Source organism: Gossypium hirsutum, chromosome D13 (assembly GCF_007990345.1).
Source record: "Gossypium hirsutum isolate 1008001.06 chromosome D13, Gossypium_hirsutum_v2.1, whole genome shotgun sequence".
NCBI lineage: Eukaryota > Viridiplantae > Streptophyta > Magnoliopsida > Malvales > Malvaceae > Gossypium > Gossypium hirsutum.
Window position 1 is genome coordinate 63,006,537 of NC_053449.1, and position 62,332 is coordinate 63,068,868.

At 31.8% G+C, this 62,332-nt stretch overlaps 5 protein-coding genes across 23 annotated transcripts; 4 read left to right on the forward strand and 1 right to left on the reverse strand.

Moving 5' to 3' along the window:
* The first annotated feature begins 800 nt into the window (after positions 1–800).
* LOC107950650 (octanoyltransferase LIP2, mitochondrial) lies at positions 801–10,240 on the forward strand. Of its 8 annotated transcripts, none has more exons than XM_041109560.1 (9): positions 809–1,060; positions 2,098–3,017; positions 7,320–7,570; positions 7,790–7,863; positions 8,087–8,160; positions 9,114–9,456; positions 9,652–9,736; positions 9,816–9,879; positions 10,041–10,240. In XM_041109560.1, exons 3-8 carry the CDS (start codon positions 7,496–7,498, stop codon positions 9,864–9,866), a joined length of 702 nt encoding a protein of 233 aa, XP_040965494.1. In that variant the 5' UTR covers positions 809–1,060; positions 2,098–3,017; positions 7,320–7,495; the 3' UTR covers positions 9,867–9,879; positions 10,041–10,240. The 8 variants fall into 8 exon arrangements, with proteins under 8 accessions (XP_040965489.1, XP_040965490.1, XP_040965491.1 ...); XM_041109562.1 differs by having other exon boundaries at positions 9,822–9,879; XM_041109561.1 differs by having other exon boundaries at positions 9,822–9,879; positions 10,057–10,240.
* A 2,293-nt stretch (positions 10,241–12,533) lies between these two features.
* On the forward strand, positions 12,534–21,512 carry LOC107945368 (actin-related protein 4). Of its 4 annotated transcripts, none has more exons than XM_041109563.1 (20): positions 12,534–12,799; positions 12,923–13,014; positions 13,137–13,292; positions 13,404–13,558; positions 13,661–13,721; positions 13,796–13,845; positions 14,463–14,517; positions 15,177–15,254; positions 15,343–15,396; positions 16,325–16,378; positions 16,459–16,519; positions 16,707–16,758; positions 17,032–17,098; positions 17,901–17,963; positions 18,057–18,119; positions 18,347–18,409; positions 19,171–19,235; positions 20,073–20,141; positions 21,024–21,104; positions 21,190–21,512. In XM_041109563.1, the coding sequence occupies exons 1-19, from the start codon at positions 12,787–12,789 to the stop codon at positions 21,067–21,069; spliced, it is 1,317 nt and encodes a 438-aa protein (XP_040965497.1). In that variant the 5' UTR covers positions 12,534–12,786; the 3' UTR covers positions 21,070–21,104; positions 21,190–21,512. The 4 variants fall into 4 exon arrangements, 1 of the variants encoding a protein (XP_040965497.1); XR_005923175.1 differs by lacking the exon at positions 21,190–21,512 and adding an exon at positions 20,424–20,537 and having other exon boundaries at positions 12,549–12,799; positions 20,045–20,141; positions 21,024–21,051; XR_005923174.1 differs by lacking the exon at positions 21,190–21,512 and adding an exon at positions 20,424–20,537 and having other exon boundaries at positions 12,549–12,799; positions 21,024–21,051.
* A 3,425-nt stretch (positions 21,513–24,937) lies between these two features.
* Positions 24,938–30,380, forward strand: LOC121225308 (DNA topoisomerase 6 subunit B). Of its 2 annotated transcripts, none has more exons than XM_041109564.1 (19): positions 24,938–25,225; positions 25,343–25,395; positions 25,637–25,734; positions 25,831–25,936; positions 26,215–26,352; positions 26,494–26,545; positions 26,671–26,735; positions 27,044–27,150; positions 27,427–27,529; positions 27,672–27,757; positions 27,855–28,051; positions 28,478–28,593; positions 28,678–28,763; positions 28,875–28,947; positions 29,211–29,302; positions 29,398–29,536; positions 29,621–29,715; positions 29,804–29,978; positions 30,063–30,380. In XM_041109564.1, exons 1-19 carry the CDS (start codon positions 25,144–25,146, stop codon positions 30,207–30,209), a joined length of 2,010 nt encoding a protein of 669 aa, XP_040965498.1. In that variant the 5' UTR covers positions 24,938–25,143; the 3' UTR covers positions 30,210–30,380. The 2 variants fall into 2 exon arrangements, with proteins under 2 accessions (XP_040965498.1, XP_040965499.1); XM_041109565.1 differs by having other exon boundaries at positions 24,998–25,225; positions 26,215–26,340.
* A 5,025-nt stretch (positions 30,381–35,405) lies between these two features.
* On the forward strand, positions 35,406–38,702 carry LOC107945332 (FT-interacting protein 3). Of its 6 annotated transcripts, none has more exons than XM_016879300.2 (3): positions 35,406–35,581; positions 35,991–36,015; positions 36,083–38,702. In XM_016879300.2, exon 3 carries the CDS (start codon positions 36,139–36,141, stop codon positions 38,452–38,454), a length of 2,316 nt encoding a protein of 771 aa, XP_016734789.2. In that variant the 5' UTR covers positions 35,406–35,581; positions 35,991–36,015; positions 36,083–36,138; the 3' UTR covers positions 38,455–38,702. The 6 variants fall into 6 exon arrangements, with proteins under 6 accessions (XP_016734789.2, XP_016734783.2, XP_040965501.1 ...); XM_016879294.2 differs by having other exon boundaries at positions 36,086–38,702; XM_041109567.1 differs by lacking the exon at positions 35,991–36,015 and having other exon boundaries at positions 35,406–35,625.
* Positions 38,703–39,747: 1,045 nt separating this feature from the next.
* On the reverse strand, positions 39,748–48,280 carry LOC121225310 (CCR4-NOT transcription complex subunit 9). Of its 3 annotated transcripts, none has more exons than XM_041109570.1 (9): positions 47,913–48,280; positions 46,167–46,238; positions 44,626–44,715; positions 43,990–44,032; positions 42,623–42,729; positions 41,670–41,765; positions 40,596–40,786; positions 40,423–40,492; positions 39,748–40,110 (listed from the first exon to the last, which is right to left on the reverse strand). In XM_041109570.1, exons 1-9 carry the CDS (start codon positions 48,096–48,098, stop codon positions 40,000–40,002), a joined length of 966 nt encoding a protein of 321 aa, XP_040965504.1. In that variant the 5' UTR covers positions 48,099–48,280; the 3' UTR covers positions 39,748–39,999. The 3 variants fall into 3 exon arrangements, with proteins under 3 accessions (XP_040965504.1, XP_040965503.1, XP_040965502.1); XM_041109569.1 differs by lacking the exon at positions 46,167–46,238 and adding an exon at positions 46,276–46,347 and having other exon boundaries at positions 47,913–48,260; XM_041109568.1 differs by having other exon boundaries at positions 46,167–46,235; positions 47,913–48,183.
* Positions 48,281–62,332: the final 14,052 nt, after the last annotated feature.

Sequence of the window (62,332 nt, forward strand, 5' to 3'; positions counted from 1 at the left end):
GAACCTAGTTGTCAAGTTCAGGGAAAAAATTTATATTATCCCTTTTGTTTAATGTCAAATTATTCCATCACTCCTTTTGCTATATGTAGGTCACGAATTTAGCCCATAAACTCTAATTTGAGATTTTTAATCTCTGTTTTTTTCGAATTTTTAGTTTTGAAATTTTATACGGCAAATATATTATCATACAAATAATATTATGTGAACTTGTTATTTTTTACATAATACTCACAAGAAAAAAATCAAGTCATTTTAACTAATGGATTTAAAAATATCACATAAAAAATCGATTAAAATCATAACTTACACATAGTGCAAAATTAATAATATAAATTGACCTGACGTATTTAACTACCACTATTTGTATCAAGTTTAAAATTTTAAATTCAAAAAGTAAATGAATTAAAATCGTACAATAAAACTATTAATGGGTCGTTTCATAATTAAATTTCAAAATAATTTTCAAATTTATATCCATTTTGAACCATTTGATCCAACCAATCAGCTCGCTTCATGGTTTCAAAATTTTATAAATTATGGAAATATTTATTTATATTTTTTATTTTTTATATAAATTTTAATTTAAAAATATTTGTGTATTATTTAAATCAAATTCCAATGAATAAAATGAATAAAAAATTTAGACGTTGGATATTTACTTAAAAAAATAAACTTAAAATTTTATCAAAATTTAAACCAAATAAAAATATTAAAATCCGTGTCGGATCCAACTTACAGGTATTAAAGTTTTTATATAAAAATAAATTTAAAAAATAAAACAATATTTTATACTCTTATGAGGCTGGTCCATACTAAGTCTATCTTTTTTGTTGAGATTGGGTTAGCTTTTTAGATTGTTTTCTTCTTCTTCACCGTCTCATATTCTCTCAAAATTCTCTTTTTTCTGCCCCAATTTCTGGTAAGCATAGTAACATAATTGGTGAGGGACTGAGGGCAAAAAAAAGCAACGCACCTCAATCCTATAATACAATAATGCGGCGTGGGGAAAGAGGAAATGATTTCTGAGAGCTGGCTGCCATTTTGCATATCTAATTAGTGGGTAAGCTTCTTTGTTTTTTTTTTTTCTGCTTGTCATTTGATTTCTTTTTTTTTTTGGTTCTTTCATTAATAAACTAAGTTTAGATGTGGAAATTTGGTTCTTTGCTTATGGTGAAAATGTTGGTATTTATTTTCTGGAAACGTATCCAAGTGTATGAGAAAATGCTTCCATGAGATGTAAAGGCTTTTTTGGTTCTTTCATTAATAAATTAAGATTAGATGTGCAAATTTGGCTCTTAGCTTATGGTAAAAATGTTGGTAAATTTTTTTTTTGTGTCCAATTCTTAATACCCATATCCAGTAAGTGTACGAGGAAATGCTTCTATGAGATGTAAAGTAAAAGTAACCTGAATTTCTGAGCATAGCTTTTTGTTTTTTATGATGGGTTGGGTTTCTTTGTTATGAAATTGCAAGATTTTATTCAGTGTTTGTTTTTCCAAACTCTTAAACTTCCCCAATAATTTGGTTGCTGCAATTGCATACAGAAAACATAAAGACTTCACTTCTCAAATCTTCATTTCGCTAGTTTAAGTTCATTATTCTCTTTTTTACTTGTGCTAATATTCTTTCTACTGCAAACACTTCGCGCTTTTGCATTATCGTGACTGTGTTTACAAATTTAATTGGAAACTTGCCATATCTCTATCCAATTAATCCTCAACTTTACCTTATTTAAGAAAGTGGAACATTAAGGAAAAGCTTCAATTTTTAATGGCTTATTTCATTTCCCTCCTTTGATATTGGCACATAGTTGTGATTGGAAAAGGCTGAGATTGTAAAAAAAATTCTTGACTATTACTATTTCAAATTTTCAGTGCCTGCGTTGTTTTCTAATTGATTAAGACTTTGTAATTCTATCCCAAATTAACAATAACTTAAAGATTACACGTGAAGGATAGGTTTTGCAATCCCTTTCGGTATAAAATTATTTGAGCAGTATAGGCTCTTATTCTGTACTGGATAGTTGATGTCATAACAACAATTTAAACTTGAAATAATATATCAAGGAAATATGCTTATTGATGTTGTATTCTACAGGAAATGAGAGGTCCAGGTAAACTTGAGGTGTGGAAGATGGGCTTTGTCAATTACTTGGATGCACTTAAGCTGCAGGAGAAGCTGGTATCTGATAGAAAATTATGTAGGATACCTGATACTCTTCTGTCCCTGCAACATCCACCGATTTATACCCTTGGAAAGCGGCGAACCGATCACAATTTGTTATTACCTGTGTCTGAATTGAAAAATATAGGAGCTGAGCTTCATTATACGCAAAGGGGAGGAGACATTACATTTCATGGTCCCCATCAAGCCATCCTATATCCTATTATTTCACTTCGTGAAATTGGGATTGGCGCTAGGAATTATGTGGAGAAACTTGAGTCAACTATGATTGAATTATCATCCTTGTATGGCGTGAAAGCTTGTGCTGGCCAAAAGGGTGAGACAGGCGTTTGGATTGGAGAAAGAAAGATTGGTGCAATTGGTGTCCGGATATCATATGGAATAACCTCTCATGGGCTGGCATACAACATTGATCCTGATTTGAAGTATTTTAAACATATTGTGCCTTGTGGAATTACTGATAAAGAAGTTACATCTTTGAGAAGGGAGACAGCCACTGTGCTTCCGGCGGAAGAAGTCATTCAAGAGCAGTTAATTTCTTGTTTTGCAAGACTTTTTGGTTATAGCACTGTCACGTGGAAGGAGAATCCTTCAATATTTTCTGATCATGAAAGCATAGATTGAGTTCCAACTAATATCATGTCAAATGATTTGACTATGTGACCTTTGATTTAATCATTCATGGAGGAAATAGAATCAAATTTGCTGAGTTCATTATGTGACTGAAAGGTGAATTCAATTTAGAGATCCTCACTGATGTTTGGACTCAGGATGGGTAGAAGATATTTGCAAAGTTAAATGATGTTTATGTTCTACGCTGTCCTCCCATCCAGGTATAAAGCGGGTGCCATTCTTTAGATATCTCGAAAACTTTTTGATTTTCTTAAAATGGATGGAAAGGTCTGTTGAAAGAGTGAATCTTCTTTTCCTTACCTTCGGAGCATTACCCATTTATTACCTTTTGGTCAATCCCTGCCAAAGCGTTCGATATGGATCAATCCTCTTCTTCTCCGTGTATGAGTTCCTTTTCTGAATGCTCTACATGGCAGCTCAAAACCTTATGCATAGATGGAAACTGAGAATTGCTGGGAACCATGATAGGCTTGTTAAGTAAAAAGTAACTAGCTTACAATCCAGGTTGCTTGGCCCTGGAAAAAATCTTATTCCCCAAATAAAATATGCTCAAGTAATTTTGGTAATATCATAAATCCTTCAAATACAGCTTTTTGGGGTCCTTTGAGCAGATTATATATATAATGGTTTTTCTATTCTATCTCCATTATCATTCCTAATGTGATGGACTGCAATTATGCATGTAAACTTCCCTCCTCTCTATTAAATTCAGCTGCTGAGTAATAGTTGATGCTACATATATAAACACATACACACATAACATGCCAAGTATAGAAATAAAGATCTTTTCAGCATTTTTTAAATCTGTTATTAATGTCTGGCAGCTGTAGACTACCTTGGAATAAAAACAGAAGCGAACAAACTTCAGATCAAAATAAGTGCATCAGTTCTTAAACATTGTTGACAAGCCTGTTAAATTTAATAAAAGAAAGAATCATGTTTATATATGAAAACATAGCAAAATTGAGATTCAAACAGGAAAAGATCCTGATATAACTCCAATGAAATTAGAAAAGGGTCCCAATTGGAGGGCATTTTCCTATAAGGGTTATGAATGATTGTTTTGCAGAAAGCAGGATTTACCCAGCTAACTTCAGCTGTTTTTGTTATACTTAGTACAGTTACAAAACTGATTAATAGAATTTCATACACAGGTTAGGACAGACAAATGATGCAACTGATTTTGGTCTCATGTGATTGGTCACATGAGACATGTTATCTAATATTTGAGGATTGCAGAAAAGACAGAAAAATACTGCTCAAATCAGCGCACATGAGCAGCTGCTTCAAAGTTCTCATCCCATTAAATAACTAAGAAAATAAATAAGAATATATCTAATCAAGAATATATTCTAATCTGCATTATGAGTGGAAATCTCAACATGCTATTTATGATTATTTTAATGGCCTATTTTGCTGTCATTAGTTTTCTCTAATCTATTCTTATTTTTGGTTATTACTGTGAATAAATTATGCTTATGAATATCTTTGCTCTATTTACTTTAGAACCTGTTTGGATATATTTTAGATCTATCAATCAAAACCAGTCAAGTTAAATATGCAGTAACCCTGGTTAACTAGCTATGATAATGAATTCTGTTCAAACACATGATACCTAATCAGGATAGGGATATTCAACTTTCAAACGGTGTTCTTAGTAGGTATGGAGTAATTGTCTAGTAATGTTATATATATATATATGTTACACTTATATTAAGACTTCAGTAGAAACATGTAAGATATGCACTGTCACCTTTCCTGAAGATATATCTCTTAGCTCCGAAGCCATCTCTGTTACATTTCTTCTTCAACAGAAGAACATTATGAAATTCATTCATAGAGCTCTGTTTGCTGTTTTTGCCTTAATACTCTTTAATTTACTTATCTGTTCTCCACTGTCCCTCCACTGTTGGAGAAACACTCATCCAAGAGTTAGAAATCAACCAAGAAGATTGTTAGGTTCCTTTGCTTCTATTTCTGCAAATCTAAACAAGCTGAGCGAAGCCATTCAAGATCCTGCGGAAACAAGTTTAAGAAAAGCACCTCCGAGTGATTCAAATCCCAACCAAAACAAGTGACTCCAGTGTTTGTCTAGAGATTTGAAGAAAGAGAAATGAAGTCTCAATTCTCTTTCAACATTTTTGCAGTTTTCTTACATTTACTGTTTGATAGATAGGACTACTGGATCTCTACTTTTCTTCTTTTCTGTAGCCACAACATATTCAATCTCAACTTACTTTTTTTTTTTGCAAGTCTTGTTTTGCGGTAGATTTAGGGATGTGATTAAAAATTATTCATTGTATCCTGTCATTGTAAGAAAAACATCAGATGATCAGAAATAGTAGAGTTTCTTTCAGAAGATCACGAGTACCTTGTCTGTGATATTTGTGCTAATCATTGTTTGTTTCATCTTTTTTTTTTCCTCGTTCTTTCCACTGCTACTTTTGGCCTGAATTTTTTTTCTTTGTGCAGTGAGGATTCTAATTTGTATCATCTTTCTCTTGGTCTCCCTAGTTTCTTTAAATGTGGCTGCATGTGATGAACAAAATCGGTGTACTACATTCTTTAGTTTATTTTTCTAGGCAACCCGGTCCATGAGGCAGATCATGTAAAGACAACTAAACATGTTACCTTATAATAAAGCTGCTAGAAATCCTTTCAGGCAGAGAATAGAACCTTTAGAACCAAAAGTGTGTGTGGACTTTCTCTCATGCACACGCACAAGAATTTCTTTCCAAGTTACTGTCCACTTCTCCAGTGTCCATGTTCCTCACCTAGTTTATTAATGTCCTCTCAACTATCACTTATTTTTTTCCCTGTTCCAAACTTACAATGGTGAGCTTTCTGTCATTACTTGATTCAGAGAGTTGATTGCTTTATATGATATATATATATATATCTGCAAATTAACTTTTGATGGAACTTTCATGCAGAAACTCTGTTTCTGTGGGAAAGATAGTGTTTCTTTCTACTTTAACGAAAAAATGGCTAGACTGTATCGGATCTCTCTCTTTATACCACTTCATTCTTTTGAGTGAACTGTGCACGGAATCTGATATAACTGAAGTTCTTGAACTGATGAGGGGTAATTATAACACATGTTAAGCACAAAATATATTAGAAACATGTGCCATCAAAATATGTTTGATTTGACTAGTTAGAAAGTTGAAATTTACGATAAAGTTTCGTTTAATGACCAATTGTGTCTCAGGGTTGAAAGTGTTAATCTAGATACTGTACAAGCAATTAGGAAGAATTAGTCAAAATGAACAGTATTTTTGGTGGATGGTGAAGACATAATGACAAACTGAAAATATGCCAATATATTATTTTAATATGCAAAGTTAATGATAAAGCATTCTTGAGAGAGTAAGAGAGTATAACATTCTGAATGGTGGACACAGGACTTGCAGTCCTCACCCTTAGCCTATCAATATTCTGTTCAATGGTCTTTGAAGCTTTCATTATAGCAAACCATAGTTAGACAGCCTAGGATTCATTTCGTTTTCTGAAGAAGTTTCTGTACAGTGTGGCAATAGATAATGTAGTTGTGATATGATAAAATTCTCCAGGTATCTTTCATCATGGAGGGCCAAATAGCTGGTTTGAGACATCTTTTTTTTTTTAACCCAAACAGTGCTGCAGCTAAAAATAGAAATATCTGCAGCTCCTCCAAGCGAAATGGTGCTTTACTTGGAGTTTATAGCTAGCTCATCATGTATTTCCTTGCATGCAAAGAAACTTCATTATTGTGTTCATCAGTGTAGGCGATTTGAAACTTTAGAGATTTATGATTTTCCTTTTTTGATTTGATTAATGAATAGATCTTCTGATGGTGGTCTGTTTATTACTTCATTTATCACAAATAAAAGGTTTCGACTTTTATGGTATGTGACAATAGAATGAGGCTTCAATCGAATGTTTGTTAGCATACTTGTCCATTTCTGGGAACTTCAGATATTTGTAGGCGCGATACTCTGTTAATATCTAATCAATTCTTCTGCTTTCAATTTACTTGCTTTTAAGTGATTCTAGTTCTCAAGTGCAAAATCTTTATTTGACAGAGAGAAGGATATCTATGGACTAGCTACTAGATCTGAACTGAAGTGTACTATATAGGTCGAGGATGGGATCAATCTTTCTTAAAATTTTGAATTGTAACGGCTAATCTCGTGCATGCTGTCATCTATGAGTTTCTTTTTACATTTTTGTGAGGAGTTTTGGTTACACGTGCTACGAATGCATTAGAGCTGAGCTCCCCGTATTTGATAACTGAGAGTTTCCAGTTTACTGACAGATGAAGTATTGGCTTCCTCTGCCATTAAAGCTGCTCGAAATAATTTCAGCATTTCTGTCTTGTTCCTCAGAAGCTTACTATAATACCATCCTTACCTATTCTGTTTTAAAATTAATTAGTTTGTAACTGCTACATCTTTTTCTGAGTTATTTCACTTTAGAAATGAGAATCCGTAACAGTCGCCCTCCATTTCCTCTTCCTTCAGTATCAGATCCTACATCAAGGTTTACACATCGTCTCCCATCAGGAAATGGCCTTTACTTTGATGACCGTTTCTTGGTTCAAGAAACCAATCGCCAAATTGGATGGTCATTCTTCCACTTGAAAAATGCTGCATGTCAAGTTTCTGAAGAATGTGGGGAGTTGAATAAGGTGCTAACTATGGAAACCAGACCAATAAATTGTCAAGACAAGGAAAAAAGGAAAAGCTATCGCATGCAGGAGAAATCCAGTCAAGTAATCGGTCTTTCACTTTTCCCTTTATTTTTCCTTTTATGAATTTCATAAACATTGATCTGAGTTCTTCCCAAACATAGTTACCATTGGTCTGCCATAAATTTTTATTCCCCTCTTTTAAAATTATCTGGAGAGACTAAATGAAGTGTAATCAGCTCCCTCTAGTTCAAATAAGCTAATAGTAGTTTACATGGTTTTACTACAAAATTTTAATATTAGGCTATGGGAGGACCACATGAAGCACAGGCCAACAGAGCTGATGAAGGCAGTGAACCCTACCTGTTCATTAAAGAGTAAATTTCCTCGATTCCTTTTAAATCCATTATTCTTTGTTTTGTCAGTGAAGTTAAATAATTATATAATATTTCTGATAAATGCATGACTTATTAAATCTACCACTTTTTTGTCATCATTTAGTTTATTTACCGCATGCTTCTGCCTTCTACATGATAAAATCGTCTTTCCCAGAGTTGAAAGATTTAAATTAACCCCTTTTTTCTTTTTTGGTGCATCAAGTAACAAAGACGGAAATACCTCTAGTGGTGCAGTTAACTTTGACATTGCACAGCCTTTTACTTCCTATGAACTTGGTAATTTTGGATCTCTCTCTTTTTTTACTCAAACAATTGCAATAGAGTTGTCATTTTCTTTCAGTTGATTGTAATTGGACCTTGATCCTTTCATCTTGATATTCAAATGTTGCTTGTGCAGTAGCAAAGAAAATAAACTCTGATAACCTTCTTCATTTACTTAAACATTCATTTCAGTCTTTGTTTAGGATGAAGTAACATGTTGAATTTGTTGAAAAGGTTGATTGGAAATTCATTTCATAGTGGAACCTGACTGTTTAATTAAACCACTTGTATCATCATGTGCAATGCAAAAACTAAAAAATTGTTTATTAAAGATAACTTTTTGAGGCCTCATTTAACATGGCTAAGATTTATATCTACTATATTTAGAACAGCATTACTACCAAAGGTTCATGCATCATTCCCAGAGAACATGTTGATGTATTGATGGATTATAAGATATAAGCCAAGTATGACATAAACTTTAGAAAATATATCATCAGTAGAAAGATGTAGTTATGAAGAAATAGTGATACCAGTAAGCAAACCACTGCCAACTCACACACCACAAACATGACTGCCCCTGTGATTCACCACGAAATGGGTTTTTGGGGTGAACACAGTGCCTAGGCCAAGAGCTGGGGTTCGAAACTCTAGTTATTCATGCTTATAACTTATTGCTTGTAATGATCCAATGCACATGGGCTTAATCACATTATATACTTGGAGTCTGTTTTTGTTTCAACATCAACTTTAAGCTAGACACTTAGCATATTAAGTCCAGGAATGAACATGCGCTCTATTCTTAACACATTTGCGAAAAACAATTAGAGATGCAAATTTTTAGGGATAAAGGAAACTTAATGTGTTGGAACTTGAAACTTGCAAAAAAAATTATGTACTAGTAATTGAACATATTTCCAATTTACAAATACTTACAACTAAGCTTGTTGTGAGGTACGGTGAAACAGGAGGGGAAGTATCAGACAAGAAGAAAAAACAAATTTGCCTGCTAGAGACTGAGATGGTAAGAGGCAGGAAGGAAGATGCAATACTTGAAAAAAAGATGGAACTGGGAAATGTTTCTGAGAAAAGTATAGAAGATGAATATGGTAGCAAGAGGACTAGGACTCTTTTTTGTCCTACAAACTGTGAATATTTCTTCCTTCCTGAAAATGAGGGCTTTGAGGGATATGGAGGAATGCAAGGTGGAATGAGCTTTGAGGATATGGTTGTTGAGACGAAGGAGAAGCCAAGAAGGGTAAAGAAAAGGAAGGAAGGTGATCAATCTGGAGATGCCAAGTGGTATACCGAGTAAGAACCTTACAGACTTGTGAAGAGGAAGTACTTTTTCTTCTGGTTAAATTTAAACAATGAATTTGCCTGTCATCAAATTTACAACTAAATGAACTATTACGTAATAATTCCAACCCCTATGTAGTATAAATTATCCTTTGTTTGTTATTTGCCAATGCATGTCTTTCCTCCTTATAATTTCTCATTAAACAGAAGGTTCATCGGCAAACAAGCTTCAAACGAAGGAAAGTCATCAAAGAGAGGAAAGCATACTGCCGATGCCCAATGGGAAAAACGGGTACTATGTCTCTTTCTCTCTCATTCTTAACCTCTTTTCGGTCTTGCCATTAGATAACATTTGCATAACACCACTAAAGATGCAGAGGAGGAGGAGTAGACCAAGGAATGCGAGTAATCTCTCTCGATAAATGGAAACTTTGAGTACTCTCTCTCACTCTTCCCTCTAATGGTTATGTTTTATGAACTTCATATACATCTGCATGCATGATTGGGATGTTTCATGGACACATATATACTTTACCATATGCATGGTCATTTCTTTCTATATTCGCCTGTCTTCAATATATTGAATATGTTAACAGGAATCTAATTATGCAGAAGCTGAGAAAGACAAAGTCGAGGAGTGGAAGGCCAAGGAAGCTATTAAGTTGGTTTGCATTTACCTTATGACAATATGCTTTATGGCATCACTATAACTTTAAACCATATATACTCAAGTCTTTGAAACTGTTTGAACAGTCTTTTACATAAAAGAGCAATGAAAAGTTAGTTTTCCTGGTTATTGATAGTCTACTGCTTATTGTTAACATCATGGCCGACTGATTTAGAATGAATCATCTGTTACTGCTTATAGTTCGTTGTGCGGTTAAATTGCTTAAAATCCCTTTCATATTTAAACGATTTTTCAGTTTTTCGTTTTCTCATATAAAAAAATGTTGAATTTAACTGCACTGACTTGGTTGTAATACTAATATGTATATATTGTTCTGAATCACATTATAAGACACTCCTCTTGAAATTACATAGTGGGATTCAATGGAGTTTTGTGGTAATAATGCCTTCAATTTTTTTTCCTTTTCGGGGTAAATCATAAACCTGAGACATTTTTCCCTTTTGTGGTTTTATATTTGCAGCAAAAGCCATTGTACTAATGCATTATTAGTTAGGTTAAGTCCTTTTTGTTGTGCATTAGACATTTTTGTTTGATCTTATTATATATAAAAATCTTTTCAGCAGTTAGCTGCATAAAAATAGTAAAATGTTTTGGTCTTATACCAGGCTTGGTTTCTGAAATTAGGCTTAAGTTATACTTTGAACTATACTTGTTTTCCTACTTTAGTGCTTAATTTTTTTATTTATTTCATTACTATTATTTTCGTCTTAGTTTACCTTAAAAATTATCCGTGTCCAATAAGAATATGTTGCGTGTCATTTTCTTGTTGGTGACTTTTTATTTTGAAGTAAATTAGGATAAAAATAATAATTCAGATACTAAAGTGTAAAGAAAATAATTTCAATGCCAAAATGAAAAAAAAAACTAATTTAAAGCCAATTTGTCTTAAAGCCCTAAATTATTGTCATCTTGGACATAATGCTTGTGACTCTAAAAATTGATCTTCAACTCATGTAGAAAACAAAGCAACTTATGTACCCCCAAAAAAAGGGAAAATAAAGCAACTGCTACAATGAGTGAACGAAAAAGAAATTGGGTAAGTATACACATTGATATTTTTAAATGAAAAGTGCTAAAAAATAGTTTTCGATTTTATAAAATATTAAGGTTAATTACTCATATTCTCTAAATTTCAATATATTTTAATTGAGTTTTCAAAGTGTTGATATTGTAACTACTAGTTCCTTCTATCGATTTAGTCATTGAATTAGGCATTAAATGTTAACTAGGATCGATGTTAGTTTAAATTTTGATGTGGATCGTATTTAAAACAATTGTATCAAATTTTAAACACGTTTACACCGATGTTGGAACCAGACCGATTGGATTGCAAATTGGCGAGTGTACTAGTTCAGATAAGGGTATTGAACTGAGTTTTGAGCAAACCACTTGGAACTACCATTGAACTGAGAATCAAAATAAGTTGAAGTAGTAAAAAAATGGTGATTTTTTGGTCCAATTTATTAGTCTATACCTATAAAATCAAACACAAATCGGTAAAACCCAACATAAAAAAATAAAAATTATATATATTAAATTTGTTATTTATTTGGGTTTATAATTTTTTTTGGATTTTTTTTCTTTTTAATTGTTGGGATTGAATCGGTGACCCAATTTTACCGTTGGTTCAGTTTTGAAAATATTGGTTCATATTTATTGCGTGGATGAGTTGAATATAATCATTTTTTTTATAAAAAAGAAAAGAAATAGCCTATTTAAATTTTAGCGGCATTTATGCAATTAACACATTAGATACAAGTTGTCTATGTAGTAGAGTACATATGTATTATTTAAAAATTGACCTACGTGTTTTAAAAAATAATTCATGTCAAATCCAAACTAATAGATTTTGTTCGGAAAGATCGAAAAAAATAGAAAGATGAAAAATTAAAATAGTAGAAAAGCAAAAAATATATAAAATGTTCTTTTTATTGGTCTGCTTTGTGGAAATATGGAAAAGAAAATTCTTTCGATTCATGACTTATTAGAGTTGAAAAACGAGAAAAAATAAAATATTTTTTTGAAAAATGTATAATTTTGAATGTTTAATTTATCTCTTTCTCATTTTCTTTTCTCTTGTCATTTTAATTTAAAATGATTTGTTTTATATACTATGATGTAAAAGGATCGTTTTTACTATTTTATTTTGTCACTTTTCATTCTCACCAAGCACACTTAAAATTTTTCTCTTTTCCGCTTAATCAAGAGTACCTTTAATGTCCAAGTTGATGGCTAGGCTAACAGAAGGATTTAATTGATACAACTCTGATATATTGAGGACTTAATGAGAAAGTTTTGAAGTATATGGACCATTATAAAATTTAAGTTATAATTTGAGGATATTTTGTGAAATTAACCCTAAAACCTCCATAAAAACGTTATAGGCCATAAAACTGCAAAAGGGCCCAAAAAAGGAACCCTAATTAACCTAAAGGAGTTGGAAAATCATCAAAACCTAAAAGCCCAAATCACAATCATAGAAAAAATAGAGGAACTCTTTCCCACGCCGCCGCCGACCGAACTTTCGCCGCCACTCTATCCCCTCCGTGACCGGTGACCACATCTGCGCTGCCGCTCTTCCCTCTTCCAGTTCCTCTACACTTTTCTGTTCCCGCTTGTATCGCTTGCTTTCACTGTGTTTGTGAGTTGCAGCCATGTATGGAGGAGGTAAGTAGGGCGAAAATTGAGCCTAATTTTGCTTTGCATCTTCTATTTTTTTTGGTTAATGTGATGATTTGCTTACTTCTTTGTTAAAATTAAGTAACAGAACATAATAATTGACATGCACAGATGAAGTATCGGCTATAGTGATAGATTTAGGGTCTCACACTTGCAAAGCTGGTTGTGCCGGTGAAGATGCTCCCAAGGCTGTATTTCCCTCTGTAAGACAAGTCCAAGCTTCATTCTTTTTAATTTTTTGAGTTATTTTTCGACCTACCCACATAGTTTTTCATTGCTCATGTTCATGTTGTTTTGTTTTGCTTTTGTTTGTTTGTTTGTTAAGGTTGTGGGGTGCATTGATCAAATGGATGCTGATGATGACAAAGAAAACAACGATTCTGAGACTAACAACAATAATGTTGATTCCAACAAACCCAAGGGAAAACGCAGGTTGTATGTAGGCTCTCAAGCCTTGGGTTTTCGTTGTGACCATATGGAGGTCGGTTAAGTGCTTGATGCTGCTTGCTTTTTTCATATTAGTTCATTTGTTTATTTACCATTTATCTATTTTTGCTGTATTAGTTAGTTAAGACCTGTTTGCGTTTGTCAGGTGGTGTCACCCCTAAAGGATGGGGTTGTTGTTGATTGGGATATTGTTGATAGCATATGGGATCATGCTTTAAAGGATTGTTTACTCGTTGATCCGAAGGAACATCCAATGCTACTTGCTGAGCCTTCTTCCAACACTCAACAACAGAGGGAGAGGTCAGAATTTCGCAGCACTCAAGCTTTAGTCAATTTTCTTTGCTTTTTATTTTTTACTTTTACCAATCTGAAAACATGCTTGGTTTTGTTAAAATCTAACAGGACAGCAGAACTCATGTTCGAAAAGTACAAAGTTCCTGCTTTGTTTTTGGCGAAGAATGCGGTATTACTATTTTCCTAATTTCCAACTCTTTTTTTTAAACTTTGGCTTTTGATTGCAGTTCTTTTCTATTTCAGGTTCTTACATCTTTTGCATCAGGACGTGCTACCTCTGTTGTTGTTGATAGGTTTGATTTATATTCTTAAAATTTTCGGTAATCAGAGAGTGGCTTTAATACCGTGTTGAAACAGAGACAAAGACAATGTTCCATGTTGTTTATTTGATGAAAGAATGGAACATAAATAGCCTAGAGAGGCTGTGGGCTTCAGAACCTAAATCTGGAAACCATCACTTAAACCAAGGATTGATATTACGCATTACAAAACAGGAAATAAATAAAATAGCCATCTTCCAACAGAAACTATACTGAACTCGGACTGATATTACTGGCATCAGATCCTACTCCTATTATTACCATTCTTTTCTTTTCCTTTGGGACTTCTTTTATCCAACTGTCAATATTAGTTTGTCGAAGGTTGAATATAGAATGCTGGAAGTTGTGTGTAAGAGTAACAACAACTCTCATTCAACTTAAATATTAATCTGTAGAAAAGTGAGAGAACCTTGAAAGGTTGCTTATTTTCATATTTGGACTCTGAATTATGAGAATCTGAGATTTATGGATCAGTTGCCTATGTCTACTTTCGTATAAATGAAGCAGTATCTCCACTTCTCTATACTGGTATAATTTTCCTCGCTTTCTTTTACTAACATGTCTTTACGAATAACTGTTAAACCTTTCAGTGGTGGAGGATCAACTACTGTTGCCCCAGTACATGATGGTTATGTTCTTCAAAAGGTGTTTCTCTCTCTCTCCCTCTCTCTCTCTCATCTTTTTTCCCTTTAGGAAAGTGAAAGATTTCCACTTAATTTAAAACTTTTACTTGATTTTCACCTATATGCTACTGTCCAATTATTGCTTATAAAGAAATAGATTTGGCGGTCATGACATCTTGATTTACATATATTGTTACTTCCATGTTGATACTTTGCTGCTCAGATTTCTTTTTTCCAAAATTATTCAATGTTGAATTAGTCTGGAAAGGGAATAAAATTTTTACTTAGCTATTGGAGAGCTTTTCTTGGGAAGTATTTTTATCTTGAGGTTTTTTAACATGAATTAGGTGCTTTAGCAGCTATGTCGAGCTGCAAATTCCTTCTATTAAAAAACTTATAACTGAGGCTAAATTATGCACCTTGGCTTTATTAGTTCATTGTTGTACTCTTCATTTTCTTATGCTAAGTAATTATTTTCTAGGAAAGCAAAATTCTGCAGTGATTTGAATTTGTTATTCTGAAAATGAACTTCCTGCTGGATAATTTTTTTTCTGTGAGAACTTTAGCATTTGATTGATTACTTATTTTAAAAGAATATCTCACTAACTTTTGCCAGTCTGATGATCTGTCTTTTTGTTTCTCCCTTTTCCCCTGCTATTTCTTTTTTCTTTGCAATAACAGGCAGTGTCTTCTTCTCCTATTGGAGGAGAATTTCTTACTGATTGCTTGATGAAAAGCTTGGAAAGCAAAGGCATCGTGGTAAGTGATGGTATAAGTAATTGGTGAGAATTCCCATGTCGTTTTTCATTGCTTTAGTTGAAATATTTTTTGTCCCTGGTGTCTGTAGATAAAACCGAGGTACTCTTTTAAGAGAAAGGAAATACAACCAGGGGTCTTCCAGGTATTTTATAATATCACTGGAACCTATTTAAGGTCTATGTCATTAATTGCTTTAGTTTCTCGAATTTCATGCATGCATGTCATCCCAAGTATAACTTCTGCTGTTGTACTAAGACCACTATTTGTGAGTCAAATGCATGATTCCTTGTGGTTCTTGTTATTTAATACTCAAACATTAAGAAGTACTGAGTTTGATAATATCTCATTTTCTATTAGTAAAGGTACAGTCAATAAAGAAAATAAAAAAAATAAAAGAACTTAAAGATAGCTTCAACTGGCTGACCTTTTCTGCACCTATTGCCTTACAAAGAAGTGGACCTAGGTGTTCTAGGTGTGTGTCTAGCCAAATGCACCTCGTCAAAAGGGTCTTAACTATTTTTGTTGTCTGCCAATAAGGCCCCCACCTTAACAATATTGGGGACTGCTTCACATTTTGATCAGTTTCGATATGGTTCTGAAATCCTTGATGCTGCTTGACTGTGGCAAATGGGAGATTGCATCTTTCCCTGCTGTCTGTGTGAAGTAGACATATGCAAGCTAGAGAACTGGAAAACAACAAAAATATAGTCTTTCAGCAATTTGAATATTAACAAATTTGGAGTAGTATATAACAAAATTAAACACTGATAAAACATCCTTTCCTCATCCTTTCGTATGGTATGAGAAAAAAGAAAGTGTATTGGAGTATATGGAGTATTGTTATAACTTAGATCCCAAAAGAGAAGGAAAACAAGCTTTAAAAGAGTTGCTATATGGTGGACAATGATGCTTCTCTCATTCTTATTTAATTGATTTGTCAAAGTAAAAAAGTTTTCTTGAAACTGCAATTTTCTCCAGTGGTTTCACTTTTTATTGGTCCTCTTAATTTCTAGGATATAACCTACATTGCTTTCTGACAATTCTCTTTATTATGGTTTTGGGAATCTCAGACTGTAGATGTTGATTTTCCACATACAACTGAATCTTACAAGCTGTACTCCCAGGTCTGTCTTTAGTCATTATTACCCCTTTCCAAATAGACAAGTTTGTTTCTGTAATACTTATGTGGATCTTCTTACAACAGAGAGTAATTGCAAGTGATATCAAGGAATGTGTATGTCGAGCTCCAGATACTCCTTATGATGGTTTGTATTCATTCATCTTATTTTCTTGTAAAGTCATGCCGCTTTTTCCTGTTCTACCTATTTTATGTTTGTATGTTATGTATGCTCATATTATTAAAATTACCTATGTTATACTTTTTAAAAATCTCTTTTCAATCACATTGTTGATGTTGTATTTGATTCTGAATGATTGCCATTTTCTTTGCAGAAAGTGCATATTCTAATATCCCAATGACCCCATATGAGCTTCCTGATGGCCAGTAAGTTCTTACAAGTTTATTAGCGTTGCTTTATTGTCATAATCAGGTCACCTTTTGCTTTGTTTGCTATGCATTCTTGAGTTGAGTGATACACGGCTCTACTTGCTACTTGCTTCTTTTTTTTGGCATTATCACACCATGCATTTACCAGACAACTTGTAGTAACAATCCATTGTCTAACCCTGTTTAGCGGCACAGCAAAATTGCCTTTGGATCTCAGTTTCTATCATTACAAATGTTAATGATCCTGCATTTTCTATCATGTTATTTCAGGACAATTGAAATTGGCGCTGATAGATTCAAGATCCCTGATATTTTGTTTAACCCTCCTTTGGCTCAGGTGGGTGGCCTTCAGACTTCGGAGGACCCTGATCTCATTTGTTTACTTTCATGCTTTTTGTGTGCCTGCCAATATAACTCTAAATGTCTAATACTAAACATTTAAAGTATCCTGCTATTATAAGAAAGGTTATATCTAGCTTGTACGAATTGAACTCTTAAAATAATATTAAATTAACTAAGGTTATATGTATATATTATAAGAAAGGTTATATCTTTTTGTCCCAAAGATATATGCATCCGCTATAAGACCTCTTGTCTTGTCTATTTGTAAAGTGCTTATTTTGGATTTTTTTCTGATGTACATGGTTCTGAATTTGCAATTTTTCTGTTGTGTTCAATTGGTAAGATTTTTAATTCTTATGCTTGTATTAATGAAATATAAAGGAGTCATTTACCATCACTTGGTTAGTCTAGCATACTTATTCCTCTGGGAACTATAAACCACTAGGAAGCTTTTGTTATAAACCACTTGGAGTTATGTTCCTGGAATTGCTGCTGCAAACTTGGAGTTTTATTTCTAAGTGCCATCAACAGGCCATTATGTATGTTTTTCTAAAATTTATTGATTTGTTAATATCATCTTTGCCTAAATTCATTGTTGCCTTTTCAATTGGCTACTTCTGGTTTCTTAGCTAACCTGCAATTCTTGGTGGTAACATAAACATAGGGAAATCAAGTTGTTGGAGTTTTTTCCTTTTTTGTAGTTTGTTAATTGTGTTGCTTGCATAACTATACTGTTACATTAATAATAATTTGAGTGTGTATGTCAACATCGTTTCTGATTTCCTGTATGTTATTAGACTATTCCTGGAATGGACAATTTTGCTGAGATTTCTCCATCTGTTCGTGGTTTGCCACAAATGGTATGCTCATTTACTTTCATGCATTGCCTTTACTATCAACCTCTTTCTTGTATTTTTACAAGGATTACTGAAGCATTTCACTAATATTTGCAGGTCATAGAAAGCATTAATAGATGCGATGTGGACATTCGGAAAGAACTGTTTGGCAGCATATTGGTAAGTCAATTACGTCCAAGCATGCCTATTCTCCAGTGCTCTGATAATTTTTCTTAACTTGTGTTGCTTTGAATATTATATTCCAAAACTAGTAAATTATTCATGTATGGTGAGTGGATGAAATATATGTTTTTGATAATCTAATTGTTAAACATGAATTATCTTCTAATTCATAGATATTCTTTCACCACTGATATCACCACGTCTGTTATCCCTTTATATTGCAGCTTGCAGGTGGTACAGCATCAATGCAACAGTTGAAAGAACGACTTGAGAAAGACTTGCTTGAGGTGGTTTTTTTTTTTCTTTTCGATTATGACCATAAAGCTTTGATTCCATGTTGCATTTTTATTTCTTTTGTTTTAGTAATTTTTTTATGGTTTTGAATAATCAATGAAAACTTGATTTCTGACCATCATAATTTCATTAACAATGGTCTTTTTGGCCTTTATTTCCACTCTGAAATGTCATTTAATTGCTGTAAGAGAAGCACAAATACCATGCACAGGTACTATGTGATATGGGGATTTTTAAAATTTAAAATCTAGTATATGGATAGGGTGGGATTTTGCTTAATCAAATATTGGATCATTTCATATATTTGGTGTCATTTGGATTTGGATCGTTTTAAATTTGGGTTAGGTTTGGTTGGGGTCAATTTTGTCAGCTCTAATCCAGCATAATTATTATATTTGCTTCTGCAAAAACTGGTATAAAAGGGCTTGCCATTTGTATGTGCTTCATAGATCATGATGTAGATCTCCTTTGTGTGTAACACATGTGCAGTGCACCTACACGTACATACAATCACACAAATTCTCACTCTTGAGTTTGTTTGGGCCCTCAAATTGAAATGACTTGTATAAATAATTTTCATTGACAAGTAGTTGTCATGATGAATGGACAAGGGAGATTTTTTGAGGTTAGCTCTGCGCATTGGTAGAATAAACTTAAAATTTAGCAATAGAGATTATTTGAGGTTACTTCTGAATGTTGGTAAACTTAAAATTTTGGTAGCAAAATAACACTTTCATTGTCTGTCAATATGAAGGAATCTCCTCAAGCTGCTAGAGTTAAAGTACTGGCAAGTGGAAATGCAACAGAAAGAAGATTCAGGTTCGCTGTAGTCTGATCTATCTTTTTTTGGTTTTATCTGTTTCGCTTTGCAGTTTCTATTCTTTTCTAGTCTCAAGAAGTTCTGTTTTATTTTTTTAGCCATCATCAATAGTCTTTGTTGGAGGGTTCATTGTTTCATTTGTCTCCCATGTGGTTAACTAATGATTGTGGCTTATTCCATAGCATACTTTGAAAGTCTGAATTGCATGATACAGGTTATATGTCCCCCATGTTAGAAATTTAGAATCTTGGGGACTTCTACCTTAATGGTCATTTTGTTCTCCTTAATAATGCTAGAACCAGTATATACTCTCACATGTATGTTGTCGTCAGCATGATTTTATCTCAGAAACCAACTTGCAGTTGGAAGGTTTTAGCGAGTAGGAACATGAATAAAATTCCATTTTTAAGAAGCCAATTTTTTTTACTTGAGTGCATATATCATTTCTTCCCAAAGGATAGACCAAGTTGGTAAACTGATGAAAAAAGAAAAGAATAACTAGTTGGTGCAGGTACAACGTACTATAATCGGAAAAGCAGAAATATTGGAAAGGGGAGCTATTGTCAAGATGTTGAGAATCTCTAGAGAATGGAACGTGCAAAGTGGAAACAGAAAATGTAAAATCTGTGCATCTATAAGTGGAATGATTAAAAACCATAGTGAATTAATTAACATTCACCAAAGTAGACATAATTTAATCCATTCGTCACCAGATTACTACAACTTAAATACCTTTTATAGTTGCCTATCTTAGCATAAGCTGCTTGTGCAAATTTTTAGTAAGAAATTTTGTTTTTCTTGCTCTCAGTAAATGCTGTTAACATGTGTGTAAACAGTGTTTGGATAGGAGGGAGTATATTGGCATCTCTTGGTTCATTCCAGCAAATGTGGTTCTCCAAGTCAGAGTAAGCAAATCATGTTTGCTCCTTTTTTTTTCTTTACCATGGTTCCAATGCATATCGTCAAGTTTCACTTTTTCTTTGGAATAAATACCAAAATTATACATGGAACTTTGATACGATTTGCAATGTTATACATCAACTTTAATTTGGTGTGATTGTATACATCAAACTTCAATTTTGGTTCAATTTTCACATTTCATAGAAAAAGCATCTCAAAATTGATTTATCGAAATTTTTAATCCAATGGATTTTGAACCTTCAGCACAATCCATTGATTCTTACCAGAATTGAATAAATGATGCAAAATTGGATCTTTCTATCGTTGATCAGAGAAATCTGAGTTTGAAGAAGGGGAAGGGAAAGGAGTACTCGACCCGCAACAACCCCATTACCTATGTGGTACAATTTTCCGTTAAATCATGTTAAAATTGTTGACATGGCATTTTATTAGTTAAAAAAAAATAAATTTAAATTATTTCCACCTAAGATTAAAAAAAAAACAGATTTGCAGGTAAGTAAGAAATACTTTTCCCAAGTGTATTTTTTTTAAAATCTAGGTGGAAATAATTTAAATTTATTTGTTTGTAATTTACACCTAATAAAGTGTCATGTTAGTAATTTACGCGTCTTAATAGAAAATCGTGTCACATAGATAACAAGTTTAGCAAAATGTGAAATTTGAACCAAAATTAAAGTTTGATGTATATAAATGCATCAATTTAAAGTTGATGTTCAACATTGCAAATTGTATCAAAGTTCATGTATAATTTTGATATTTATCATTATTTTCTTATTATCCCAACCTTGATATTCTCAAGACCGGTACCAGTAAATATAGTAGTATATCTTAAATTACTCAAATCTTTAAATGCATTTGTGTAACAGGTATGACGAACATGGAGCTTCATATATACAAAGAAAATGCCCTTAAGATGAGGATGATAGGCTTTTGCATTTATCCTCATGGTAATAAATAAAATACAGAGAATGCGCAGTATTTGCTCTGGACTTCTTTCTCCATTTTTACTAATAAGTTCCTTTCCATCTTTAGGTTCAAGATCTTTTTCGGATCCGAAGTAGGCCCATTTGTGCTATAACTAATTTCAAATTGACATCGCTTGTAGGTCAATGTAGGACATATTTTTATTAAAGGAAAAGGCATTATTAGCTTTTATCTGAATCCTACTGTTCTTAGATGCCCCTATTCTCTGTGTAGCCTTATTGACATATTCTATCTGAACTTAGTTCAAATAACATGGACACCAGGAAACATTGATTTTTTTCCTTCTAGTTTTAGGTTGACTTGTAACCAGTTTCTGGTCCTTGTTTAATAGGGGATATCTTTTGGTAAGAATATGATTGCGGTTTATGTCATTTTTTGGGGTCTTGGTTTTTGCACATGCTTTGCAATTTGGAGTGGAGCAAAGATTGACTACAACTTTGAATATGAGTCTAAAAATTTGGAGTTACTGAGTCTATGAATCGTATTTTAGCAATTGAACTCAAATTAATTTTTTTAAATTGAATCGAAATATTTATCAAAATGACGTAGTTTGTCTTTTCTTATTCAGATTTTCGAATAACTTGATTTGTGTATTTATATTCGAGTTAAACTAAAAAAATTAATTTTTTTTATTCGAGTTGATCCAAATAACTTGAACTATTTAATTCAAGATTTTTTATTGAAATTTTCAAATTAAATCGAATTTTGTTCACTCATTATTTTGAGAAAAGATTGTAACACATCAATTTAACCATTTTGAGTACATGGTATGACTTAAGTGGAGGCAATGTATTGTCTCGTACAATTTTTTCAAGTTGTAACTCTAGTTTGTGTTTTTTATCAAATAGTAAATAGGTCATTGTTTTAAATTTTTTATCCATTTTTACTATTAAATATCGGTCTTGGTATTTCAGAATAAAATATATGTTGCATGGTATATGTAATTGTTTGATTCTTCTCTCAATTATATTTGTTTGTTCCTTAATGTATCATACAATAATTGATTTATTTGCTTTTGAGTAATTGGGACGGTATATAATTTAATTTTTAGTACAAAAGTCTCTATAATACTTTTACTTGTCCCTATAAGGCAAATCATAGTTAAATTATTTTTTATTGGCACAAATTTGTGTTAGAAATATTAGGCTAGTTTTATTTAGTTGAATAAAATGAACATTTATTGTTTTAAAAAAATTAATTTAAAATTTTTCATTCTTTATATATTTTTGCATGATTAATATTTTAATGGTTTAATCGTTAAAATATGATTATATATATTAAATTTATTAATATAATTGTACTTGTTAAACATTTAAATATCCAATTGATCTGTCATTTTTATGATATCAATTTAAAATATTGTATATATTAATATTTTATTAAATGTTTGATAGTTTTTTACATAAAATAACAGGTTAAAAAAATTTGATTTACATCAAAATTGACAAGCATGATCTGTATGAAATATGACGTTTAAATTGTTAAAATATTAATCGTACACAAATTTACGAAATGGTGTAGAATTACTTTAAAAGATGAATGTTAATTTTGTTAAAAATTGGTCTTATTTAAATTTTTTAATAATACAAAGACTGAATTATAATAATAGAGGACTAAATTGATAACATGCCTATAATATAAGGACTAAATTGATACAATTAAATATAAACAGTTTTACAATTAAAAGCCAAAACTCCTATGTGACCCACAAGAAAATTGGCAACTTTCACTTTCTTTCCCATTTCTTTTAAAAAGGATTAGAGATAAGAGGAAGTAGTATTTTTACAAAATAAAAAATAAAAAAATAAATGAAAAAAGCCAAAAATTGATGGGTTGGTTTTAAGTTAAAATATGTCATAAATTTTTGTACTCTTTGTAAATTTAGAATTTAGTATTTTTAACTTTAGGAATTTAATTTATCTACTTTTTCAGATTTTAGAATTTAGGTCCAACTGTTAAAACTGTTAAAATTATTTTGCTAAATTCAAGTTCATTACAATGTCATTTTTTTAGTTACATTACTACTAAGTGAATTATTTTAATTTCAAATGTCACACCGGCCAATTTAATAAAAAAGAATTAACAGTGTTAACAACTGAACGTGAATTTTAAAATCTTAATACAAGTACGATTAAATTTCAAATTTGTAAAGAGTTTAGGGACTTATGGAAAAATTTAACCTCTATTTTATTATACTTGATTTGATTATTACTTAAATATATTTGATTTGACTCGATTTCTAATTTACGAGATAAATTTTTGTAATTATCTGAACTCAATATAAGATCTCAAGAATTTTAAGATTCCAAGTTTAAGTCTCACTTTATATAAATTATGTTGAGTTTTTTGTTCATATTTATTTTAGTTTATGTTCCACCGTATTTAAGTTCATATTTATTTTAGTTTATGTTCCACCGTAGTTGCAATGGGTTTGATTTTTCTTCCTTATTTTAAGAATTTGGTAAACTACACCAAAGTCACTAAATTACCAGTGTATTTAAGTTTTGATCACTTAACTTTACAAAATTACAAAATCATCACTAAATTAATTCATTTAGACTAAACTGTAAGATCCCTATAATAATAGAGATTGAATTGATATATTTATATATAAATAGTTTCACAATTAAGTTAAAAACCATACTCCCATGTGACCCACAAGAAAGTTGACAACTTTCACGAGTTTTATTAAATTTGATTTGATTATTATTAGACTCGATTTTTAATTTACGAAATAAAATTTTGTAATTATCTAAACTCAGGTTAATGTCTTAATTTAATAGTAAAATTAAGATCTTATGAATTTTAAAATTTCAGGGTCGAGTCTCACTCTTATTAATTATGTATAGTCTTTTTTATATCCACATTGGGTCTAATATAAATTTATTTTAATAAGTTTGGATATATTATGATTATTAGAATGTATTATTTGTAATTGTAATATAGTTGAACTTGTAATTTCAAAAATAAAAAAAAAATATATATTAGTCGAAAATACATTATTTAACATATAATTATATTAAACTACAATGAAATTTATAATTTAATTTAATTTAATAATACCTACCGGTTTGTTAACAGTGACAGTTTTTAAAATTGGGATAATAACAACTTTAACTTTCAACATTTATAAATTATATTTCTTTAAAAATTTTGGTCTTAAGATTTTCAAAACTTTCACAGAAACTTTATCATTTACTCTATTTTTTTTTTATTTTAATTTATTTTTAGTTTTAACTTTTAAAAGTTATTTGGGAATATATTTTTTAAAATTTTTATTTTAAATCATGTCATAGAAGATTTGACATTTCATTTAACAGTTTTAATAATAGAAGGACCTGACTGATATAACATGAATGGTTTAACGATGTAATTAGAATGTTTTAAATTTTGAGGATCAATTTAGAACGAAAAATTATAGTTTGGAAATGCTTGGTGCAATTAACTCTAAAAGTTATTTAATATTTCGAGACAAGTCAAATAGGATTCGAAATCTAAAAAAGAAAATCCAAGCTCGAATCCTAGAGATGATGTTATTTAAAAAGACAACTATAAATTCTAAAACAATATTTTTGTAAATTGTAAAATGAATATAAAGATACTTTAGTCATACTAATTTTTTAAAAATAAATCCGAATTCAGAATAAATCAAGAGATACAAAAATCGAGCCCGAATCCCAAACCAGATTCGGGCCGAAAAACCATCCCTAAGCAAAAATCGAAACCAAAAAAAAGCTTTGGCGGGAAATTAGGAATCGTCTAATTTATTTAACTTGAAAAAACAAAAGCACAAAATGGCGCGCACAATAATTTATCATACAAATGACCGCACGCTATGAAAAGCTTTCTTTACTAACCCTAATTTAATTTTTTTTGCTCCAACATTTCTCAAAAATCTCCATTTTTGCCCTGAATCTGCTATTGTATTTCATTTCTTAACATTTCATCTTGATTTTTTTTGTTAATTTTACAATTTTTTTTTTGTTTCTCGGAGAATTTGAAATGGAAAGTGAAAGTCCAACAGAGACGAAGAAAGGCAAATCAAAAACTCCAAAAAAAGAAAAAGAAAGCATTCTTAAGCAAAGTGCGTACATATTTATACGATTTGCGCTTGTATATATGTATTTACGTTTGTGGATTGGTGGATTATACTGAGATTAATTTGCTTTCTTAACTTTTTAATTTTGTTTGGTTTATGCAGAGTCTCCTGCTGAGTTCTTCGCAGAGAACAAGAACATTGCTGGTTTTGATAATGTAAATTACGTTTTTCTTTCTTTTTCCTTTAAAATTTGTTTTGTTTTTACATGAAATTGGAATTAGGAGAAAATTGCGTTTGAAAATTTTGAAAAAAGTTTTGAAGACTCATTTTAGTAGCTTTGCAATTATTACACTATAAATTTAAGTACAGATCACGGAAGTTTATTTTATTTTATTTTTAAGTGATTTGTTTTTAAGATTTTATATATTGTATGATTTACTTCTGCTTGGATTTCAGCCTGGGAAATGTCTATACACAACCGTCAGAGAATTAGTTGAAAATGCGTTAGATTCAGCAGAAGCAATATCTGAGCTTCCAGTGATAGAAATAACAATGTAAGCTTTAGAGAAATTGCTTTTAGCTATCATTTTTGCAATTAGTGGAAGTATATATTTATTTGTTTTCTCCTTAAATCCGCGTTGCTGTTGCAGAGAAGAGATTGTCAAAAGTAAATTCAATTCCATGATTGGGCTTGTTGATAGAGAACGTGTTGATGAAGAATTATATGATGATTATGAGACAGCTAAGGCCCGTGAGGTATCTGCGCGCCTTCTAACGTGCATTCTCTTTTGTTTTCAGTTTCCTGATTGAACTATGTAGTTACTTATGTTTTGGAGTTCTATATGTGTTAAGTTCACTTGATGTGTTAAAGTGGTTAGATTTGCAATCTTTTTCCATTTGAAAATTATAGCATGGTGTTTTCTCCAACTGCTTGTTATGCAATCAATTTGTTGTAAGGCATTCAAGAAGTCTTCTCTTAGCTGTTTGTCTGTGATCTCTCACTCTCCTGCTCCAATTTGTTTCCACTCTTTCAGAAAAGGCTAGCAAAAGAAGCTCGAGCTCAAGAAATACAAGCAAAGAATGCTGCCCTTGGGAAGAAAGTCAAAGAACATGCGGTTTCCAAGAGTTCCAAGGGTCGAGGCGAAGCTTCTTTTTACAGGGTGACATGCAGGGTATAATTACTGCCCATCTCAACCTTCCTTACTGTATTGGAATTTTGTGTTTTAACTTTGAGAAAATTGTTCTACTTGTAAATGACTTTCTAAAACTTTTCCTTTGGTCTAAATCTCTTGAATGGAGTTTTTGAAATGCAGGACAATGGAAGAGGCATGCCACATGATGACATCCCAAACATGTTTGGACGAGGTTCAAATTACTTATGGCATTAAGTTCTTGATTGGTTTTGATACAACTGCTGGTTGACGTTTTTCTTATTGTAGACGATTTATTCCACTTCCATTTTAACCCTGCCTGAATGCTCGTTTATGCAGTTCTGTCTGGCACAAAGTATGGATTGAAACAGACACGAGGGAAGTTTGGTCTTGGTGCAAAAATGGTAATACTTCTGACATGTGTGCCTTGCTTTAATTGCTTAATTTTTTTATGCTGGGCATACTATAGGTTGCATGTTCAGTTGTGATTTATCTTGCATCTTTGTGAAAATATTCTCCTCCATGGAACCGTTCAATGTCTGGAACAGGCAGTGGAGTGCCCATAGGACATCATACCTCAAAGCAATTCAATTTTAGTTTCCCTGCTTATGATCGAACAAAACTGTTAAGAGAATAATTATGTAATTTGGCTCCTACTTCTTGCTATCGTGGTTTGGAACATATTGAATTTACTGAAGTTGTATTCATGCAGGCATTAATTTGGTCCAAAATGAGTACAGGCCTGCCGATTGAGATCTCATCATCAATGAGGGGTCAAAATTATCTCTCATTCTGTAGGTTGGATATAGACATTCATAGGTATGATCTGAATGCAAGGTGTATTTTTAATTTTCTCATAAACCACAACAATTTCTTTGGTAAATATAAACCACAGATATTCATTTGATTTATCTCTGCATTTTTCACTCTGGGATATTTTTGTTCATGAAGATGTCTGTACTCTGAATTCTCTTCTTTGTATCTATTCTGAGGGTTATGGTATATTTGAAAAACCCACAATGATGATTTGATGATAAAGAGTTATATTCCTGAGTTTGGTGCATGGTTATACCATAATGGAGTTTTTAATTTCAGGAACATTCCTCACATTCACTTGCATGAAAAACGTGACAACAAGGATAAATGGCATGGAGCAGAAATTCAAGTGGTCATTGAGGGAAATTGGACAACGTACCGTGTATGCAGCAGACGCTCCTTTCTTATTATTTTATTTGAGTTTTAAAGATGTTTATACATTTTAGACTTCCTTGATGATTGAAATTAGCCGCTGGTGCTCCTTTGTTTCATTAGCTAAAAGATCATTTTGTTTGTATATGCAGTCCAAGATATTGCATTATATGAGACAAATGGCTGTTATCACCCCATATGCTCAATTTCTATTTAAGTTTGTATCAGACGCCCCTGAGTATGCTCTCTCTCTATCTCAATCGGTCTTCACACACAAGCACACAATTTTGCTCAACTGTGTTTGAAGTTTCTTGTGTTTTACTTTCCTCATGCAGTAAAAATGTCACCATAAAGTTTGCACGGAGGACAGATGTAATGCCTCCAGTCCCTGTTGAGACAAAGCACCATCCTTCTTCTGTTGACATACTACTAATCAAACGTCTTATTGCTGAAACTTCAAAGCAAAACCTAATGCAGTTTCTTCAGCATGAATTTGTAAATATTGGAAAACCCCTTGCTGAGCGATTAATTGGTAAGAAGTTTCTGGAGATCTAACTTTGGAGTTGGTTTTTGTTATTCTCTATTCATTCCTCTGGGAGTTTTTTCTTTTACCCTTTTTCACATTCGAGCAAGAATTCAATGTTATTTCTTATCTTGTTCAGGTTAATTGCATTTTTACCCATTTTTTCTATTTACAGAGGTGTAAAAATGATCCTCGAAAGCATCTTATGAAAGAAATGTAAAATAATGCAGGGGTTCTATCACTTTGAGTTTCAATATATCTGAAATGTAAAAAATTTTAGTGGAGTGGAGAGACATTTATGATTTATGTCAATTCACTGAGGGTTGGAATTTTTCTGAAGGGGCAGTAGTATATATGTTCCTGCCTTAGTTGATATCGTTTTGTCTTTAGAATCTTGACCTTATTTGTATTGTGATTGCTGTGCTCACTTTGTAGGAGAAATGGGTCCAGAATTTAGTCCAAAAATGGCTGTTAAATCTCTCACCGATCAGCAAATTGTTCGAATTCACCAGTTATTTCGTCAAGCTAAATTCGATGACCCCAGTGGTGATGTAAGCTGCATTTCTTTGATATTTCAATTTCCTGTCTTCTAAGCTATAATGCAACTGCCTTGTTAACTTTGATGCTTCTTTCAGTGTCTAAGCCCTGCTGGTGAATACAATCTTCGGTTAGGAATTATTAAGGAGCTACATCCTGACATGGTTGCAACTTATTCTGGCAGGTTTGCCCTGGTGGGCTGATTTCTACCAGGATTGTTTATAAACCTTGCTAAGATAATGTTGGATACGTATTTTTGGGCTAAATGATTGATTCTTTTTACAATTTTACACAGTGCTCAAGTGTTTGAGGGACACCCATTCATTGTGGAAGCTGGTGTTAGTGTGGGTGGAAAAGATGTTAAACAGGTAAATGCAGGCATTCCTGAAACTTAAGTTTATTTACTTCTATATCATTTTGAATTGGCAAGATAAAAGACAAAAAAATCCTGAGTGAATGGATAAAGCAAAGTATATTTTCGTTTCCCATTGTTCCGGCAATCTGTTATTTTTATCCTCTCTCAAAAACAATGTCAATGGGAGTGGCAGGGTTTTGTACAAGTAAAACTTTGTTAGTGCTCTATAGTTATTGTACAAGAAAATTGAACTAACGAGTACTCCATAAATCCCAGGGTTTGAATATTTTCCGATTTGCAAATCGAATACCGCTTCTTTTTGAGCAAGGTGGTGATGTTGTCACGAGGACTGCGCTAAAGAGAATCAGGTAAGATACACCACATACGATTCTTTTACTTTGTATGACAGTATTGTCAAAACTGTTATTGCAATCAAGGCTTCTAACTGGACTTTCATCATCAGTTGGAATAATTACAAGATCAACCAAACACAAGATAAAATTGGTGTCTTTGTGAGTATTGTAAGCACGAAAATTCCGTTTAAAGGGACTGGAAAGGAGTACATCGGGGATGATATCAGCGAAATAGCTAGTGCTGTCAAAGTGAGGAAGCTTTCTTTTCTAATTTCTGCATCAAAATTTCCGTTACGAATATAACGAATAAACTAACAACCTGATTTTTTTCAGTCTGCAATTCAGCAATGCTGCATCCAGCTGAAGTCGAAAATAGTAAAGAAAATGCAGGCGCGTGAACAACAAGAGAGAAAACGAAATTTGAGCAAGTAAATTCAAGTCCCTTGCCCTATAGGAATGGCATTTCTTCTTCATTTAGCTTAAACCGATAAAAAATGTAACAATCAACTGGCACAGGTATATCCCCGATGCCTCAAATGCCGTTTACAATGTTTTGCAAGAAATGGCAAAGTCACATGCATCGAAAAAGAAACGTTACGAGGAAGGAGATGCAGATATTCTTCAAAAAGTATCCGATCATTTGATTACCAAAGAAACACTATATGAAAAGCTCACTCAACATGTTGAAAAGGTGAGTTTTATGTTGTTTGCTTGCAATATCTCCATATGGTCATTCTGTAAAATAGTTGATATTTTACGGTCTCGACATTTGCAGGTGGATTACGAGATGGCATTAGAATACGCAACGCAAACCGGAGTACGAGAAGAACCGAGAGAAGATATATATTTACAGTCTCTAGATGGTAAAGGTAACTTTTTTGATTTCCATAGTCCCATATTTGTCTTTAAACTCTTTCTATAGTGAGTTTGCTCTACACTTAATAACACTATTTCTAATTTGCAACCTAGATACCTCATTTTTTTACTCCATTTTTACTGTATTTGTATCCCTACAAATAAAACTAGATAATTGTGTTGAGTGTGAATTTACATGCTTAGCCTTGATATCATAAAAAAGTGATATTTTCTATTATTATTTTTTCAAGTATTTATGACCATATTTATTCTACGATCCATGAAGATTAATCTTTCGAGTATCCCTACAAATAAAACTAGATACTTGTGTTGAGTGTGAATTTACATTATTAGCCTTGATAATAAAAAAGTGATATTTTCTATTATTATTAATATTAAAGTATTTATGACCATATTTATTTTATGATCCATGAAGACTAAATTTTTTGGGTATCCCTACAGATAAAACTAGATACTTGTGTTGGGTGTGAATTTACATGATTAGCCTTGATATCATAAAAAAGTGATATTTTCTATTATTATTTTTTTAAGTATTTATGATCATATTTATTTTACTATCCATGAAGGCTAATCTTTTCGGGTATCCCTACAAATAAACTAAATACTTGTGTTGAGTGTGAATTTACATTATTAGCCTTGATGTCATAAAAAAGTGATATTTTCTATTATTATTTTTTAAGTATTTATGATCGTATTTATTTTATGGTCCATGAAGACTAATAGACCAATCTTTTTGGGATGTGGTTGGTTTTTCCAACAATGTCGTTTTCAAGGTTTAAACTTGTGTTTGTTCTTGAGAGTGTAATGTGTTTTACTATTGCATCCAATACTTCATGGTTTTAGATATTTTTGCTAAATAAGGTTACTTGAAATAAATTAAAAAAGTATTTAGTGAAAGAAAGTTGAAAATAGGAAATTAATAATTTAATTTTTATTCTCTCTTTTATTATCTAATTTTTTATTCCTCATTTAGGAAATAGAGTGGTATATCATTTTTTTAAAATTAAAAAATCTATAAATTTTTAATTTAAAGTTCAAAATCGTATAAAAAACTTTCTTGAATATGCACGTATATTAATAATTATTTTTTAAATATTATCAATTATAGTATTTAGGGGTTTGTTATGAATCCTGTATAGTCTTTTTGAGTGAATCATTTAAAAATTTTAAAAATTCCAAATTAAATTAGATATTAAATTAACATAATTACTTTATTTATCACTAATTAAAAAAATTCTACTGGTTTAAGATAATGTGAAGTATTTTTTTTAAAAAATTGTATTATTATTTTACTATAGAGGATAATAATCTTATTAAATTAAAAAAAATTCTTCCTATGTGGCATTTTTTATATGCCACATGTGGGTGAAGAAAATAGCATGTGTCTTATAAAATATAATAAATAAATAAATAAATAAAAATAAATGAAAAACTTAATACTTTTTCAATAATATTTGTGGAGTAAAGAAACGTCCTCACAATACTAAGTTAATATGTGGATAAAAGAAGCAATTCATTTAAATATATTATTTAATAAAATTATTTTGCGAGCAATACTGAAATAAGTGAGTGTTCAAAAATCGTTTAATGTGAGAAATTATTGTACAGACCTTTTTTACCTCATCACCTGTAACCGGATAAATATTAAAATAATTAAAAACCTACCAAGTATTGCTGACTAAGAGAGTAGTACAGTGCATTCATGTTGATTGAGAATCTCCACTTTTGCCTCACAAAAATCATGAATGTGGTGCTAGCATTGATTAAAGCAGTTATTTTCTTGGAAGTAGCAGCAAATCTACAACACCATGCCTGCACACTGAACTTTCCTTGATACATCAAACCTTGACCCAAACCTCACCGGAGTTGTGTTTGAGACACCCTCGTTCTTAAAAGACGACATTACCGGAATGGTCAAGTTTTTCAGTCGACGATTGATTAGATTAGCGTCTCTGTTCTTTACTTGACTTGGATCTTGTTGAAGATCTGAAATTTCTTTTGCTTTCTTCTTCTTCTTCTTCTTCTTCTTCATCGTCATCTCTTCTATCAATTATTGTTGAAAGGCTTTACTGAAACTAATACTGTAAATATCAAAATGAAAGCCAATGTCAAACAATTTCATTTTGGTACATTAATTTTGAGTTAATGTTAAAATAATCCAGATTTCGATTTTCTTGATTCTTGGGTTTTCTTCTCAGTACAGCGGAGTTTGGGTTCAAAAGTTTGAGATAAAATTTTTTTTCTCCACTTTTAGTTGGTGTTGCAACAGCTTTGAGAAAAAAAAAATTTGATATAGAGAAGATAAGTGGTGGAGTCAGAAAATTTTCTGAGCGGGAATTAAATATTTTCTATAATTTTTAAAAAGATTAAATTATATTTTTATTATTTTTAAAAAATTAAAATATAAATTTATCCTTATTAATTTAAAATTTTATAAATTTAAAAAGTCTAAATAAAAAAAATTTGTTTTAAGAAAACCGGGCTCCTGTCAACCCCTGACTCCGCCATCGAAAAAGATGAATTCTCAATAGTAAATCTTTGGAAACATTAATAAAATGTTAAAAACATTAGTAAATGGTTAAATATTTTTTTAAGTGAAACTCCGTAAAACAATTGCTGTTGTTGGGATGAGTTTGAATGGAGAAAATAAAAACGAGAAGAAAAAAAATTAACATAAGTAACATATGTATTTTAATCTTTAATCCTACATTGAATTTTGTTCCATAACTTTAAAAATTGAGATAAAAATTTTTCACATTTATTTTACAATTGTATAATATTTTTTCTTGAATTGACGTCTTCCATTAATAAAATAACAACTAAATTTATTATATATTTTAAATATTTATTTTGATTTTAGTAAAAGAAAAATCACTAATAACTAAAAAAATTTGGCCAAGCTTAATGTCAAGATTAGCATAAAGCTCAGAGTTTAATTTATGTTTGTGCTATGGAGTCCATTGTATTTTGTTTTTTTATTTAAAAGATAAGTAAATTAATTTTTATAGTTAAAAATTTCATTAATTTCTATCGATAAACAATTGTTCTTTATACATCAGCATAAGGTACACGTAGCACATCATGTGTAAGTTTTTTATTATTCCATTAATCACATCAACTTTTAACAGTAAAAATAGATAAAAATTTTAGTAAAAATAATTAAATTTCTCTTCAATCTAACATATAAAAAGTAAAAGTCCCCATCAAATTTTTTCTGTTTACAAACCAACCCCCTTCTCCAATAGTAGAGTTGTCTATGGACCAAGCCAAGTAAAAATTGTAGGCCTATTTTCTAGGCTCGGGTCTGACCTGAAAAATGGGCTAAAATTTTACCCAAGCTCGGCCAGAATAAAAATGCTAAAACTTGAGCCCGGCCCACCCATATTAAAAATTTTTATACTATTTTTTTATATAAAAATAAAGTTTTAAGAATACACTAAAAATTTTAAAATAAATGTTTTTGAACAAATGGAAAAAAAAATACTTAAAAAATATTAAGATAAGTGTAACTTAACAAACAAACATCTCTAAAATAGTAACAAAATTAATAATAAAATAAGAATTATACAATAACAAAATAGTAGTAATGTAGCAGTGACATGATACGAAAACAATGAAAAAACAATAAAAAACAGTTTCTTTTCTTTTTTTCAAATTTGGGCCGAGCCGAGTTCGGAGTAGAAAAAACTTACTCGAAGCTCAACTCATTTAGAAATGAATCTTATTTTTTTTATCTAAACCTATTTTTTAAATTTATATTTTTATTCAAGTATCACTTTTCAGACAACTCGACTCTGGACAAATTTATCCAACCGATTGCTTGCAAAAGAAAATGTGTAACGTATATTTAGATTATTATCGGAGAGGACTATGCATTGTAACTCGTTGATATCGCGAGAAAATCAAGAAATTTATTTATTTATTAAAAAAGGGGGTTTTATCGTCACCCAAGAGAAAATGAAATTAGGCAAACTCCAAACATGGAGTCAGAGGGACAACCCCACATTCCAGCAAACAAACAAAACAACTCTTCCCCACGCATGTGCTCCTAACCAACCCCACCCTTCCCACGTGTCATTTCCCTTTTTTTAATTTTTATACTTAATATAAATTATTAATTTTATAAATTTATTAAGTTATGCTATTTTTAAAATTTCATACTATAAATTACATGCATATTTATATGTTAATTTATTATTTTTTGCACGTTACTCGCAAAAAGTTCAGTTCGTGAATTTTTAATGATTGTTGATTTAGGTTAAAAAATTTAAAAAATATAAATATATAAATTGAAGAAATAACTAATAATGGGTTGGAAGAAGCTAGACATTTGAACCAAATTCGAATCTTAGAGTTATTATTATTAGAATGATTTTACCTGAATACCACTTCGATCCAAACAAAACTAATTTTAAATGGTAATTATACAAAAAAATGAAAAACAATATAAGCAACACTTAATTTACAAATTTACACAAAGTTTAGGGGTAATAACATAATTTAAGCAATCAATTTTAATTAAATCAGAATTGAAAATTTTAAAATTCAAATAATAAGTGCATTAACAGAAATCATTTTATGAATCCTCCTCACCGCATTATCTATGGTACAGTTTTAATTATTTAATGATATTTTAGTAACTTTTTCATGTCATTAATATATAATTTTGGTAATTCCTTTACCTTGAATTCGATCTGGGTTCAAAGTTTGGGTTCAAGTTTGAGGTTTTAGATTTAGGGTTTGAAGTTTAGGGAAAAAATACCAAAAATATGTATTAATATCATGAAAAAAATTACTGAAATGTTATTTAATAATTTCTAGTAAATTAAACTTGAGGCTAATTTAGCAATACTTTTGAAAGTGTTTAGTATTGTTGTCAAAAAGTACTTTTGAGAAACATGAACCCCGAACCCGATTTCAGTTCAAAGTTCGAGTTCGAGATTTGAGGTTTTGGGTTTAAAATTTGAGGTTAAGGAAAAAAGATTACCAAAATTATGTATCATCATCATGAAAAAAATTACTTGAAATGTCATTAAATAATTTACGATAAATTAAACTTAATAACTTAAAAGTTATGACAACAAAATTTGATATTGATTTTACTTTTAATTTAAGTTTTAGATTTCAACAACAAGAAGAAAACAAATTATACAACTATCATTCATGTTAAAATAAAAAGTATAAATAAATAAATAAACATTGAAAAGTAAAAAAAAAAAAAAAAGGTCGGTTTGGTTGGTACCCAGTAGTAGATTCAGTCTTTCTTCTTTATCTGTTTTTAAAAAACAGATCTTTCAGTGTCACAACTCACACGTCCCCATTCCTAATCTTCACACTCCCTTTTACTTCAAAAAATATTTATAATTTCTTTTCCATTCTTCATCAAAGTTTCATTCTTTTTCTTACATTCCTACAAAGGTACAATTTTTATTTTCCTCATTTTTCTTACAAAAAAAAAAATGGTAAGATTTTATTTGTGGGGTTGGTTTAAGCTTTTTAGTGTAATAATATCAATAATGCATGCTTAAATATTATACTTTTTTTTTTCAATTTTCTTTGTTTAGGTTAGCTATTTTCTTGTTTTAGATCTGTTTTTTCTTACATTTATTGAATCATTGTCTCTCTCTCTCTCTTTTTTTTTTTTGCTGTTTTTAATGTTGTTTTTTGGTAGCTGAGAAAAAAAAACTTACTTTTTGTTTAAGGAATCTTCAAGTTTTTGCCTTTTTTTTAAAGAAAAAATGACATTAAATGCTCTTTTTTACTAATAATAATTAATGACAGCTCATTGAAACTTAGACCATTGTTGATTGCTCTTTGATTTTTGCAGTTTCAAGTTCAAAGCTTTCTCACAAGTAATAATCTTTAAAACCCATTTTTTTTTAAATTATTTTTTAGCTAATATATTTGTATTATTTGTAGCAGGAAATTGCTGAATCTGTCTTGTGTGCTGTTTAGTACTGTTTTTGATTATTAAGATGCAGAAGCCACCACAGTCTATAGATTTCGCTTTGAAGGAGACTTCACCGAAGATCGGTGCCGGAGCTGTGACGGGCGATAAGCTATCGAGCACGTATGATCTGGTGGAGCAAATGCAATACCTTTACGTTCGTGTGGTAAAGGCGAAAGATTTACCGGGGAAAGATGTAACTGGTGGCTGTGATCCTTATGTTGAAGTTAAGCTAGGGAACTATAAAGGAGTTACTAAGCATTTCGAGAAGAAGAACAATCCCGAATGGAATCAAGTGTTTGCGTTCTCGAAAGAACGGATTCAAGCTTCGGTTTTAGAAGTATATGTGAAAGATAAAGATGTGGTGGCCGATGATTTAATCGGGAGGGCATTGTTCGATCTTAATGAGATTCCGAAAAGAATTCCACCAGATAGTCCGTTGGCACCGCAATGGTATCGGTTGGAGGATCGGAAGGGGGATAAAGCTAAAGGAGAGTTAATGCTTGCTGTTTGGATGGGGACACAAGCCGACGAAGCATTTCCTGAGGCTTGGCACTCGGATGCTGCATCGGTTGGTCCGGATGCTGTTGCGAGTATCCGGTCGAAAGTTTATCTTTCGCCTAAGCTTTGGTATGTGAGAGTGAATGTGATCAAAGCTCAAGATTTGGTACCTAATGACAAAAGCCGGTTCCCCGAGGTTTTCGTGAAAGCAATGCTCGGAAATCAAGCTTTGAGGACTCGGATATCTCAAAGTAAGACTATTAATCCGATGTGGAATGAGGACTTAATGTTTGTGGTTGCCGAGCCGTTTGAAGAGCCGTTGGTGCTAAGTGTTGAAGATAGGGTCGGGGGGAACAAAGACGAAACGTTGGGGAAATGTGTGATTCCTTTACATATCGTGCAGCGAAGGTTGGACCATAGACCGGTGAATAGTCAATGGCTTAATCTCGAGAAACATGTGATTGTCGATGGAGAGAAAAAAGAGATTAAATTTGCTAGTAGGATTCATTTGAGGATTTGTTTAGAAGGTGGATATCATGTTTTGGATGAATCGACTCATTATAGTAGTGATCTTAGGCCGACAGCTAAACAGTTATGGAGACCTAGTATCGGGATTTTGGAACTCGGTATTTTAAGTGCTCATGGACTTATGCCAATGAAAACAAAAGATGGACGAGGAACTACGGATGCTTATTGTGTAGCTAAGTATGGGCAGAAATGGATCCGGACGAGGACGATTGTCGATAACTTTATGCCAAGGTGGAACGAGCAATACACTTGGGAGGTTTTCGATACCTGTACTGTTATCACAGTGGGTGTTTTCGATAACGGACATGTACATGGAGGAGCCGGAGGGGCTAGAGACGCGAGAATCGGAAAGGTACGAATTCGGCTTTCTACGCTTGAAGCTGATAGGGTGTATACACACTCGTATCCTTTACTTGTGCTGCATCCATCAGGCGTGAAAAAAACGGGCGAAATCCAATTGGCATTGAGATTCACTTGTTCGAGTTTGATTAACATGTTGCATATGTACTCGCATCCGTTACTACCAAAAATGCATTACATTCATCCATTATCGGTGATTCAACTCGATGTTTTAAGGCATCAAGCTATGCAGATTGTTTCAACGAGACTCAGTCGAGCCGAGCCACCGTTGAGGAAAGAAGTTGTCGAGTACATGCTCGATGTCGATTCGCATATGTGGAGTATGAGGAGAAGTAAAGCTAATTTTTTCCGAATCATGGGTGTTTTAAGTGGATTAATTGCTGTCGGAAAATGGTTCGATCAAATCTGTAACTGGAGAAACCCGCTTACGACGATTTTAATCCATATCCTTTTTATCATCTTAGTCCTTTATCCCGAGCTGATACTTCCAACAATCTTTCTTTACCTTTTCTTAATTGGAATATGGAACTATCGGTGGAGACCACGACACCCTCCTCATATGGATACTCGGCTTTCACATGCTGATGCAGCTCATCCTGATGAACTAGACGAAGAGTTCGATACTTTCCCAACTTCTCGACCTTCCGATATCGTACGGATGAGGTACGATCGTTTAAGAAGTATAGCTGGGAGAGTTCAAACTGTGATCGGTGACCTCGCAACTCAAGGGGAACGATTTCAGTCCTTGCTAAGCTGGAGAGACCCGAGAGCAACCACATTATTTGTGACATTCTGTTTGATCGCTGCCTTGGTTCTTTACGTTACGCCATTCCAAGTCGTTGCTCTTCTTGCAGGAATTTACATTTTACGACACCCGAGGTTCCGTCACAAGCTTCCATCGACACCTCTTAACTTCTTTAGGAGGTTGCCTGCAAGATCAGACAGCATGTTATGAGCACCCCAAGCAGCCATTATATGTTTTCCGATGTTCGCGGCAATCGGAGCTATGGAGTTGGTGGGAAATTCATGGTTTTTGTTATAAATTATGTAATGTGTGTAATTTTCGACTTGTTTAGTAAATTTCATGCTAACTGTAGCCCTTTATTTTATGTTTTTCTTTTTTTTCAGACAATCTGTTAGCACTATGTTGCCAATTTTCTATTTTCAGTTTTTACCATAATTCCATCTCTCTTTTTTATTTCACATATGAATCCTAAACCGAGTAATGAGTAGTTTGATAACTTTTAAATAAAGTCTCGAATTTAAATCTTGTAGATTTAAAAGCAATTATCCCTTATTAGGGCTTTGATTGGGCTCACTTCTTAATTTAATCAAAATCTGAACAATATAATCAATTTTTCTATCTAGACATAGAAAGTTTAACAGTTAGCATAAACTAAATTGACAAATCTTAAAAGAGTTTAATAAATTTGTCGTGCAAATATAGTTCAAATATAGGTAAAAATATCATGTAAATCCTATACTTAATCTTTTCAGTCAAAATTTTTGTTGGCATAACAGAGGATTAATTTTTAACAGTAAACATATATATAATCTTTAACAGAGATTAATTTGCTCATTTTCTAAATAGAGAAGATAAAATATAATCTAACTTTACATACGACGACTTCGTAAGCACATATCTTCAAAACTAAGAATTGAGTCTTTTTTAAAATAAAAATTTTGCACCAATAAATGCAGATAAATAACTTTCGAGACAATACAATTACCGATATAACACGAGTAAAAATTCATTTAATCTTAAAATCAATATCAGTACCGTATTGACTACCATTAGGGATTAGGGACATAGTAAAGGAGACTACACCCAAATAGGAAGGTGATAATACAAGTCAAGCTTTGACACGATATGATATCCATATTTGGTCAATATGGCTTATAAATAAGAATCTAAAGGAATTCACCTAATCATTCCTTGATTAGGACCTGAAGAAAAATTAAAATAACAAGGTTAAAATGTTCCGTAAGTCCTGCACTCTTCACAAATTTAAAATTGTGTCCCTTTATTTTTAGATTTTGAAATTTAAGTCCAATTGTCGGCATTGTTAACACTTTTTTTTGTTAACAATTGGACATGTATTTTTAAACCTAAAAAGTAGAGGCTAAATTCCTAAAAATATAAGTACAGGGACTAAATTCCAAATTTAAGAAAGAGTAGAAGGGCTAACGAAAAATTTTAACCAAATAATAGATCACCAATACAAATAAGGGGAGATGAACAGCCTCATTAATATTTAATTATGCATTTAAAAACTAGCTAAATAAATGTATAAAACAACACTGAGATCCTTGAACTTAGTCCTTAGGCTTAAGTCTATCCTGTACTACTATGGGCAAACAGCAAATCACTAATTACAACTACTAATTAAATTAAAATACCAAAAGATAATAATAGTTTAGATGAAAACCATGAAGAATTTCTCCATGGCCATGCCAGATGAAACCAGTTTTGAATGAACGAAAGAAAATCAAACGATTTTCAGTTAACCAGCATGTGATCGAATCCTGCACCGGCCTGAAGCGTTGGCACTCGATTCACTCCAACATTGTGAAGCAACTGCTGCAGCCATCTCCTAGTGGTTTGATCCTCCTAGAAGCATGAAAAAAGTGGATGAGAAAAAGAAAGTGACTGATATAACTCGGATTTCTCTGTCGAGATTGGATAAATTTCTTTTCCAGGTACAGAAAACATGTACAGACATCAGTTCATCGTAATAATGGCCAGCAACCAGAAGTCACCGATGAGAACAACTCATTCAGACTCAATCAAGCCTTTTTATCTAAATCAACAAGTCAGTGGATATGATTCTGGTCTCCGTTCTGGTTGATTACGGGCTAAATATGATGATAAATGAATTTGCATACAGAATAGACTAAATACAAAGTAACATGCAGTACTTACACGAAGACAACTGCTAAAGGTGGCATCTCGTAGCATATCCGGAAGGCAACTTCTTAATGCATCACAAGCCCTGTATTATGATGGAAAACCCGAATAATGTCAAATTTTATGCAAAAGAACGCGAGCTTAGAGCCAAAAAATGACAAGTGAGCTCATGATGATCCATCACAAACCTTGGGTTATCTGACAAACGAAGATAACATCGAATAATATGTTTCAGTAGTCGCGAAGAGGGCTGCTCAGCAAGTGCTGCAACCATATTACCCAGAACTCGACCAACTGCAAAAAACCGCTCTGCAGTGGTGCAAATATAGTCCAAGCCAACATCATCTAGTAGAATCTTCTGAACTATAAAGGTAGCAACCTGCCATCAAACAATCATTTGTCACATAAAAAAAGCAACGATATTATGCATAATGCGATGAATCCTGGATACAGCTTATCAAAAATTAATATGATAGAATTAACTGTAACAGTTGAGGTACAACAGCTATCATGTTCACACTAAGTTCAGATATTTCATTGTTCTCCAAAAGTGGATGCCTCCTATGCAGCCCTGTGCCATAACATAATACTATAGCTCAAGTAAAACATGATGCTACAATAATCTCTATACAAAATGGGCGGGGATAAGAATGGACGTTCAGCAAATCAGTGATCACATCACCGCACTTATTGGTTGACACATGCCTCAGACTCAACAGAATGAGAACATGCCCTTTTATACTAGTCATGCTCGACAACATTCTGCATCCAATAGCAAAAGCCAAGCTGACCCAAATGGCCACCAAAATTCCAGACCAACCGGTTCTACAAAGCTAAAAAGCCTAAACCTAAATACAAATACAATACCAAGTTCACGAAAAATTCTCAAATCCAAGTTCAAATAGAGCTTAAAATTTGATACACAAGCCCATCCATTGAGTCCCATTTGGCATAAAGCTTATGATAAAAACATAAATGATGTTACTGAATATCTAATAATCAATAAACATTAGCTGATGATATTCTTGGCATTGTTATGGAAGTGAGTGTTCAAGTCTGCCAAAAAAAATTTTAAACATGCATGTATTTGCAGGCCTGGGCAGCCATGGGCACCTCCAAACACATGTTGGTAATTACACGATTCTTCCTAATTTTGCTACTAGATTAAAAAACATATTTCAGATGGAATATGTAGGGAAACAGAAAAAGAAGATAATTTAGGACAACCGGTAAAGCAAAGTTATAAAATCAATAAACTCAACTGTTTTCGACAGTTCACTGCCCATCTCCATTGTGCGCAGACATAATGGGATTATCTCAGTGGACAGGAGGAAGCTGATAACTTCAGTATCATCAACCTGCAAAAGAAAGAAAGCTCATTTTATAAGTATTGTTAGAATCATTATGCAGACAACAATGAATAATAACAGAGAGATCATTGCTAGTTTGGTTTGAAATTGGCTGCTATAGTATCTTTTCTCCACACTATGTGTTGCAAGAAGCAAACATTTTATATTGAACAAAACCCAACATACAGAGCATCTATTGCATGGTCTCAGATCCACGGGACTAAAAAAAAGAGAGGACGAAAAACAACATACATCAATTTTTACATTTTCCGAGTGGAACAAAACTACTAACTAGTAACTAACAAGAAAATAACGGAGGTACAACACAGCCCTCTACACTAAAGAGATGTGAAACAGCACATAATAAGGGAAAAACTCCCTAGTTCATTAAATTAGCTCCTAAAAAACATGCAATGGATAGATCCTACTGGCCAGCTGATTATGATTACAGAGTTCAAGTGAAACATATGAGGGAACAAATTGCAAAGAGAATTTTAGGAGAGCCATGGAAGCTTGTTCTTTACACAAATTATTGCAAGTCATTTTGGCCATGCATTTCCAAAGTCTGCCATTAAAGTTTATAATCAACTGTAGCAGATCATGCATTGCAAAGTCTCTCATTCTATTTATAGCAGTGCATTAACTATATCTTTGTCCTTCTCTATGTTTTATCATATATTTTACACAAGGCCACTTCAAATCTCCTCATGATCATAGTCATAGAATACTGCTTTGCTTTTTAAACCTCTTGGATTATGCATTTCCTTCAGCCTAGCATGTTGTAGTCAAATATATAATGGCATCATAATCCATGAAAATCACATTGCTGTCAACTCAATCAACTTAAATGAAAAAGAATGAATTACCTTCACCAAGGCACCAATGACACCTAAGCTAGTAAGCCTCAAATACTCAAACGGCCTTGACTTACTGGTCGTATTAAGGAAAGGATACAGATATAAGGGTATATGAGCTACAAAAAGAAAAATAATTAGTGAGAGACGTCAAATAGAATACATACAACTATACACAGGTGATCAAAAGACTATCTGTAATTTGTTAAATAAATACAGGAAGCAAGAAAGAAAACTTCATTAGTGCATTAGCATTGCAAATTTTCCAGAGATATTATTTAAGAAGGAAAGAGAAAGGGCTCAAGCAAGCAAAATGACCAAGCAACCGAATGATAATGTGGAAACACCCAAGACCATGTAACCCTCTACAAAAAACTATACACATAGCCAAGGTGCATGGAGTCGTACACAGGAAAGGACCTTTAGTTCAAAGTTACATAGAAAAGACAAATACACAAATGTCCAACACTGATTCAAGCTTTCTGCCATTACAACCTCAGAAAAAGGAACAAGAAATCAATTTACTTCCACTGTCAATATTTTCTCTTCTAAAAAGCTCAAAGACTAAGAAAATCCATTAAATTTGAGTTCACGATTTACCCCTACATAAAAGACTATAAGTCACTTTTGTATCACAATTCTAAAAGTTATTAAGAGAAGTTAAAATTTTGGCAATATTTAGTCTTTGACTTTTGATTATATACAATTACTCAGGAACACTCAAAAAGTAGAAAATAAAGGCAATTGTTATAAGATGTAAATATCAATCTATTCACATTTACCAATCAGAGCTACCATATAAACTTTCCAGTAGTCTTCTCACGAGTGCATTTATCGAATAAAATTTTAGAAAATAACAACTATAGGGATGCATTTAACTTAACGCAATTTTATTTGAAAAGAAAAATTACATTAAAAGTAGTATTGTATTCTATAAGCTGTAGGTGAAATTACAACATCCATATGCGTGGTTACAGGTTCTCCATACGGAAAATGATTTATTACTTTTCATAAATATGTCCATTTAAACCCAGTGAAGTTTAAAAACTCTATTGCTGGTGTATAGGATAATTTTTCTGAAGAAAAGAAATGTTATGATGGAAAAAATATGCCGCAATCTCAAACAGTATTCTCTCTCCCTACCCTAGGCATATTCAACTTCTATGATTTTTAGCAACAAGAAATCTCAACAGAGTGCCTTGGTACTTAAGAGGCAATTCCATTTTGACAGTATCACTAGCCTATTTAAAGTATTATCCATAATTGATCACAAAATGGTCTGATATTCAATGCAACTTCAAGCATAGAAAAAAAAAACCAATGCAAAGTAAAATCAGTAAATTTTCAGGACATGTTTTAAGCATCATATAAGAACATACCATTCAGGAATAACATCCTTGTGTCTGGATGAGAAGCTACACACTGTAAGAAAGATGACAAATCATCACACATTAGCAGAAATAAACAAAAAATTGGACTAGCCAGTTGGATTGGTTGAATCAAGAACCGAAGGCTTATTGGTCCAATAAGTATAAATAAACCGGGTTTCAAGTGAACCAGTTAGAAAACAGGATTGAACCGGGTTTTAGGCTTTCCATTAGTCTTTTTTTTATGTCTTTTTTTATGTGGCGGGCATTTGTATCTTTTACCTTTTAGTTCTATATTGAACACCCAACCAAATGCTTTTATGGAATCTACTATATTTAATGCTTGTTCAATATTAAAATCATTTATTTAATCTTTAAACCTCCTTTATTGAAAAGGCCAGTTGAACCAATTGAACTAGGAACTGGCAGCCCTATCGGTTCAACCTTTGATTTGGTTTTTTATTTGCTGACTAGCAATGCCTTTTAATTGACCGATACAACAATAACCAAAAATTTATCTTTTCCCCCTTCAACAAGAGAAAAAATGTAAAACAAACTCAGACAACGTTAGGTTTATGATTAATGAGTTAACATTAGACAAGTGAAATTCAATCTGAGAAGCAGTAGAAAAGGCCAAAAAGATATCACCTGAAGCAGAGCAAGAGCATTACAAACTCGATTTGATTGAGCTGGAGTCAGATTTGGTGGTGAGAGAACAGGATAAATTGAAACTATCTCCTGCAAGTAAAATGACTTAGCATTAGGGAACTGAGACAGAACAAATCCCTAACCATGACAATATTTCGATCTCCAATTGGCAGCTCAATTAATTAAAGAATATGTAAGAAGCATCGAGCATGTCTGAAGTGGTCATTAGACTCAAAATGACAAGAATCCACTCGTTTTGACAAAACATTCAATGATTAAAAACTTTTGCAAGTGCAAGATAAAAGTGTAAAATAAACTAAAAAGATCAATTTGAATCAGATATACCATTGACTTTAAGCAAAAAATTGAAATTATTTTTTTCCGATAAATCATTTCTCACCTATGTTACCTGGACTCGGGACACGGGTGTCGGACACAGGTGTCCAATAAATCAGACTCCCACCTTTCCCCGTAAACTGTGCATGGCATTTATTTATATATATTATTCTCTCTCCTAAAAAGACAAACTAAGTGTGTAAACTTAAAATATAGGGTATAGCATTTATTATACCCTTTTTTTTTCATTTATTTGAAACGGTTTTTTTTCTCTTTTATCATCGTCATCATTCTACCATGTCTATCTCTTCTCTCTCATCTTTGCAAATCAAAGTTCTTTTTTTCTTTTCTTTTTTTCTCTCTTATCAGTTCTCACCCACCGCCATGTCCACTTTTCACCAGATCTGATCCGAATCCCACGTCGGATCATGTCAACACAGGTATGGCACCCCAAACTGCCAAATTCGGCTAAGGAAGTTTCTCACTAGCCAAAATGTAATAATCCTTTCTACTATATCTCCAATTAATAAAACCACTTTTTCTACCTGTTCCTATCCTCCTCCTTTTTGTGTAGGTCCTAAAAGGAGAAAATATTTTTTCAAATTTAGTTAAAATGAAATTATATGCAAAGTAATACGGGCATCAGAATGAAATTGCACTCAATAAAAATTTCACATGCTACAAACAACTGAAAATGGAGCTCTTAGTTTTATGCTTAAGAGAATGAAGAAAGTAAAATCTCTTAAAACAAGCAAAGGCCTCTCAAACAAATATCAATAGATGTGGTAAAATGAAATGCATGTTTAACCAAGACGCACATGAAAGTTACCTAGCAAACAACACTGACATAACATCTTTCATATTCTAGATTTGAAATGTATATATATATATTTAACTTGGAACTTCAAATAATATCTAGCTGCCCATCTTCATTTTCATTAATGTTCATGTCCAACCTTACAGTGCTAGCTTACACAATCCAAAACATGAAAAATATCAACTTGCTAATAGATGTGTACCGCAATTAAAGCATCAAGAACTCAATCGGAGAAAGGTGATCAAATGAACTTACCAAGTTCTCTACCAAGCCTCCGGGCATTTGACAGTGAATAAGAAAATTACAAAAATGGAAAGAAAGGAAATGGGATAGGGAGAAGAGAGGGGAGTAAATTTGAACTACCAAGTACCAGCTATAAATAGCATACCTGTAAAAGTGCAGCAATAGTACCAAAAGAATTCCACAACAATGGAGCCAAATCTTGAAATAATTCTCTCTTCTAAAAATAAAAACAAAAACAAGTTTATTAGGCATACCTGAATGAGTGCAGCTATAGTACCAAAAGAATTCCACACGAAAGGAGCCAAATCTTGAAATAATTCCTTGTTCTAAAAATAAAAAGGTAGACGCTAGTTTATAGTAGTAACAGACAAATGCTGAACAGCTAAATTACATAACCACATATAGAGAAAGAACATTAGAGATTAAGTTGCAGAACTGTGCACAAAGAAAGAATTATTCTGAGCTATTTACCTTACTTTTTGACCTTTATAAATAACAATGAACCCTTATATTTTATTTTCAAAGATGATGAATTCACTTCAATCAACCACCCATATTTCCATATCACCACATCACTTACTGTACTGAATAGTTGACTAGTTGACTAATTTGCTACTCTCAGGAAAGGACAAGTATTTCAACCTCAATATTCAAAATCATTATGAAGATAATGCACGCAAATGTGCTTAATGAAATGCTAAATGCTTTAAAATGAAACCAAAGCCATTGCATGAGAAAATTGATATTGCATCACATGTAAAGGGGAAAAGCGAAGAGCCAATGCAGTTTTCAGTTTCCAACCCCATTTTATCCATAAGAAAAATAGACATGAGGGGGGTATTCTAAAAAAGAACCAAATGAAAAATACATATAATCTCCTTTAGGGCCATTATACCTTTAAGGAGCTTCAACATATGACATGCAATGCAACCATAAAAAGGACACTAGAGACCAAGACTGAAAGGCTATAAATAACTCATATGAATAAAGAATCATGTCAAAGATCACATTTAAAACAAGACTCAAAAAACTTGATACCATTTGAGATAAAGAGTAGATTAGTGAGAAGATTCTAAAATTTCCAAGGCTCTAGAAGGAACATAAGTAACGCATTCGTAATTCGACCCTCTTCTAATATTTGATACCATGCAAGATATTGTGTAGATTGGTGAGAAGATTCTAAAATTTCAAGGCTCTAGATCGATCGTAATTAACATACTCTTAATTCAATCCAAACTTCTAACAATAACCGCTCTCAGACGCGAGATATAGTGTAGATCAGCGAGAAGATTCTTAAATTTCAAGGCTCTAGATCGATTATAATCAACATATTCTTAATTCAGTCCAAACTTCTAATAATAACCGCTTTCAGGTAGTCTTTTCCCCCAGGTGAGCAATATCATAATCTAATTGTCCTTCTCCAGAACACAAAACTCTCTCATTATCACACAAGTATTAATTTCCAAAGAATTACAATAACTAATTTTCCAAAATCATATAAACGCCCATTATCCATATGCCATTACACGTTTTCATGAATTCTATTCTTTTTCAGGAAAATAACCATCTCTAAACCCATAAATTAACAAAAAAAAAATTTGACATAACACGTTTACAGGAGTTATTTCCTGGATTTCATCCTGCACTATCTCTACCTATCCACATAAATATAAGGAGAAAAAAACACTCTCACAGATAGTTCCTACGGATTCCTCATAAACTAAAAGTATAAAAAAATCAAAATCAAAATCAAATATCCACCAATTTACCTACTTTCTTTAAATCAAAACCCTACTTCATGAAAGCCATACAAAAGAGACTACGAACAATGAGCATCAATTTATCAACTTAAATACTTAAAAAAAATAGAAAACTTGGTTGATTAAATTACCTTCGATAGTTCCAGAAGAGCGTTTTCTCGGAGATCAGGGTTGCTGAGATCGAGAACTAAATGCTCAGCCGTTGCCATTTTCCGATCCTTATTCGCCGGAGCTCCGGCAGCAGTTGGATTCGACGCGCTCGGTCCTCCAAAAGGCGAATTCATCGAGAGAGATTGTGGCAGATTTCCCGTTTGCATAAATTACAGAGAAAAAAAAACGCTTTCTTTTTCACTTTCTGTAGAATTCTCTCGTTTCAATAGCAGAGAAAAATAAAGAGAATGAATTTCGTTTAAAATGAGTTTCAGAAATTTAAAAAAAAAAAGGATTTAGTGCCACGTGCCTTACATGCGCGTGGATATGTGAAATTAGATTTGCCCCCAATGCACAGTCGATTCTTTACCTATATGGTAAGTAGTAACCGTCCATGAATTGAAATTTTAAAATAATATTTTCATAAAAAAATTATATTTTTAGAAGAAACGGTTGAAATATTAAATTAATTATTTTTATTTTTTATAAATAATGTCGAAAATGTAAAGTAGACGAGAGTTATCTATCATTTCGTGAAAAATATTTTTATTTTATTTTATTTATGTAACCTGTGGTTAGAACAGGATTATTGAGTATTATCAGAATAAATAGATAAATACAGATATCTCATATTATTATTTAACATTCATGTTGGATATTATTCATAAAGTTATTTATGAGAGCCCTTGAGGCTCAAATTTCACTTTAGAATCGAATCGAGACTAAATCGAAAATTTAGAATTCCTTCTAAATTGAAATTAGAGTAAATAACGATGGTATCTTCTAACAAAAAAGCAAAGAAATTCGACCTTCCTTATTTTTCTAAGCTTAAGTAAAAAAGAATTATTTAACCCACTCGCGTCTTAAATCGATCAATATCGTTATTGTTGTAACAATTTAAAAGACGATATTCTACGTTACTTATATGCATGGTAAATGTAATAACAAATTATTAATTGTTATAATTTTTTTATTAATTAATTTGATTGATATTGATATATTGAGATAGATTAAGACTTTGAAAAAATTACTATTCTAAAAATATATATTAAACTATTTATTTAAACAAATTATATATCTAGTGACATTTTGGGCGAAATTGTGCATATACCATTTTCTTAATTGGTCAAATAGGTCATTTTTTTTAAAATGTAGAGAAATAGGTCGATTTTAGAGAGAGTGTGTAAAAGCTCATCTAGTTGAACGTGTTTTCTTGCCAACTGTGCAGAAAGCGTGTCTAGCTAGACGCGATTTCATACTCTCTCTCCAAAATCGACCTATTTCTCTAAATTTTCAAAAAAACGACCTATTTAGGCAATTAAAGATAAATAACATCATAGATAGCTAATTTAGCCGATACTTTAGTACAATGCAATTTTTAATAGAATACAGTGAAAATGTGTAAAGAACACAGATAAGAAGTTTCCAATTCAAAAAACTAATAAAATGTTGTGTATTATGATACATACAAATTAAGACAAAAACAAGTTAAGATTTAACTGTAATTAATTAAAAATATTCACCAAACTGATATCATGTCTATAACTACCTATAATCACATTCAATCCTTAAATAAGAGTATAAACGCACTTAAGCGTGCTTGAACCCATACTTTTTTACATTCATAATAATACCGATGTCAATCAAAATAAAACTTTGTTAGCACATAATTCGAAATTTTAGACATCTTATTTTCAAACTCATATTCCTTAAATAAATTATATATTTAAAAATATTTTTAAAAATTGATATATTTTAAAATATCTTTTAAAAATTGATATTTCTTAATAAAATTGTTTTTAAACTAAATAAAATTTCAACTTTATCGTAAATTTTTTAAAACATATGTTTAATTAAATATTATCTTGAAACTATTTTCCAAACAAATCAAGTGCAAAAAAAAATGTTAAAAATAAATACTATAAAATGAAATACATATTAATAACACGAATATTTTCTATTAACTTATTACCAAACAATTTAACTATAACATAAAAAATTGGTATGAGTATTGTTATCAATATAGGAGGACGTGAATTTGAGTGTACTGAAACGCATTATCCTCCTATTCATAAGTTGAGGAAGGATAATGAATAGTTCTAAATATCATGTTAAAAAAAAATTTATAAGTAAAAAAAATCTACAATTAATTATTCATAAAGATAATATGCACTTTTAAGTATATAGGCATCTAAATTTTCAATAAAAATACTAAGAATGGAATGTTTAAAATTAACACCATTTAATTGAAATAAATTTAAATAGTGAATTTAGATTTTGAAAACTAACATTCATTAAATCTTTTAATTATATGAGGATTAGTTTAATGTATAATAAATGTCTATTAATTGAAAATAAATAACATTTAAAAAGTAAAGAAAATAAAAAAAAATCCACCAACATTAGGATTAATTGTTAATGGTCGATTGAGTTTGATAGATTCATCATATGAAACACGAAGTTCTAGTCTTGGAGGGATAATATCAACCACTTGATGTCTATTTAAGGCATCCGTTATGGTTATTTCGTACTCCTTTTTCCTTTTCGTACAATTTTGCTTACTTTTGTTCCCGTCACGATAAATTTAACCCATTTCTTTGTTTTCACCTATGTATATGAGATATTTTAAGAAATGAACATCTTTATTACTAGCAGGGTCTAGGGAAATGATAGGAAGTACAAATATGATAATTAAGTTTTGTTTTTGTTTTTGTTTTTTGCTTAAATATAAAATTAGTATTTAAATTTGTCAACTTCTCTCAAATTGATATTTAAGAGATTTTTTTCTCAGATTGTTACTCGAATTGTTTTTCTATCAACTAAATTAATACTTTTCTCTAACGCCGTTAGTTTTTTAATATCATGGCGGCGCTAGCTAATTGCGTGGCACCATGTGGACCGCTATTTGTACCTTCGGTGTTGCCGTTGGTCGAAAAGCTCACCGAAGGAGACCGGATGGTGGCCTAACAGCGATGTAGAAGCAGGACAACTAGAGTAGGAAAAAGAAAATGAAGTAAAAAATAAAAAGGAAGAAAATGAAAAAAAAAAAGAAAAGAAAAAGAAGGGTTTTTTTAAAAAGAAAACTAACTCAATAATATTAAAATTTTATTAAAATGACCTAGGTATTAGATTATTTAGGAAAAATGACCTAAAATCTACAGTTTGTTTGGGTGACAACACTCTCCAAGGCGGCAACATCTAAAGTCCCATTCAATCATCATTCAATTATTAAACCAATGATTATCTGTAAAAAAAAAAAATTAGTGTCGCCACTTTTTAAGGTAACACCTGAGTGTTTTCACACTGTATTTTCATGGGCATTCTTGGAGCAATTTATTTTTTTTAAACTATTTTTTGGTGTCACCTCCTTTAATAGAGGCATCAAATGTCTAGAGAAAAAAATTTTGGTTACAGGTTCATAAGTGGTGACACGAATCTAAGTTTTTTTCTTTTTATTTTTTGGTGCTGCCTCCTACAATGGGGCACCAAATTTCTGTAAAAAAAAAATTTGGTATCAATTCCAAATGTGAGGGCACTAGTTGTAATGCCCCCTTACCCGAGACCGTCGCCGGAGTCGAGCACGAGGCATTACTAAACTTATTTGAGCACTTAAACAAATTCGGACAAGCTGTACAACTGCGTCATAGTTTCTTAAAAATTCATATCTCGAGTTCCGAAACTCGAAATCCAATTCCGTAAATTTTTCCTGAAACTAGACTCATATATCTATCTACTAATTTTTTTCTAGAATTTTTGTTTGGGCCAATTAGTACAGTTTATTAGTTAAAGTCTCCCCTGTTTCAGGGTTCGACTACTCTGACCTCTGTGTATTACAAATCAGATATCTCCCTGTACAGAGCTTAAATGACTATGCCGTTTTTTTCTAATAAAATTAGACTCAATAAGGAATCTGTACATATAAAGCATGACTTCTAATTATCTTTTTAAAATTTATGGTGAATTTCCAAATTCAAAACAGGGGATCCAGAAATTGCTCTGGCCCTGTTTCACAAAAATTTAAACATCTCATAAAATATAGATCATATACCTGTTTCGCTTCTTCCATATGAAAATAGACTCATCAAGCTTCGATTCCATAACTTATTCATTATTTAATTCCATTTCTACTATTTTTAGTTATTTTTCAAATTCTCATCTCTACTGCTGTCTGAATCTATTTTATGGTAAATTTTACCTATTTCATGGTTTCCATGGATTAGCTAGCAATTTGACATACATAACACCAAATATGATCATGATTAGCCATTCCAATGGCTAATCATTACCAAGCATTTCCATACCACTCAATAACCATATCATAAGACCATATATACAAAATGATTATAATGCTATACATGCCATACTCAAAATATACAAGCCATTATGCCAAGATGGTATACGGATAGTGTGAGTGGGCCTCCGACCGTTCCCGATTTCTGAGCTAGCTTGTCAAAACTATAAGGAATGAAAAGGAGGGGTAAGCATAAATGCTTAGTAAGTCCATATGAAATTAATAAGCAATTACCAACATGCTTTTAAGATAAAACACCACAATTGTACAATTTTTAATGATTTTCTAAAATCAGAACAGGGGATCTCGAAGTCATTCAAACTCTGTCTCACAACAATTTAAATATCTTATAACATAAAATCCAATTGCATGCACCGTTTCCTCTATATGAAACTAGACTCATCAGGCTTTAATCTCATATTTTATTCAGCCCTTAACTCAATTTCCACAATTTATGGTGAATTTCAAAAGTTACACTACTGCAGTAATCCAAAACTGCCAAGGCCATATTTATTCATTCACCACTATTATTCACTAAATCCATACAATATCATTTCATCCATCATGGTAAGAACACATAATTATGCTTCATAAGCATAGATCCATAATCTCAATGTCATCAAGTATCAAGAACTTATTCCAAATCGTGTCATTTTCATAGTATTCACCAATTCTTAATCTTTTCGGGCCATTTTACATTTTCGTTCATAATCAAATTAGGGAACAACTACGGAATTGAGTACCTCATTATCACAATGCCATAGTAAAATTATGGTCTTGCACATAGTCACATATCACATACCGAGGCCATAGCCCAGCCATGGTCTTATACGGATCACATATCACACTGATGCCATATCCCAGATATGGTCTTATACAGTAGCACATATCACATTTCTCCGAAGCCATAGCCCAGCTATGGTCTTATACGGAAATCACATTTCACATGCTGCCATGGTCCAACCATGGTCTTTTCCGTCAATTCGTCTTAGCCACTGAATGAAAGTACTCAAGTCCGTTGTTCCATTTAATTTGTACTTTTATTCAAATATCATTTTACAATTATCACAGTTTAATGACATTTTATATACAATAATATACTATATCATTCATGAAATTTTCATTTCAAAACATTAAATTACACATTGCATTATTAAAAATCATATGAACTTACCTCGATATAAAATATTAGCAATCGAGCCTATTCCTCGTAAACTTTATTTTTCCCTCGATCACGACTTGAATCTCGTTTCTCTTGATCTATAATATAAATTATTTCTACTCATTAGCATTTATTTGATTTCTACTTCACTTCACAATTTATGCTGTTTAAATTTCGAAATTACACTTTTACCCTAAAATTTACAGTTTTTACAAATTAGTCCCTACTCAATTCACCCATCAATTGAACTAATTTTTTCTCAATTAACACTTTATTTTATCATTATAAATTAGTTCACAACCTTTGATATTCTCAATTTCAACACCAACATCTAATTCACAACTTTTTCACAATTAGGTCCTAAATACCATTTTCTATCAAAATGACTTAATAAAACAACCTTAATATGAAATTAGAACTTCAATTTCATAATAATTCATCATATACTACCCTTACTCAGCCAGGGTAACTTCCAATTTTACCCACCAAATCAAAAACTAATGAATTAGATGATTAGACCTAATTGTAAAAGTCACCAAAACATAAAAATTACTGAGAAATAGTAAAAATTGAACTTACATGGTGTAAAAATATGAAAAACCAGCATAGGAGACCTGGTACGACGTTTCTGGCTGAGAAAGATGAAGAAAATGTCTAGATTTTTCAATTACATCATTATTTAATTACTAACTTTTATGCTATTTCCAATTTTGCCCCTTGTTCACATTGTTTTCTTGCTTATTTCATACCCAAACCGTCCAGCCATTAACCTTTGGGTCTAATTGCTCTTTAAATCTATCTTTTTAAATACTTAAGCTATTTAATCACATCTCACAATTTTACAATTAGTTCAATTTAGTCCTTTTCACCTAATTAACTACCGAAATCTTAAAATTTCTTGACGAAACTTTAATACTAACTTATTTACACTCCATAAATATTTTTAAAAATATTTATGGCTCGGTTTATGAATTCGAGGTCTCGATACCTCGTTTTAGACCCAATTTACTTATTAAATTCTTTTCTCTCTTTTTTTTACACAAAATTCACTAATTCAAAATTCTTCTAAATTCACACTTGACTCATAAGTATTAATTTATTAAATTTTTAAACATACTTGTCGGATTTAGTGATCTCAAATCACTGTTCCGATATCACTGAAATTTGGGCCGTTACAACTCTCCCCCCTTTAGGGATTTTCGTCCCCGAAAATCTTACCAGAAAAGTGGTCTTCACTTAGATTCCTCAATTTCATATTCGGTGCTGAAGAACTTTCACTCAGGCGGTGCCTCCAATATATCTCTTTAATTTCTCATATATTCTGAAAGCTTACGGGCTCATCTCTTAATTGTTCTTAAATTTTCAACCCTTCTCAGTTTCCCATGATATCATGACATAAAACCTGTATCTCAACTTGATTTAATGGAGACCGAAATTCCAAGAAATCCAACAATCAAAGAGAGCTGAAATTCCATGAATCTGATGAGTAGGAATTCATTCAATACCGATATGATTTATAGATCTCGCCAAACATTTAAGAATAGGATACATCACATTTTCCTCTTTCCGCCATAGAAATAATTCTGATATGGCCTCAAGAATAATACTTTTCATTTCCATCCCAATATCAACACTGGCAAGGATAATTTTGATAGATCCCAATGCTCGGCTTTAACCTCTTTAATAACTCAGATTTTATGGAACATCGAATGCTCTAAACTATCACATTACCTCACTGTCTTGAAACATATCACAATTCATACAACAGTGCATTACTGAAAGTCAGGAAGTCTTTGCTCAATGTAGACTAGTCTAGTTCAGACGCTTCGGTTACCAATATTCTCATCTATCCGAACTCTGTCAACATGTAATAAACTTTTCAGCTTTCACAAGACGAAAACCTTATCATTCATAGTGACTTTAACTAATATCCAACTCTTTCTAATAAATATACACTTCTCGTTCAGACTATTTACTTTTTTATCAGCACAAAAATGAAATTCTATTATCAAACTTGAGAAAAATAATCCTGACATAATTGTCACACGAAATCTTTCAAATAAATAATTCACCATACCGACTGAAACTCGCGCTTTTATCACCTATGCCTTTACTGATGTCAAATCCTTACACAGAAATTAGAAAAAAAAATCCCAATACTAAAATCACCACATTACCAAGATCAATTAGAAGTATAGTCATATTTGACATGATTATCACAAGCTGAAGAACGTACTTCGAACATGAGTCGTAATTGACAAATTATGGAGCAAAGATAAGAAGAAAACCGAATAAAGAAATCCAAGATAGAGAAACCCAGAATAAAGAAATCCAGAATAAAGAGATCCAGGATAAAGAAACCCAAGATACGATACTATGCCGGAGAATCGAAAACCAAACTCATAGAGAAAATACAGAATACCCCGATAATTCTTCAAAGAAAGAAAGTCTAAAAGAAAACATCATTTAATCCCACTAGAGTCAAATATAACAAGAACAATATATCTTCCCATACATATATATCAGATGAAGCATCAAGTAGAAGAAACAAAATCATAATATCATACGTATTCTTTCATCAATTCTTATCAGACAAAATGAAATAGAATACCCGATGAAATAGAGCAATATAAATTATAAACCAGTCAGACTACCAATGCTTTCATCCAACATCAGGATTAAAAGACATTCCCATATAACAAAAATTTCTTCAGAAGATCAATAGACATAGAAATATTTCTAAGAACGGGTAAACACATAGAACATCTCAAAAGAGACTGCTAAATCTGCCCAGTCATAACTATCACACTCAGATAGTTCACATTTCAAATATCATTTCCCTAACTAGTTCTGCCGTCACAAATTTCATATTAAACCATTCACTAAAGAAGGCCAGTTCTGAATAAATTTCGATTTACTCTTTTCTCGACCTTGCACCTGAGTAATTCGATTTACCAAAGAGAATTCCTTCTCTAATTGGGACAGTGCATAACTCCAATAATCTTTACATCAATCCGATACTTTACTGTCTCAGACTTTACTTATCAGCTCATTTTCAATCTCTGATCATACTTATAATTATTCTATCACTGAACTCTTTGGGTTCTCAACTGGAAACTTATTCAATACAAATCTCATGAAATTCCATTATAAGTACCACTTCGGTAAGGGGGAGGGGTTGTAGGACCTCTGACTCGACTTTCTTATACATACACATATGACACAACTTCCATCATCATAGCAACATCATCAAAATCATATCATTTATTCAGGCAATGCAATATTCATGTTGGCTTACTCAAATTTTCCCATTGTCCCATTTAGACAATATACTTATGCATACATTCTATGTTTTCTAGATAACTTTACTTATCCATTCATTTATTTAAATTAATTTATGTTCATGACATCATATAAGGCCAAACAAACACAGATATTTGCATCACAATCACAACTTTCTTTTCGTGCATCATCATGTACACATCATTACAATCATATAATTCAGTCCAACAATTTAACATAGATAAGTTCATTTCATTATAATCCTTTATCTCATAAAAATTATATATCATTAACATTCATCAACATTCAACGTCCAATCAAGGCCAGGACATTTTCATTCGTATCATGATATTATGACCTTTATTCATACCTCTACTACTTTCTATTTTTTTTTTCCGTTCATCTTATCAAGTAAGCCACATACACTACATCATATGAGTATTAAGCAAATATGGATATTTATCATAACATGAACTTTCATCTCACATATTATCACATATGTATCATAAACTTTTATTCATACTTTTCTGAACCGAGACTTATCATAATCATAACTTTACTCAAATACCTTCACATAATATTGAACATGGTCAGCGCAGCTCGGTTGGAGAGTACCCTGTATAAATAAGACGGTACTTATACGCGTCGGAAAACATCACACTATCACAGATCAGTGGCATGGCATGTATAGCTAAACTTTTACACATACTAAGTTAGTCCGAGAACCGACTAAACCTGCTCTGATACCAATAAATGTAATGCCCCCTTACCCGAGACCGTCGCCGGAGTCGAGCACGAGGCATTACTAAACTTATTTGAGCACTTAAACAAATTCGGACAAGCTGTCCAACTGCGTCATAGTTTCTTAAAAATTCATATCTCGAGTTCCGAAACTCGAAATCCAATTCCGTAAATTTTTCCTGAAACTAAACTCATATATCTATCTACTAATTTTTTTCTAGAATTTTTGTTTGGGCCAATTAGTACAGTTTATTAGTTAAAGTCTCCCCTGTTTCAGGGTTCGACTACTCTGACCTCTGTGTATTACAAATCAGATATCTCCCTGTACAGAGCTTAAATGACTATGCCGTTTTTTCTAATAAAATTAGACTCAATAAGGAATCTGTACATATAAAGCATGACTTCTAATTATCTTTTTAAAATTTATGGTGAATTTCCAAATTCAGAACAGGGGATCCAGAAATTGCTCTGGCCCTGTTTCACAAAAATTTAAACATCTCATAAAATATAGATCATATACCTGTTTCGCTTCTTCCATATGAAAATAGACTCATCAAGCTTCGATTCCATAACTTATTCATTATTTAATTCCATTTCTACTATTTTTAGTTATTTTTCAAATTCTCATCTCTACTGCTGTCTGAATCTATTTTATGGTAAATTTTACCTATTTCATGGTTTCCATGGATTAGCTAGCAATTTGACATACATAACACCAAATATGATCATGATTAGCCATTCCAATGGCTAATCATTACCAAGCATTTCCATACCACTCAATAACCATATCATAAGACCATATATACAAAATGATTATAATGCTATACATGCCATACTCAAAATATACAAGCCATTATGCCAAGATGGTATACGGATAGTGTGAGTGGGCCTCCGACCGTTCCCGATTTCTGAGCTAGCTTGTCAAAACTATAAGGAATGAAAAGGAGGGGTAAGCATAAATGCTTAGTAAGTCCATATGAAATTAATAAGCAATTACCAACATGCTTTTAAGATAAAACACCACAATTGTACAATTTTTAATGATTTTCTAAAATCAGAACAGGGGATCTCGAAGTCATTCAAACTCTGTCTCACAACAATTTAAATATCTTATAACATAAAATCCAATTGCATGCACCGTTTCCTCTATATGAAACTAGACTCATCAGGCTTTAATCTCATATTTTATTCAGCCCTTAACTCAATTTCCACAATTTATGGTGAATTTCAAAAGTTACACTACTGCAGTAATCCAAAACTGCCAAGGCCATATTTATTCATTCACCACTATTATTCACTAAATCCATACAATATCATTTCATCCATCATGGTAAGAACACATAATTATGCTTCATAAGCATAGATCCATAATCTCAATGTCATCAAGTATCAAGAACTTATTCCAAATCGTGTCATTTTCATAGTATTCACCAATTCTTAATCTTTTCGGGCCATTTTACATTTTCGTTCATAATCAAATTAGGGAACAACTACGGAATTGAGTACCTCATTATCACAATGCCATAGTAAAATTATGGTCTTGCACATAGTCACATATCACATACCGAGGCCATAGCCCAGCCATGGTCTTATACGGATCACATATCACACTGATGCCATATCCCAGATATGGTCTTATACAGTAGCACATATCACATTTCTCCGAAGCCATAGCCCAGCTATGGTCTTATACGGAAATCACATTTCACATGCTGCCATGGTCCAACCATGGTCTTTTCCGTCAATTCGTCTTAGCCACTGAATGAAAGTACTCAAGTCCGTTGTTCCATTTAATTTGTACTTTTATTCAAATATCATTTTACAATTATCACAGTTTAATGACATTTTATATACAATAATATACTATATCATTCATGAAATTTTCATTTCAAAACATTAAATTACACATTGCATTATTAAAAATCATATGAACTTACCTCGATATAAAATATTAGCAATCGAGCCTATTCCTCGTAAACTTTATTTTTCCCTCGATCACGACTTGAATCTCGTTTCTCTTGATCTATAATATAAATTATTTCTACTCATTAGCATTTATTTGATTTCTACTTCACTTCACAATTTATGCTGTTTAAATTTCGAAATTACACTTTTACCCTAAAATTTACAGTTTTTACAAATTAGTCCCTACTCAATTCACCCATCAATTGAACTAATTTTTTCTCAATTAACACTTTATTTTATCATTATAAATTATTTCACAACCTTTGATATTCTCAATTTCAACACCAACATCTAATTCACAACTTTTTCACAATTAGGTCCTAAATACCATTTTCTATCAAAATGACTTAATAAAACAACCTTAATATGAAATTAGAACTTCAATTTCATAATAATTCATCATATACTACCCTTACTCAGCCAGGGTAACTTCCAATTTCACCCACCAAATCAAAAACTAATGAATTAGATGATTAGACCTAATTGTAAAAGTCACCAAAACATAAAAATTACTGAGAAATAGTAAAAATTGAACTTACATGGTGTAAAAATATGAAAAACCAGCATAGGAGACCTGGTACGACGTTTCTGGCTGAGAAAGATGACGAAAATGTCTAGATTTTTCAATTACATCATTATTTAATTACTAACTTTTATGCTATTTCCAATTTTGCCCCTTGTTCACATTGTTTTCTTGCTTATTTCATACCCAAACCGTCCAGCCATTAACCTTTGGGTCTAATTGCTCTTTAAATCCATCTTTTTAAATACTTAAGCTATTTAATCACATCTCACAATTTTACAATTAGTTCAATTTAGTCCTTTTCACCTAATTAACTACCGAAATCTTAAAATTTCTTGACGAAACTTTAATACTAACTTATTTACACTCCATAAATATTTTTAAAAATATTTATGGCTCGGTTTATGAATTCGAGGTCTCGATACCTCGTTTTAGACCCAATTTACTTATTAAATTCTTTTCTCTCTTTTTTTTTACACAAAATTCACTAATTCAAAATTCTTCTAAATTCACACTTGACTCATAAGTATTAATTTATTAAATTTTTAAACATACTTGTCGGATTTAGTGATCTCAAATCACTGTTCCGATATCACTGAAATTTGGGCCGTTACACTAGTAATTTATTTTTTTAATTTTTCGGTGCCACCATTTTACATAGAATCACCAAAATCAGTAAAAAAAATTCTCCCTGATCCCTACTCCAAAAATTGGAAATATGTAGAATAATCTGGATATAATATTAAATTTATTCCTCAATATTTACAATTTTATATCAATTTGGTAATTATCCTATTTTTAAGACTATTAACCTTTCAAAATGAGTTAAATTGTTTGTTTTAATAGAAATGCCTTGTTAAAACAACACTCAAAATATTTTTAGAATCGAGCACGGACACCTCTAGATTAAAAGTTTTGATTCGATTTTAAATTTAATTTGAACATAATATAATTATTAAATAATAAAAAATTGCAATAAGTCCCCATACTTTTTAAAAATTTAGAATTTAGTCTCTATATTTTTATTTTCAAGCATTTAATCTTTTAATTTTTAGATTTAAAAATTAAAGTCTAACGGTTAATGCTGTTAAATTTTTTTGTTAAATTTAAGTTCATTACAATGTCATTTTTTTAGTGACATTATTACCAAGTGAGTTTTTTCTCTTCTTATTTTAAAATGCCACGCTAACAAGTTTAACAAAAAAAAACAATTTTAATAGATAAACCTAAATTTAATCCTAAATTTTTAAGAAATGAAAGAAATGATTGGTGCCACAATAGCTCAACGTTGTGGGAGGAAAATGTTTAAACTAATCTATAGGTTTCCAGTTTCTGCAGTAGGGACTAGGGAGAAATTATTTTTACTGATTTTAGTAACTCCATGTGAAATGGCGGCATAAAAAAATTCAAAAAAAATTACCAGTGTCGTCACATCTGAAGTTGGCATCAATTTATTTTTTTTACAGAAATTTGATGCATCTATTGCAAGAGGCGACACCAAAAAAAAACCTAGACTAGTGCCACCATTTATGAACCTATAATCAAAATTTTTTCCAGACATTGGATGTCTCCATTGAAGGAGGCAACACCAAAAAATAATAAAAATTTTTAATTTTTTTACTCCAAAAGTACCCGTGAAAATACGGTATTTGAAAATACTCATACGGGTGTCAAATTGAAAAGTGGCGACAAAAAAAAAAGAATTTTTTTACTTAGCTAATCATTGACTTAATAATTAGGTGATGATTAAATGAGATTTTGGGATAGTGCTATCTTGGAGAGTGTTGTCACTAAAAAACATTATAGATTTTAGGTCATTTTTCTAAATAATCTAGTACTTGGGTCATTTTTATAGTTTTTTAATATTATTAGGTTAGTTTTCTAAAAAAAGCTGAAAAAAAAGAAAGGTACAAATAACAATCCACGTGGCGGTTCGTAATTGGCTAGCGCTGCCACATTATTAAAACCTAATGATGTTAGAGAAAAGTATCAATTTAGTTGACGGGAAAAGAGTTCAGGTATAAATCTAGAAAAAAAAAACCTTAACTATCCATTTTGGAAAAGTGGATAAGTTCATATACTAATTTTATATTTAAGCATTTTTTTTTGGGTAAGTTTCACTAATACAAATATAATACAAATACAATTGCAATACAACCACAAATATATGTGTGACCAATTTCTATGTAGAATCTAACTAATGTAACGATAAAGCAAAGAAACAGACATAGCTAGATTATCTCTTCGAGTATCACATTATCACTTTTTTTAAAAAAATTATAAAAAATATTAAAATATTTGACTAGAAAATGTTCAAAATTATTTGAATTTAGCTAGATTCATTTTAGATTTATTTTTAATAATTTTTATAGTTTCAAAAAATAATAATCTCTTTTAATAAAATAATAATAATTTCAAAATAACGAATTTTTTGATT

What these genes read in the sequence shown, in the direction of transcription:
- LOC107945332 (XM_041109567.1), top strand. Translation starts at nt 36,139, where the DNA reads ATGCAGAAGCCACCACAGTCTATAGATTTCGCTTTGAAGGAGACTTCA.
- LOC121225308 (XM_041109564.1), top strand. Translation starts at nt 25,144, where the DNA reads ATGGAAAGTGAAAGTCCAACAGAGACGAAGAAAGGCAAATCAAAAACT. An exon ending in ACATTGCTGGTTTTGATAAT is followed by an intron (nt 25,396 to 25,636) that starts GTAAATTACGTT and finishes CTTGGATTTCAG; the next exon opens with CCTGGGAAATGTCTATACAC. An exon ending in CCCAAACATGTTTGGACGAG is followed by an intron (nt 26,546 to 26,670) that starts GTTCAAATTACT and finishes TCGTTTATGCAG; the next exon opens with TTCTGTCTGGCACAAAGTAT.
- LOC107950650 (XM_041109555.1), top strand. Translation starts at nt 7,277, where the DNA reads ATGAGAATCCGTAACAGTCGCCCTCCATTTCCTCTTCCTTCAGTATCA. An exon ending in TTTTACTTCCTATGAACTTG is followed by an intron (nt 8,161 to 9,113) that starts GTAATTTTGGAT and finishes ACGGTGAAACAG; the next exon opens with GAGGGGAAGTATCAGACAAG. An exon ending in GATGCCAAGTGGTATACCGA is followed by an intron (nt 9,457 to 9,651) that starts GTAAGAACCTTA and finishes CTCATTAAACAG; the next exon opens with AAGGTTCATCGGCAAACAAG.
- LOC121225310 (XM_041109570.1), bottom strand. Translation starts at nt 48,098, where the DNA reads ATGCAAACGGGAAATCTGCCACAATCTCTCTCGATGAATTCGCCTTTT. An exon ending in ATGCTCTTGCTCTGCTTCAG is followed by an intron (nt 44,033 to 44,625) that starts GTGATATCTTTT and finishes TCTTTCTTACAG; the next exon opens with TGTGTAGCTTCTCATCCAGA. An exon ending in TCATTGGTGCCTTGGTGAAG is followed by an intron (nt 41,766 to 42,622) that starts GTAATTCATTCT and finishes TTTCTTTTGCAG; the next exon opens with GTTGATGATACTGAAGTTAT.
- LOC107945368 (XM_041109563.1), top strand. An exon ending in TTAACCCTCCTTTGGCTCAG is followed by an intron (nt 17,099 to 17,900) that starts GTGGGTGGCCTT and finishes GTATGTTATTAG; the next exon opens with ACTATTCCTGGAATGGACAA. An exon ending in ATGTGGTTCTCCAAGTCAGA is followed by an intron (nt 20,142 to 21,023) that starts GTAAGCAAATCA and finishes TTTGTGTAACAG; the next exon opens with GTATGACGAACATGGAGCTT.